Source organism: Barbus barbus, assembly GCF_936440315.1.
Source record: "Barbus barbus genome assembly, chromosome: 33".
NCBI lineage: Eukaryota > Metazoa > Chordata > Actinopteri > Cypriniformes > Cyprinidae > Barbus > Barbus barbus.
Window position 1 is genome coordinate 21,302,879 of NC_136761.1, and position 60,948 is coordinate 21,363,826.

The 60,948-nt window shown below is 39.1% G+C and overlaps 1 protein-coding gene across 2 annotated transcripts; it reads left to right on the forward strand.

The window, feature by feature from the left end:
* Nucleotides 1–29,794: 29,794 nt before the first annotated feature.
* On the forward strand, nt 29,795–59,050 carry LOC306853118 (xaa-Pro aminopeptidase 2-like). 2 transcript variants are annotated; one of them, XM_079390313.1, is made up of 22 exons: nt 29,795–29,946; nt 44,075–44,229; nt 49,792–49,859; nt 50,322–50,432; nt 50,917–50,980; nt 51,129–51,233; nt 51,433–51,519; nt 51,816–51,959; nt 52,706–52,807; nt 52,919–53,000; nt 53,080–53,281; nt 54,203–54,292; nt 54,777–54,886; nt 55,637–55,714; nt 55,835–55,906; nt 56,005–56,065; nt 56,165–56,234; nt 56,384–56,488; nt 56,925–56,984; nt 57,063–57,139; nt 57,280–57,369; nt 58,456–59,050. In XM_079390313.1, exons 4-22 carry the CDS (start codon nt 50,379–50,381, stop codon nt 58,654–58,656), a joined length of 1,854 nt encoding a protein of 617 aa, XP_079246439.1. In that variant the 5' UTR covers nt 29,795–29,946; nt 44,075–44,229; nt 49,792–49,859; nt 50,322–50,378; the 3' UTR covers nt 58,657–59,050. The 2 variants fall into 2 exon arrangements, with proteins under 2 accessions (XP_079246439.1, XP_079246438.1); XM_079390312.1 differs by lacking the exons at nt 29,795–29,946; nt 44,075–44,229 and adding an exon at nt 49,083–49,247.
* Nucleotides 59,051–60,948: the final 1,898 nt, after the last annotated feature.

Here is a 60,948-nt window from a genome sequence, read left to right on the forward strand (position 1 = left end):
TATTTGTATTATTTTATTTGGACACTGAGTTGAATTGTGCTAATCTGTACTATTGTATTTTAATAGCACAGATCAGCATTTTATTTTTTTGTTTTGTTTTATTTTTCATCTTTACATGTAAAGAGTTGCATTGTATTTAACTTTTATTTATAAAAAAATTTATTTAGTAATAGTACTTTAGTTTTTCAGTTGTTATTTTGACCTTTTCACGATCCATATGTCGATATTGATTCATATTTTATTTTATTCATAGAACAGTTCAGATCTACATATTTTTTATTTTATTTTATTGGTCTTGCACAGACAGTTCAAAGGCATGTTTCAGGAAAACTCTATGGTCCTTGTGCATAATCAATGAGCTGTCTTGTTTTTAAACAGAGATGTCTTTATACAGTCTGAGCCCACATACTCTTTGTCATAGGTTTACTCCAGAAACCTTAAAAAAACAAACTCACAACAGTTTGACTGTACAGCCAGTATCTAATCAGAGATGTGCATCTCTGGGATAGTTTCACAGGTGCCAGATAATGCGAGCGCTGATTTTGAAGTCACCCGGCTGTCTGTGTCTTAAAGGCTCTGATGAATACATCTCTGGGATCCTTTATAGCTGTGTGCTTAGTGAACTTTTGTGTGCACTGGAGAAACATGCCAACTTTTCTCATGGTTCTTTGGACTTCTAATGGTGCTGTTGTTTTTCTATATGCACTGCTTTCCAGATCCTTCCTTCCTTTAGCAGTGTTTTTTTTCCTCTCTGCTTTCTCTCCTGTCGCTGTCATGTTAAAAAAAACTGATCTAAAAGAAGAGATACGCTGTTCATCCAGATCCAGAGTTCATTTATTGTAGCAGTAAGATGAAAAGAAGTCAAAACAAATTGAGAGGTCATAGAGAACGCCATAGCAGAGCGTGTTCCCTTTTCCTCCCCGATGATATTCCACTTATCGGACTTGCAATCAGTTCACACCGTTGCACGCAGTTTAGAAACGGCCGGCTTGGTTTGAATAGATGCTGGTTGTAAGTTCTTGGAGTTAGAAAGTAGAGTGTCAGGCTGGCTGTGCATCAGAGTCTGTGGAACTGATGCAAGTTGAGAGATAAGAGTCTGCTTTCAGGAAGAGCGGTAGCGGCACACGGGCCTTAAGTGTTCCTGAACAGGACTTTGAAGTCGGACAATGCCCACTCCTCCATCATCTCTAATGATCTTCATCTTCATGAATGATCTGCAAATGACCACGCTATCCTTTCTCGAAAATTTCTCCTGTTTACAGTTTCCGCTGCCAGGCTAATCTTAGATCCCATTAATGTGCGATAACGATATTCCAGGTGTTGCACACTTCATGTTTAGTCTGGAACGTGTCCGAAAATGTGAGGTTGCAATCAGTGGACATGAAAAGCAACAACTGTTGCACAGAAATCGTGAAACGACAAAGGACAAAATGCTAAAAACGACAAAGTGCTAATTATGCAGAACAGAGTGTTATAGCACATTAAAGATTTTCGTATTCCGATCTTTTTTCTGTCCTCATTAGTGGTCTGCGTTCTTAATTTCATCATTAGCATCAGTTAAACGTCTGCCGTTCTCTCCTCTGTGTATTGCTGCGGCAGTCTGCCAGCACCAGGGACTTTTGCAGGAAAATTGCAGTCATTTTCATGAAGAGGTCATTATTTGCTCTGATGCAATCAGGCCAAGGTGAACAAAAGACAAGGAGAGGAGTCAATATAGAAACGGATGTATCAAGTGCAGTTACGGGGTCATCTGCCGTAAAAGCAGCAGCGTTTTTACCCTACATTCGCCATGGCCGCGCTGATGGATTGCTGTTTCACTCACTGCTCTCAAAAGTAATTGTCAGAAGCTCAGTCTGTTATTTTCTGGAGGTGACACACAGTTTCAGAATTGAAGGGAAGAATGTGAGGTGTGGAAATGCAGTGGATTCCCGCTTTTGGTTTTGAGTGAATAGGAAATAAGAAGCCTTCATAAAAGCTATGGTGGAGTGGCAGTGTTTTGAACCCGGTCTTTGTTTCTTATCTCTGTGAAATTCGTCTTTGATGGGCTGACACCTTCCCTGTAATGAATTCTCTTTGCTCTGTCTGTGAAGAATAACATAACAATTCACACTTCGCCGTGTAGCGTTGCCTTAGTGCGCAGAGCCGTAAATACAATTCATTTTGTGTCACGCACAAAGTCAAAAGCAATAGTTCTTGAGGTGCAGCTGCATATTGTTATCAGCTAAAATAGGCAAAAAAAAGGCCAATGACCCATACTACTTAATGACCAGCTCAGAGGCCGCCGAATCCATATCATAAATCGTTCCTGTGGGTCGTGCCTTGGTTTCCACCTGTAAGGGGGGGAGTGCAAGTTTGGGTCATTTTTCAATATGATCAGGGACTCATTAGCGGCGGTTTTGTTTTGCTCTCATAGCGATGGAGAACATATGAAATTCTTTTCCTATTGTACAGAGTTCTTATTAGCGAGGTCATTCAAGGAACCTTAAGTGGTGGTTTTTATGTGACAATGTGGAATAATTTTCATATTATCATATGCCTGGTGTCCCATTCCTGTGTTTAGCTAACATTTAACATCTCATGTGGAATTTCGAGGTTGTATTTGTGAACTTTTTGTAAGATTTAGGGACAAAGATAAAGGTTAAAATAAAAGAAGGAAAGGGGGGTTAGAAAGAAACGGTGAAAGGAACAGGATCTAGCAGTGGATGTGTTGTCCTTTGTGCGTTTGGCATGTTGGCAGCACTTGATAAATGGACTGTTCTGGAGGAATCCATTCACCCTTCACAGTCCCACTGACCCTTCTCTGTTACGTAGCAACTAGACCTTCAGTGGGGGAATCAGTATAGTCCACATAGCACAAATTTAGAGGAATATATTTAAAACACTTCTTATGTCTATTGACATGCATTTGTATGTGAATATGGGATGTTGTTTGTTTGCTATTTCCACCAAACTTTTATGTATTCTTCTTTGTCATGCTCAGGTTGCGTTCTAGCTGAATCCCAAAGATTCATCTATCTTTTTTTTAGTATTTTGACTGATACCTGTGATTTAAAGGGTGAGACTGAAATGGTTTGCTTCACATTGTGCAGATTTTTCAATTTCACACTAGTCAGCACACAATGTAAGCTGCTGACCAGCATTTCAATGTAGTACTGAGAAATCTTTCATCTGTCTCATGTGGTAATTTGGCTGCTCAGACACTTTTTCTTATCTGTTATCTGTGATTTTCTATCTTCAGTGCTTTTTCACAGCTGTTTTACCACAGACTCTCAAAGGATCTGCAGCTAAAATGAACAATTTCACGATTACACCCATTTAAAAAAAAGCATGAAATGGCTTTTCACATGCATTTCACCTTCATAATGTGATGGATTGGATTGAGATTGCAGGCATATGTACAAGTGTTTGTGCACAGTATATAGTACAGTATACAGATACATAATTGGTACATATTTGTTGTTAATATTGTAATTTATTATAATTATTGCAAATAGCCCACATTTATAGCAGAAAATAACTGATTTCAGATGTGGAGACTATGACATTTTAATAAAAGATCATAGAAGATGATGGACATTTCCTACAGCATAACATTCACTAATGAAATGTGTATAAGACAGGGATATTCATGTTGAATTTCAATTGAGAAATTCAATTTTTATGTACAGTTGACCTTTAGATTTGAATCTAGCATTGTTTAGGTCTTTCTATTTTCATGAAGTGTGGGAACCTGCATTCATAGTTTGGGTCCGAGATGCGTATTTTGTGACCCAAACTATGAATTCAGATCCCCGCACGCACGTTGCACTGTGTTTGTTAGTACTGATGTAATGGAACGCCTAAAATCCCTCAGATTAATCTCATACACATGGACACTCATTTGCAAGGGTGTGACTCAGCTAAATATCTTAACATTTCTTATATAATGTGTGTGTGAATATTTTCAGTTGGTGCTCATAGTGTTCACTAATCGCGCTGCGTCAGATTACAGACATAAGGGCCATGCCTCATTCTGCCCGAGCCAAGATGACATGTGCTTCTCTGATTCAGAATATTGCAGAAGAGGCACTCTGCCATCAGCCCACTTGATTGTAATGCACAGTTTGTCCACTCATAGCCTGCAAATGAACTTCAATGTTTGGTTCAGTCCGGATCAATCAACTTTTCCTAACTGTCCCAGTCTGCCATAGAAGGTTTGTGCACAGGGACAGAAATTTCAGTGAGGGATGTGCACTGAATGAATCATTATGTCAGTCAGTTCTGGCTGATTGATTGTGTCCTTAGGCTTTCCTGAGGTGCTATGTGCCTGGACACCAATCCTACTGACAGCCAGACCTGACCCAGAAGAGAGCGAAGCATGACATTACAGAGCACACTGTGCCCTATCCAGTACAGGACAGTGGTAAATGCTGAGTGGCTCAAAAATGGGAGCACATTCTCAACTCTGATCGTCACATTAAGAGCTGCCAAAAAGTTTGAGCCAACGGGAGGTACTAACAGCATATCATCATCTTGGCCTGGTTGTGAGTGCCAAATATGTCATGTAAAGCTTCTTAGATCTCGGCGATTAGAGAGTGGCTGAAACAGCTTTTTAATGTGGGAGGTAAAAGACACTCACAGCATAAGAGTGAAGCTGTCTATCTGAGAAATGTTGCTGTGGCGTTAGGTGCAGGAGATCTTCTCACTTCCAAAACAGCAGCTTGAGATTAATTAAAAGTACACTTTAAGTGCAAGTTGCCTAAAATCAAGCATTGAACCATGAAAACTCCATTAATATTTTTAGTAAAGTGCTGTGTACCTCTTTTCTTCCAGCATTACAATGCAAGGCCACTGGGTTTCTGAGTCTGGTGTGGAACTTGACTGGTCCTCACAAAGCCCAAACCTGAACCTCAGCTGTACACCTTAGGGATGAATAGGACCACCGACTGTGAGCCAGGCCTCATCATCCAACATTACTGGTTGGCCTCACTGATGCTCTTGGGTCTGATCCTTGAAGCCATTTACAACATCTAGTGGAAAACCTTCCCAGAAGAGTGAGAGCTATTATAGAAGCAAGGGCCCCTTGATGAGTGTTTCAGGTACCCTTCACTGGACTGTCAAAAGTTATTTTTATTCAGTACATAAGAATGTCTTGTTTGTTTTAGATGTCAAGAATGGACTTGGAAACTTTAATTTGACGTTGATTAGAGATGGCACAAATATATGAAATATTCTTACAAGAGACTTCTCCCAGTCCCACGAGTTAACAGTTGGTAAATTTAATTATTTGAGAGAGAATACACTAACTACTGCATGATGAGAAATTAAATCCATTTATCAAGCACATAATTTGCACCTCATATAGTATCCTCATATATCAGGGTAAATAAACCTGCATATAATTTCACACAGTAAATAAATTTTTATTTTAATGTGTATCTTGCTCGAGTCTGAGTCCCCTCTTAAGCATCTTATGCAGTTTTTCCCTTCTCAGAGGTTCATTTTACTTGCTGTATTTAGAAAAAGGGTGTTATATTATGTTTTATGTTTTTTCTCCATCGTGCAGATGAGCAGAGTGACAAAATATTCAAAAGAAAAGAGAATCGTCAACACCATCACAAGCAGGTTCAAGTCAAGTCACCTTTATTTATATAGCGCCTTTAACAATACAGATTGTGTCAAAGCACTTAACAGTATCAAATTGGAGGATAGAGTGTCAGTAATGTATAATAATAAGATTAAACATTCAATTTTCAGTTAAAGGCATTTCATTATTGAATTCAGAGATGTCATTGTCTTGCTCAGTTTAGTTTAAATAGTATCTGTGAATTGATGATAATCGCTAGAAATTAAGTGTCCCCAACTGAGCAAGCCAGAGGCGACAGCGGCAAGGAACCAAAACTCCCTCTGTGACAGAATGGAGAATAAAAAACCTTGGGACAAACCAGGCTCAGTCGGGGGGCCAGTTCTCCCCTGGCCAGGATATTATTGTTTATTTAATGTTTACTTATTGTTTTAATTTAAATTTTTAAATGTATTATATTTCTATTTTTGTATTGTTGCAATTTCTAACAATAATAGTATTATGTTGTTCGGTATTTTATTATATTTTTTGTTATTTGTTTTATTTTAAGTTGAGGTCTTCACTGGGGATATGTCCCCGGGGCTCATCCAGGTGTCCGGCCTCCGCCGACGATCAGGGCCACATACGTCATCTCCTGGCGCCGGTCCACCATCTGATCTGGACACGGACTGAGAAACAGAATAGAAACAGACAAATATTAGCGTAGATTCCGTTCTTCTTATGATGTAACGTGTTATGGGGAGTGTCCCGGTTCCGGTTGATCTAATTAATGCAGCCTAACAATCCTTTAACGGATTTGAATAATAGAAGTGTATTAGTGTGTTATGTGTAAGCCAGGTTAAAGAAATGTGTCTTTAATCTAGATTTAAACTGACAGAGTGTGTCTGCCTCCCGAACAGTATTGGGTAGATTGTTCCCGAGTTTGGGTGCTAAATAGGAAAAGGATCTGCCGCCCGCAGTCGATTTTGATATTCTAGGTATTATCAAATGGCCAGAGTTTTGAGAATGCAGCAGACGTGGAGGACTATAATGTGATAAGAGTTCGCTCAAGTACTGAGGAGCTAAGCCATTCAGGGCTTTATAAGTAATTAACAAGATTTTAAAATCTATACAATGTTTGATAGGGAGCCAATACAGTGTTGACAGAAGCGGGCTAATATGGTCATACTTCCTGGTTCTAGTAAAGACTCTAGCTGCTGCATTTTGGACCAACTGTAATTTGTTGATCAAGCGTGCAGAACAACCACCCAATAAAGCATTACAATAGTCTAACCTTGAGGTCATAAACGCATGAATTAGTATTTCTGCATTTGACGTTGAGAGCATAGGTCGCAATTTAGATATGTTTTTGAGATGGAAAAACGCAGTTTTACAGATCAAGTGTTAGATAGTGTTCTAGGTTATTACATGTGGGGTTTTTAGGTCTGATAATTAACACCTCTGTTTTTTCAGAATTTAGCAGTAAGTAGTTACTCATCATACAGTTTTTTATATCGACTATGCATTCCGTTGGTTTGTTTCACTGGGCCACGAAGAAATATAGAGCTGAGTATCATCAGCATAACAGTGAAAGCTAACACCATGTCTCCTGATAATATCTCCCAAGGGTAACATGTAAAGCGTGAAAAGTAACGGCCCTAGTACTGAACCTTGAGGTACTCCATACTGCACTTGTGATCGATATGATATCTCTTCATTCACTGCTACGAACTGATGCCGTTCAGATAAGTACGATTTGAACCATGCTAATGCACTTCCACTAATGCCAACCAAGTGTTCTAGTCTATTTAAAAGAATGTTGTGGTCGATAGTGTCGAACGCAGCGCTATGATCCAGTAGAACTAATAAAGAGATACAACCACGATCAGAAGATAGAAGCAGGTCATTTGTAACTCTAATGAGAGCAGTCTCAGTACTATGATACGGTATAAATCCTGACTGGAATTCCTCACAAATACTATTTTTCTCTAAGAAGGAATATAATTGTGAGGATACTACCTTTTCTAGTACCTATTGACGCTTTATTTTCCGTTAATTTAGTGACTGTATTGAATAAATACCGGGGGTTATGTTTGTTTTCTTCTAGAAGAGACGAAAAGTAATCAGATCTAGCAGTTTTCAATTATTTTCTGTAGGATAGGGTACTTTCCCGCCAGGCTATACGAAATACCTCTAGTTTTGTTTTCTTCCATCTGCGCTCCATTTTCCGGGCTGCTCTCTTTAAGGTGCGAGTGTGAGACTCATTATACCACGGAGTCGGACTGTTTTCTTTGATCTTCCTTAAGCGTAAAGGAGCAACTGTATCTAAAGTGCTAGAAAAGAGAGAGTCCATAGTTTCTGTTACATCAAGTTTTTCTGCACTGTTGGATATGCTGAGGAATTGAGATAAATCAGGAAGATTACTTACAAAGCAGTCTTTTGTGGTAGAGGTGATGGTTCTACCATACTTGTAACAAGGAGTAGAATTTACAGTTTTAGCTATATGGAGTTTACACAAGACTAGATAATGATCTGAGATATCATCGCTTTGCTGCAGAATTTCAACACCACTAACATCAATTCCATGTGACAGTATTAAATCTAGAGTATGATTTCGACAATTAGTAGGTCCGGAAATGTGTTGTCTAACCCCAATAGAGTTCAGAATGTCTATGAATGCTGATCCTAATGCATCTTTTTCATTATCGACATGGATATTAAAATCGCCAACAATTAAGACTTTATCTGCAGCCACTACTAACTCTAAAGATAGAAAATCAGCCAATTCTTTAATAAAGTCTGTTTGGTGCCCTGGTGGCCTGTATACAGTAGCCAGTACAAACATCACAGGGGATTTATCACTAACACATGTTTCTCTAGATAATGTTATACGCAGCACCATAACTTCAAACGAGTTATACTTAAAGCCTGCCCTCCGGGAAATACTGAGAATATTGCTATAAATTGTAGCAACACCTCCCCCTTTACCTTTTGGACGTGGTTCATTTTTATAGCAGTAATCTTGGGGGGTGGACTCATTTAAATTAATGTATTCATCTGGTTTTAGCCATGTTTCTGTCAAACAGAGCAAATCTAGATTATTATCATTGATCAAATCATTTACAAAAAGTGCTTTTGTAGAAAGGGACCTGATATTCAGTACGCCAAGCTTTATCAATTGTTTCTCTGTATTGTAAACATTTTTTATTTGTTGAACATCAATTAAATTGTTACTCTTAATTTGGTTTGGACGTTTTCAGTATTTTCTAGTTCGGGGAACAGACACAGTCTCTATAGTGAGATATCTGGGTGAAAGAGTCTCTATGTGCTGAGAATTAACTGATTTCTGTGACGTGAGGCGGCTAGCAGACGGTCGGTTTAGCCAGTCTGTCTGCTTCCTGACCTGGGCCCCAGTTAGTCAAGAACTCTAAGACTATGTGCCATATTTCTAGAGAGAAGAGCGGCACCACCCCAGGAGGGATGAACACCATCTCTTTTCAACATGTCAGGTCTGCACCAAAAACTCGTCCAATTGTCTATAAAGTCTATGCTATTCTGCGGGCACCACTTAGACATCCAGCTATTGAGTGACGACAGTATGCTATGAATCTCATCGCCACGGTAAGCAGGGAGAGGGCCAGAGCATATTACAGTGTCTGACATCGTACTTGCAATTTCACACACCTCTTTAACATTATTTTTAGTGCTCTTCGACTGACGAAGTTGAACATCATTAGCGCCAACCTGAATAACAATCTTACTGAATTTACGTTTAGCATTAGCCAGCACTTTTAAATTTGCCAAGATGTCAGGCGCTCTGGCTCCCGGTAAACATTGGACTATGGTGGCTGGTGTCTCTATTTTCACGTTCTGTACAATAGAATCGCCAATTACTAGAGCACTTTCATCAGGTTTCTCAGTGGGTGTCTCACTGAGTGGGGAGAACCTGTTTGATGTTCTGATCGGAACGGAAGAGCGGTGTTTTGACCCGCGACTAGGCCACCTCACAGTCACCCAGTTGCCCTGCTGCACGGGCTCAACCGGAACCGAACAATGTACAGGACTCCCTGAGCTAGTCGTATCCAAAGCAGTTATCTACAGCCCTCACATTCATACTATCCTCAACTAAAGTTTGGATGCGTGTCTCTAATTCTGAAACCTTCTCTGTCAGCCTAACTATTTCCCTGCATTTATCACATGTGAATCCCTCGTCGCCGACAGAGAGAGATAAACTATACATGTGACATGAAGTGCAAACAACAATAGCAGGGAGAAGCCATTACTCACCGTGACTGATGAATGATACCAACTTAACTTACCACTTACCACTGTTGTTTGTTAAACTCGTGAAAAACGGAGCGAGAGAGAAATGAAAGCGGAGCGAGAAAAAAGAAAACAATAATAGGCGTGAATTGAACCGCGAGTAACAAGCTAACCAGCTGAAGCGCTGCACTCTTAAAAAGCGAATGATCAAATTAGTTAGATTAGTTTCATAGATAATACCAGAAATATAGTGGGAATTAAGTTATATATTATCACTTTACACAACAGAGAGTGAAAGTAAGGTAAAGATTCAATAAAAAAAGCGGCGCTACAAACGCAAACCTCTCAGCAGCACAACAGACAGGGACAGACTGAAGCAATCGACAGCAGTTCAAATCTATTCTGTGTTGTAACACCTCTAATATATATTTTTGTCAGTGCACACAGTTTGAAAAACAACTGGATGCATTTGTAAAATTGTGTGTCAACGTAGTTTATTAAATATTTTGACAAAGTAAGATCATGATGCTTTATGATGCTCCTTTATTTGTTTCCTGTATGAAGGGAATGATGTACTGTATGTGTGGGTATGCACATACTGCAGATCAGTCGTGGCCTAATGGATAGAGCCAATTAACTTCCATTAAATGGACAAAAAGCTAAAAAAAAATTCTTCCCACAGAAGTCATACAGGGAGGGACAACATCAGGGTGATTACATGATGGCAGAGTTTTCATATTTTTGGTGAATTATCCCTTTCATTTGGATCAGCAATGATTTGTGAACCTGTGGCGGTTCTTTAAGCAATAAATATTTAGATCCCAACAAGCAGGAAAAAACCACTATATCCAGAATAGCTTTTTTGAGAGCAGTGTTCCTGAGATAGTAAATTAGATACCATATGCAAGTGCTTAGGGGTTAAATAGAAGAGAAAAATAGTGTTGGCCATCTGTGTGCTATTTAGATTGATCCCAGCAGCCATGGCTGTTTAATTCAAAAACTGTCAAGGAGTGTCATTAGGTGCGGCCATTTTCGGGCTTCAGATTTCATTAGCCACAGGAAGGCCCACATTACCCTCAGGATTAATGTCAAGCCTCCCGATCCATCTCTGGAGCTCTGGAGTGCTTAGAGGAATATCTCTGACCTTTTTGTGTAAATACACTCTGATTCATTAAAGATTATGTAGACCACGGGAAAACTCTTAAACCTTGTTGCTCTGGGAAAAGAAAATGTATTCCTGAAGCATATTTTCATTTAAAGAGGCAAAAATATCTACTTTCTTTCTAGATATTTTGAAAAATGTCAGTGAGTCCAATGTTGTTCTTCAGAATAACTTGTGATCCACAGAGGAAAGTAAGTCATCCAGGTGTAGAACGACATGAGGGTAAGTACATTTTGGGTGAACTACCCATTTAAAAAAATTCAAAACATCCTGTATAGTTTTGTTGTTCCAATCCAAAGTGTCTTTGCTGTTTTTTATATTCAAAATTGCATCATAAGCTAAAACCACAACAGCCGAGGTGATAGTGTCTCTGGCCTTCCTTCCTTTTTTCTCCTAAAGCCTCTTTCTTGCACTTATCAGGAGGAAGAAGCGAGGGGCTACGTCAAGGCCAAAGCCAACAGCGAGCATGATAACTCAGTGAGGATGAGAGGAATCATCACTTTTCCTGTTTTAATTAGTAACATCAGCTCTTAAACAGGCAATCATGTCATCTACTTCCTTCCAGGCGTTGATTATAGACTGAGGACTGCGTCACACCGACCACACGGGTAAGATATGGTGTGTTTTTAAGGCTAAATGCTGTTTTTTGTTCCCAGTTTCGAGTGAAAGATATTGCACAGAACCCAGAATATGATCAATTCAGAAGTGCAATATTCTGACAGCTGCAATGGAATACAATTTTCACACAGGCCCAATTGAGACATAATCAAGCCCTCGCTCCCTAACCCAGGCTCAACATGTTGATGTTTCTAGAAGCTTGCTGAATTACAAACCTGCTTCCACTCATGGGGTTTTGATTTTACCTGATTCAGGAGGTTGTTAAATGTGCACGATCATGGAGTGATTTATCACACGCTCACTGTGTGCCGGTCCCAGTCCCAGTATGCAGTTCCAGGTGCACCCTTGCTGCACACAAATCAGGGAATGGTCAAAACTACATGTGATTCAGAGCAGTCTGGATGTCATATAGAATATGTATCATGCTTCCATTTTAAGGTCAAGCATATTCAAGGTCTGAAAAGATCTGTTTTGCTCCACGGTAAATGTGTACATTAAGAGTACAACCAATACATACGTCCAGAATGCTTTTAAAGGGAAAAGACCTTTTGAACTGTGAATTTGCATCTTTTCTTCAGTCATTTAAAACTGAAGACTGCTTGACAGATTTCAAACAGAACAAAGGCAAAGCTGAAGAGAACTGGTGGAAAGAGCTCTACTGTATGTTGTTCTTTGGACTGAAATGTGGGTACGTATAGTGTTGTAAGAGACTTATAGTTGTGTAAGAGATCTAACATGTGTAACGTGGCACATACAGAATCGTAAAGAATTTAACTGTTCTAGTTCAGATTCTTCTTAACAATTCCTGTTCATAATACATAGAGGCTTGCTTCTGATTACAAAAGTTAAAGGTAATCTTTCCCAATAAATACTATACTTTTAAAAAAAGTTTAGAATCCAGTCATGCCTGTATCCTACAAAAAGCATGCAATCTTCATGCAATCTGATCATATCACAAGCTTAATAATAATTATCCACCTTCTCTCAATTCAAACACTGACTTGCATTACTCGGCGTGAAGTTATGTGAGCATCTCTGCACTTGAATGAATTACCCTCATGCTCCATGAATCCTGTGTATTGGTGATATCAGTTTGTCATAGGTCATGCTTCCTGATGCTATTTTGAGAAGCTGTCAACAAGTGTTGTTCTACATCCTGTGGTGGAAAAAGTCTGATGATGACTATAGTTAACGCTGAGCAGCTTATTGAGTTTCCCCCAGGAAACCTCCCCCGTGAATCACTAAAAGCGGTGCTGTAAGCAGTCACTGTGGAGACTTCAATTACTGCCATGTCCCAGTTGGCTGATTTCTAACTGTGGCCAGCAAATTAGAAAAAGGAGGAGGGAGGCAGAGAGAGAGAAAGTAAGAAAAACTGAAAATTCATTTGAAAAAGGATGGTTTGAATTTTGGACAGGACCCTACAGGGGACAAGTTTCTGGTTCGAAGTGGAGAGGCAACCTTTGCTCATACTGTATGTTGGCTACAGGCCAGCCGTCTGCACCATAGGATTCACTTCATAATCCTGTGTATGACTGATTTATGGCTCACATTATCGACTGTTGACTAAACGTCCCCAACTGAGTCTTTCTTCTATGTAAAGACAGGTCTGTGAAAACACAGACAAAAACGTCCTACATATTTTCTAATTTAGGGCAGCGCACTTCATCTTCAGTGTAATTGTGTGGTTTAGATGATTAGGGGAGAGTTCATTGTGGCAGTAGGTTATTAGTCCTTCACAGTAACACTGTACAAGCAGCAGTCTACCCTGACAGGCTTGTTTGTAGCATTATAGACATGTAGAAAATGATAAATGTGTTAACTTAAATAAGCAAAAGTTGTTTCCATTTTGTGGTTCCCATGTTCCTATCTAGAACATGACCATGACAGCTCAAAGCATTTTGTTATGGTGATCCTTTAACATTTTAACATGCAATTCAAAAGTCTAAGATTTTTTGTTGTTGTTGTTGACAAAGTTTTAATATTTCTTTAAATTGATATAATATTTCAAAATATTACATTTTACTGTATTTTTAATCAAATAAATCCAACAGGACCTCTACAAAGGTTTGAATTTTAGTGTATGCATGTTTCTTTACATTATTTTTCTTTTTTCTTCCACGGAAGAAAGTAAGTCATCTGGAATAACATGGGGGTTAGTAAATGATGACAAAATTTTCATTTTTAGGTGAATTGTTTCTTTAAGAACGCTGATGCTGTGTGAGGGACAGCTGTTAGAGTCATCACTATTTACTTGCAAGATGGCGTGCAAGGGTTTTGGCTTTTATTAGCTTAAAGTAAAGCCTAAAGCGTATACCTGCACTCCAAATCAATTATTTTTCCATAATCTGGTTAAATTAGTGTAACTGATGGTATGTCTTTTAAATATGTTCAATATGCCCTGTAATTCACTTTTCATGTAGGCATTTATGGCTGAATAGTTTGAAAATACCACTTATTTTAATGAAATCTCAACTAAAACAGCACACGTAGCTATTTATAGTGAACGTTTCATAGTTTGTGCTGCTTAGGATATAGTCTGCAAAATTTTCAACACCTCCACAGATTTCAATTGTCCCCTGTAGCCATGCTGAGACATGAGAGCACTATTAACCTTCTGTAGGCCAGAAAATGTGCTTTTTCAGTGTCTTCTTGCACTACAATGATTTGTTTTTAGTGCACTTTTCACTGTATTACAGACAGTGGCAGGTTCTGTGAACCCACAGCACTCCTCTGTCTGGATTGGAGGATTTTGGGTAAGCTGATGTAGTGTCTAGGTATGTTAGTTTAGTGATGGCCAGCAGTTACTTACCTGCACTAAAATGTGAGATTTTTCCAACAAAAGGTAATCAGGATTTTCACCTTCTTCAAAGCACTCGTCAATCTGACCCTAACGATTGGCCCGGTGCAACCGTACATCTGGTGCAGATGTAACAGACTCTCTCTCTCTCTCGCAGGATCAGGAGAGCTGGATGTCTGCCAAGCAGTGAGTGTGCTTCCAGGTGTCTGTGGCCAGCAGAGAGAGTAAACACACACAGGTACTAGAACTTGAGCCAAAAGCCATCAGCACCCCAACTGCAAGAGGCCAGGCCTCAGTGATGTGGGTGATCACTTCAAACAGAATCTAAAGAACGTGTAAAACACATGGCATTCAATCACAGGCGTTTGTGACCAGGTGCAGAGAGGTGTGCAGTATTACAGCCCAGTGCCAAAACGCTGATTAAACCTATGGAACGTGTCAAAGATCACAAGCATAATGTATAAGACAGATTCGAAAATCAAAGTCAACCGAGGTCAAGCTCATGTCACCTTTGAAATGTTTTTCCTTATTGAGTCACATTGCCATGCGGTGAGGTATTTCTTTTATGTCACTCAGGTATAGAACAGTGCAATATATAATGCAATTAAATATGTCATGTTATGTAGAAATGTCAACTTGTTATTGCTTAAAATAGGTCAGCTGTTGGACATTAACATTTACATATTCATTCTCATGAGCATATGCTTTTATCCAGAATGACTTCTGTTATCCAAAGTGACAGTTATACAACACAATGTAAATAAATTATACATTTTATATAGGCTGTTTGACAGTAATTTTAAATAAGTTATTTGATATATATATATATATATGTGTGTGTGTGTGTGTGTGTGTGTATACACTGCCCTCCAAAAGTTTGGAAACTTTTGCCCTAGAAAATTGGAGTTTTGGACAATATTGGCATGAATCCTTTTTAATTAGTGATAATTTTGCACTGATAAGGGACAACCCAAACTACTAAAACATATTTTATTACATAAACAGTTTATACATAGAAAAAAACTTAAATTTTCGATTCATCAAAATATCCACCATTAGCAGCTATTACAGCTCTGCATAATCTGGGCATCCGAGCTGTCAGTTTATTCAAACATTGACTTTGAATTGGCAATCAATTGTTGAAGCTACAGTATTAAGGTGTGCTGACCCAAAAATATTTTAAAAACCTGGGCCAAGTTTAAACCAGTAACCAGGCATCACAGCTGGCAAAGGTGCATGTCTGACTTTGACATGTATATATTGCCATGATTATGTTTTATTGCTGCTCTTCAATGATAATGTCAAGTTACTTTAATGTATTTGCACCAAAAAATGATAAGGATTTATGCTGATATCATCCAAAACCACACTTTGCCAGGGCAGGGGTGTTTCCAAACTTTTGGAGGGCAGTGTATATATATAATATCTGACAGTTACACAACTTAAATTTGTCAATTTACTTAGATTTGAATTTGAAAGAATTTGACATTTGAAAGAATGTATGCATGTGGTCATTAGTACTGTATGTATGTAGTATATAAATTCAAATTAAACAAACTATATATAAAAATCAATCAAACTATATATGTGACCCTGGACCACAAAAGTCATAAGTCACATGGGTATATTTGTAGCAATAGCCAACAATACACTGTATGGGTAAAAAATGATTGATTTTTCTTTTATGGCAAAAATCATCAGGATATTAAGTAAAGATCATGTTCCATGAAGATATTTGGTAAATTTCCTGCTGTAAATATATCAAAACTTTTGATTAGTAAAATGCTTAGCTAAGAACATTATTTGGACAACTTTAAAGATGATTTTCTCAATATTTTGAGGTGTATAAAATTATAAATAATTTATATCCTAAAATTATTTATATATATATATTGAATTTAGTTTATCCCAGAATATACACACGATTATTACAACATTCCTTTTTTTATTCAATTTAAAAATAAAAGTTTAAAGAGTTTTTTTCCCACTCAACAAAAAATGGTACTATATAAGTTATGTTTTCTTTGCTTCATGTAATTCTTTTTTTTGACCTTCATCTTTTCTTCCTTCTTCCTTTATGACAAAACAGCCTGAAGATATGTGAGATTTTGTCCTTTTACCCTGGCAGACATCACAGAGGAGACAGATGTGATGGCTGTTTCAGAAGATCAAGAGACTGAGAAGCCCAAAACGCTGCTCCACAAGCTCCAAAGCTCAACGGGGAGCTCCTCATATGTCTACATGAAAAACCAAGGTTGGCTGGTGAGTGCTGGTCTTTGTGATTCAGTCTGTTAGATTCTGAGATGCCCCATGCCTGCAAAAGATCAAATCGTTTCCTCCCAACCCGATTAGACATGGTAGCAGGGGGTATGAAACACACTCACAAGCTTATATTAAAATGCCTTCATCTCTCTCTGATGAGCCACTTTGAACGGAATAACACTGACTTTTAAATGAATAACCAGTGTTGAAGAATCTCAGAAGAACCAATCAAGAATTTAATGGAAGATTTGCTTCCTTTTAGGAATATAAATATATGTGTATGCTATTTTGGTACATTTCTTGTAGGCTGAACTTGATGCAGTGGATCTCAGATGTTGTGTGATGATCATTGTGTAGGTTTGAGAGAGGATTTCATGCTTAAATCTGTTTGAGTATGTGCCCCATTTAATCTGACTGAGCAGGGCAAATGGAGTTCGTCTAAAGACATCCTGACCATTGATCCCTCTTACATGACTAATTGCCTAAATCTGATTGGTGTGAACATGTTGTGTGCCATTCATCTGAAACGCCCTCATCCTGGCTTGAAAGGTGAGGTCTGGTTCAACATTCATTCACATAACGCATTTTGTGTCGATAACCAGATACAAACCAAAGCTTTGGTGAAACATCACAGCATATGTTGGGTAATGAGGCTCAGCTGTCCCGTCAGTTTCTCTGACATAACCCTCTTAATCTCATGATGGCTCTGAGGATAATGGGGGTATTTCACTGGAGATACAGGCAGACAGATAGCGAGCACTGTCGCAGGCTAGCACTAGCCAGCAAAGTTAGTGCTCGGGGCGGGTACCTCCGCATTTGCCTGCCATCTGTCGCGCAGGCAGACGTCCAGCAGTATGACAGTGCGCCCACCTGGGAAGGTAGTTGTGTGCACCATCTCTGTATGTCTGTGGATACTCGCCACTGCCCCCTAGTTAGACCTTAATTCATTTAGATGAGGGTTATCCAAATCAACATATTTTCATATTTGATGCGTTCACAAAGTCAAGTCAGTTATTTATATAGCACTTTATACAATACAGATCCTTTCAAAGCATCTCCACAGTAAAAAACAGGAAAATAACTGTTAATAGTGCTAAAATTCATCAGTGTTAAAATTCATTCATCAGTTATGAAACAAATTCAGTTTCAGCTGAAAAGCAGCTCTACAGGAGGCAAGTTTAGTGTTAATTAGGTTCAGTTCAATAAAAATGTTGCAAAGTACACAATCCATAAAAAGATGTACAGAGCGCAACAAAATTCAAGAGAAACATGTTTAAGATAAGTGTTTTTAGCTTGACACCACCTTAAAAGAATAGTTCACTCACAAAATTACAGTTTGCTGAAAATGTACTCACCCTCAGGACATTCAAGATATAGATGAGTTTGCTTTTTCATCAGAAGAGATGTGGTGAAAATGACAGCACAACTGTAGTCGAAAAGCTGCAGGTTTGTAATAAAATGTGTTTGCTTAAAGCTACAATACTCCTCAATCCATAATGTTGCTTTCTCCAGTGAAAAAGTTGTTTCATCTGAATCAGGAGAGAAATATGCACAGATTGAGCACTGTTTACAGTGTTTACAGTGCTCAATCAAAGATTTGGATTTGTGGGTTTTCATGTGAGAGGACAAAAGGAAATTGACTTTCTGACTGGAGGAAGTATGGATTATGAGCTTGTATTTTTGGCCAGAAGCGAAGCTTTAAAGTTAAAACACCTTAATAACGGGCAGCTCAAATTTCTGCAAATCTGTTCCAATGAAGAAACAAACTCATATACATCTTAGATGGCCTGAGGGTGAATACATTTTCAGCAAATTTTCATTTTTGGGTGAACTATTTCTTTAATATGTGCTAGACACTGGAAAAAATAGCACAAGCTGTCTGCATGTGTGCATGGAGCAACATTTACCAAATACCTTTTATTTTCCTTTACTGCTCAAAAGCACAAAAAACAGACTTGAGAATAATGACGACATGGCTCACAGCTGGCAGTCTGACAGTAATTGTTTTGAAATTCAGTGTTGGAAGTGGTAAATTTGTTTCACAAATTCTGCTTTAAAGGTAGTAGAAGTGTTGCTGTAAAAGGGATGAGAACTTTTCGAGAACCTCTCAGAGAGGGTGTACTCTGCTGACAGCTACACTGCTAATAGCACAGCATGCTAAAATCGGAGACACTGTCTCTGAGGCCCGTTCCCACAAAAATGACTGGTAGGTTCTCTCATCCATAAGCAAACAGTGTTTTAGATTAATTTAGTGAAGATTTTGGAAACCCTTCTAAGGTGAAGACTTTTCTGTTATGCATGTGGATTGGTGAAACAGAGATTTTGGAAAAGAAACACAATTTTTGACAGTAGATGTTAGCCATGTTATAAAAGTTAGCCATGCATAGGAATTCGACATCAAATGGTGGAATGCTGGGTTGTTTTGTTGTGGCTAACTTTGGTCGTGGCTTAATTTTGATGATGTGTTTTTGGTTTTATTGTGTTTGACATTAAAAAAAAAGAAACTGGCCATGATATTCTTCTTTGGTTTTTGATGTAAAAGCTTTGCAGAAAAATATCACAGACACCTGGCCTCCCATTGTTATGTGAACATTTTTGCGTTGTCATATGGACCATAAATATGGATATGTCCAAATCATACCCTATAAAGTGCATACACAGGATCATTTACTTTCTCAAAACATCCTCATTTATGTTCCACATACGTCATACAGGTTTTGACATGAGGTTGAGTAAATGATAAGTTTTTTTTGTTGTTTTTTCTGCATGAAGTATTATGGTTTTTAAAAAAAAATCTAAAAAAATATAGCATGAAGATTTAACCATTTGTAGATCTCTTGTTATAAAATGTAGTCATTGAAATATATTGAAGTTGTGTGGTGGGAAAATTTTTTACTATCTAGTTGAATTTCATGTCTGCTGTTAATTTCCTGTCATCTCCCTGCTTTTCTCTCTGTTGATAGGACATAGGTTTGTTTAGCTATGCAGTCCTCTGCTGCTGTCAGTTGCACAGCAGTGTATATGATATTAGCACATACCTCCTGAACATCAGAAGAATATTATGAGAGTCAGTGGAGTCCCTTAACACAGCTTTAATATAAACTCACCAAAGTTCCTCTTGGTTCTGTCACCTCGTGGGGCATCATAAATCACTTTGTCAGGCATGGGGTCGTTAGCCTCAGGTCTCCCCTCAGCCGCCATCACTTTGTTGTTTTCTTCCAGGAGGTTGCTAGTGTGTTCCTGAAAGTGTGACATGTTCCCTACAGATGATGTTGCGTGGGAAGCTGACTCAGGGCTTGGGCACAAAGCGCGCTGTCAAAAACCCTCCATGCACTGGATGGTAATGTCTGAGCATGTGTTAGCGCATTAGATCTGCTTTACAGGTTTAGATGCAGTATGTATACATTATAGAATTGATTTTCGGATGAACCACATTTCAAAGGAGGCGTTTTAAATGTGTCATGCAAAACATGACACATTCTGTTTGTTTTACTGCGGTGGTTTAGTTTACATTACTTTTCTGGCTAAACAAGGGTGTAACTGTGAGCTTGCATAACTGGGATTGCTCTGAAGTCAACATCGCTCTGTTGTGCCATCTCTGGGGACGGGTTCTTTGATTTGGATCAGGTGCCTCTTGGCCAGAGCTGTATTGCAATGGATTCTGAATTGGGCTGTAAATTGATTTAAAAAGTTTCATTGAATTAATTGCATGCCAGATAATTTAAATGAATAATGTCTTTTTGTTTTCAGTGTCTTGTGACAACAGTACCATATTTAAAATGCTATGCTAAAAGTAGTTCAGATTTTAAAAACCCACCTTGAGACCCTGCTAAAATTTCTCCATTAATATACGGTTGATGGGCCATGGTTAATTGATAGTTAACAAATTATTAAAAAAGAAAGTTTTAATAAATCATTTTAATTGCATTTTTTAACGATATTAAAAACTTAAACAATTAATTTAGTCAATAGGCTGTAGGGATGATTAATAATAAATAAAAAATAAATTGAAATATTATTATTTATTGATTGTGTTACCAGTGGCATTTTTATTATCATTAAGATACTACTATAGTATTTATTAATATTTGTAATGTTTTTATTTTGATATTTTCAGTTTTCATTACATTTATATTTTTTAAATATATTTTTAAAAACATTTTTGTATGGTTGTTTATTTTTGTTTTTTAAAATGTTTCTATAGTTTTTATGAATTTTATATCAGTTTTAGTTTTTGTACTTGTAGTGCATCAAGTTAACTAAACTAAATAAAATTGAGAAATGTTGCTTTGGCAAATAGCTGAAGTTTTATTTTTTATTTTATTTCAGTTAACATTTAGTAAACAAAATGATTTTATTGGTTTTAGTTTTAGTTAACTAAACCCTGTGTGTTACATTTTTATAATATTATAAATCATTATTATTTTGTGGTAATATTTTTTAAAGGGCACATGATTTATTGATAATAATTAAATTGTTTTTAACAAAATGGTAAATATTAGAATTTAATTATAAATATTTTTTTAGTACCTTAAGGAGGCATGACTGGTTGATTTTTTTTTTGGTTAATATTTATTCATGCTAATTTGTAACTTGACAATCCTACTTTTCGAAGTTATTTATATACCTTTTAGAAAATTTCTTTGTCTCAGTCTGACCTAGAGCCAGACTTTTTTGGGTGATGAGTAAATGCAGCTGGTCTCAAGTCTGGGGCTCCTGGATCATTTTCTCTATATGCATTTTTTCAGCCAGTTGGTGTTGATTGACAGGCAAACTTTCTGCCCCTTTTCAGTCAGGGTTCAATGCGGATGTCTGGTTAATGAGGTTGACTTCAAGGATTATAATCAGAGGGGGGATATTACTGACCATATGTGTCAGCACAGATGAGCGAACCTCCCAGGCTCGTGGTGTCAAAAGGATATTTTTTGCTTCCTCGCAGTTCTTATTTACCATAGAGCCATACAGATCCATGTCACTACTCCCCAGGGTTGACTTTAACAGCCTAACGTCTATGACAGATAAATTATGCTAAACAGATTATTCGTGTTTGCAAGACCTTAGAGGCACAGCATGACCCTTGTGAAGAACCGGATCATCATATCTTGGCTTTCAGCATCCATGGCAAGGCCAGAAAATGTATAATAATAGGTTCATAAAGGGTTTAACTCAACTAACTCATATCTCCACTGGGATGATTAAAGGAATAATTTACTCAAAAATTAAAATTCTGCCTTATGTCATCTTTAACCCATGTAACTTTAAAATAATTTTTGGGTGAACCGTTCCTTTAAATGGCCATTCTTTTTCTCTGATTGTTTTTGTCTTTGGGTATGCTCACCTATTCTTCATCGAACAAAACATTTGATGAGAAAACCAGAGAGAAAGAAGAGAGATGGAGCAAAAACAGAAAAATAAAAAAGCGCCCTCGGAAGCGCACTGTGACATATGGAAGCTATCACAAGGCTATGCTCCCATCTGTGTCCACAGCCCCGGCTCGCTGGCACCCAAAAGCCACTGCGCAGGATGGGAGTAATCCATGGGATTGTGATGGGACTCCAAATTCCCTGGGGACAGAGATTTGACCAGGAAGAGAGGAAGAAGTAGATGGATTATAATGGTGCAGGGTGAAGTGCAGATGTTCAGTGCTATTTACAGAAAACAGGTGCTCAGACATTGAGAAAGGTTTAGCAAGGTCACCAATTCTTGCTTTTTGTCAGTCATGAATATTCTTCCTATGATGTTAATGCCAAGTGCTGTGTTTGGAAATGATGCAACACAAACACAAAATTGGCACTATGAGAGTATGTTGGGATTGAATTGACTGTCCGTCCCAAAAAAGTCAACCAAAAAGCAAATGCAAGATAACAAACCGCAAACGTTTTGGTCACAACATGACCCTATTGAGTACCTAGTAAAGTAAAGTTATATTTATTATCTCGCTTTTGCATTTTGGTTGTCTTTTTACATTTTCATGCTGCTATTTTGGCAGACTTTCACCTATTTGGATTATCGTGGTTTATTGACCTAGATTTTTTGGACTTTTTCTGGCACAGCGAGTTGATTTCTTCAGCTTGTACTGAAAAAATTCCAATATTAATTGGTCTTAAATTTCAGCCCTCCTGTGCGAGTGAATGATCCTAAATGCATTAATTAAAACTATACACATAAGACCAGAATGCATGTAATTCAAGATTCCCATGACTAAAACTACACCAGGAACCTTCATTCCTGCAGGTTTAATCATAGTCTGACATTGCATTTCACCTCACTGACGTATTTTGTTCTTTTGTTGTTAACAAATTAAAAATTACTAATGTTACAGAGAACTTCCTGTTTAACGCTATAGAAGTTTGTGCGCTGTGTTGCTAAATGTTTTTGAAGGCAGTGGTTACGTGTTTGGGTTACGTGTGGTTTTGCTCTACTTGTCTGGTGCTCTGTGAGTCATTGGGATGTCGAGTGCCCCCCTGTCTCAACCTCTTTTCCTGCCCTGTTACTCACCGGACCACTTCAAGTTTTCTTGGAGTGAAAAATTTATTGCGGGTTGGTAAATTTTTTATGGCTCCATTTCAGTGGACCTTTGATGGCGTGCTGCGTTCTGTATCAATCCGGCAGCGACCGGCCCTTAACGTTCTCACAAGCAGTCCCGCGAGGCCGTCTGACGCACACGCACACCTCCTGAAAAAGTTACACAGAGCGAGCGCTGTCCTGTCTGATAAATCCCTGTGGACCAGACCTCCATGATTTACTGCATGTCAGGAATTGGGCTTCGTTGGAACCAATGACCCTACCAGACAAGTGAAGTTTGTCATATTAAAAACACACTACATGCTACAAATGATCAGTAAAAGCGGATTTGTACTGTATTATAATTCCATCTCAATGTTCATCTCAGTTTTGGACACCCATTGAGAGCTAGGAAATTACAAGATCAAACTTGCTAGTTCTGCTCTCAGGCTGTGTACAAAACTTTTGGAAGACCTCCTGTCTGAACCTTTTCACTCTTACTCACGACAGCAAAACATCTGTCTGGTATGTTGGGGAGACCAGCGATGGCTGTAACACTTTCCTTGACATGAATATCTCTAGATTTCTCTCAAACTTTAATGTAATTTTCCCACATTTGTCTGTTAAAAATTGTCCAAAAGTTATTTGGGAATCTGTAACTTATACCTAAACTGTGTCAATTAGTGTCAAGTACAAACACTGCTGTTATTATAACCTACACTATTAGTAAACATGGACATGCATTAATTTTGCTAAATAAATAACCTTTTTCAAAATATTTTAATATCAATAATCATTAGTCCTTTCCTAAACTCCTTCCCATTTCATTTCAAGAATTCAAAAATGTGACATTAAGGAAAGCTTTTATTCTAAAAGAGCAAACAAGTAAATTATTGAACAAATGCATAAAAATGAATAAATTCACTTTTGGGTTATAGTTTGATTTGAGTTTAAGTTAATGAATGTTAAAGGACCAAAACATAATAATAAGAAGAAAATAAAATAATAATAATAGAAAGTTTGCAAGTGCCTGTTGGTGTTTTTTTTATAAAATTAAACAAGAAACTGCTGATTCAGTTGATCAGTTTTATTGTTTTGTTGTTTTTGTTTCCTTTAACATTCATTAACCCAAACACAAATTAACACAAATCAAATTATAACCCAAAGGTGACTTTATACAGAGAGATTTACAACATTAAGATGATGGTGGTCATGCAGACTGTTTTTCAAAAAATTATATAAAAAAATTATATTTCAAATAAGTACTGTTATTTTGAACTTGATTCATCAAAGAATGCTAAGGGGGGAAAGTATCACAGTTTCCACAAAAATAATAAGCAACACAACTATTTTCAACATTGATAGTAATAAAATGTTTCTTGATCATCAAATCAACATAATAGAATGATTTCTGAAGAATCATGTGACACTGAAGTAGTGATGCTGAAAAATCAGCTTTGCCATCACAGGAATAAATGATATATTTTTAATATATAAAAATATAAATAAATAAAATCTCTAAATGTAAAAGATATTACATACATGTATACATATATATATATATATATATATATATATATATATATATATATATATATATATATATATATATATATATATATATATATATATATAATATTTTTTACATTTTAAAATTGTTGTTTTTTTTATATAAAAAGCCTCATTGACACCAACATTTTCATCCCTGTACCTAATTTCTAAGTAATTAAACTGACTGAACCTATCTTTGAGCACTACAATTCACCCCATGTCTTGTACCTCTGTCGGTTTCTGTGCGCGTCCGTGTGTGTGTGTATGTGTGACCTCAGCTCATAGACCTCCCCTAAGGCTACACTGCTTGGGCCCCCTGTGTTAACACCTCTCAGTGCTGGACACACCTGTCATTGATTAGCGTGAGTGTGTAACCAATCCGGTATGCCTTCCCTCATAAAACAATACATCCAATTTCAGCTTTGCTACAAGATAACCCAATGTATACAGTTATTTTAAACATAAGTACCACCATACCAGCTTGTAGCTTTTGTCCCTGAAGTCACAGAAATTGTGTTGGCTGTAATGCAGTTTTCGTGTGTGTGAGTGCATGTGTATGTGCTTATAGAGGCCCCACTAATGTGGCTCATATAACATGCAGAACGATAATGGTAAACCTTCATTTCCACAAACCATATTTGTTGTTGCAGCTTTTTTTTTTTATTTTGTGATCCCATCCCTCAACTATGGTGCATGTGAAACAAAGAACAGCTGCTCCTCGTTGCACCGTGCTTTGAATGTATGCACCATTCATCGGCCCGCAAAGTAGATCCCCAGGACAAAACCTCAGGAAGACGCCAGTCCCACAGGAACCGGGCTGACCAACGCCATCAGTACTTGACGAGCTTGTCAGCCGCATGCAGCAGGCCAGCTTCTTTTCTTATCATCAGGAAGTTGTCAGGTGGGAGATATTTCTGTTTGTTTGTTTTGCAAATGTATTTGTTTCTGCTAATGCAAACAATTAGGTGACATCCTATGACAGAACGAGCACAAGTCCGGCTGCAGCTGGACATGCTGCGTAGAGCTCTACAGTAATAGACTCATCCATCAACACAGTCTGCTGAAACACTGTGACAGCATGGCCGAAGCTGAGGTGTCCGTGCTCAAGGTTGACATTTTGGACGCAAACAGGAAGCAGAGATGCTTCAAAACATCAATAGACCATTTTTTTCCATAGCATGATGGTATCTAAGCAGCAGAAACACAAATATGGCTAATTAATCTCTTGGGACATGGATTATTTTGAGGAAAAAAACCTATACATTTTAACATTATTTTAAAAATGTATATATTATTATTTTTTTAAATCTAGCTAAAATGTTTGAATACAATATTTTATTCATTATATGTAAAATATATAATAATCTAATGTTCAAAAATTTGGGATCAGTAAACCTTTTTAATGTATTTGAAAGTCTCTTATGCTCACCAAGACTGTGTTAATTTGATGAAAAATACTGTAAGTATTTGAAATATCATTGCTATTTAAAATAAATGTTTTCTGTTTAAATGTACTTTAAAATGCTATTAGTTCCTGTGATGACAAAGTTAAATTTTCAGCAGCCATTAATCCAGGCTTCAGTGACACATGATCCTTCAGATATCATACTAATGTACTGGTTTGGTACTTAAGAAACATTTATTATTTTATTACTTTTTCATGATTCTTTAATTAATAGAAAGTTTTAAAAACAGCATTAAAATCTTTAATAATTTAACTCTGAGATTATATTATAGTATATATAGTATATATACTATATATTATTAGTATATAGTATATATATATATATAGTAATTTAAAATATTTTTGAAGCCGATTATAAATTATTTAGGCATTACATTTAGTTGGTAGATATGATGTTTGAATCCATTTCTCACTGTCTAATATGTGAAATGCAGTATTTATGGCATATCAGCATAAATCTATATATTTTTTTGTTTTTAGAGCAGTTAAGGAACTAATTTCTCTGTACTGGATTACAATGTATCAAACTCTAAAAGTTCAGTTCCTCTTGGACTGTGAAATGTTTGCTGCCCACTATAGTGTTTGTTATTGTTAATCAGCACCTTGTAGTCTGAAGTCCGATATTCAAACCATGCTGTTTTTCTGGAGTTTACTCTGTCTACCAGCAATTCTCTTTCAGACTCCTGGCCAAAAACACATAGGTGCTCCATTAATAACTATTTTTTTGGTTACCAGTAGAAAGAGCGGTGAACATGTGGTGTTTACGTCTTGTGGCGTAAAGCTTTAATTTGAATGAGCTTGTTGTTTCCAACTCAGAATCAACCTATTTAATACATTTACTGAAATATGCTGTAAATCTGAATCAGCTTTTCTGCTGTCATCACAGCCATTTATGCATGCTGTGGGCTTATTTGTTTGGCCCAGTATCATATGCCTTCTGAGAAAGCATTCATGTGGAGAAAGAACCAATTATGTGTAATTTCTGCTTTTAAGCCCATCTCCCATAATCACCATGGTGATATTTTAAATGTGATTAAACACACAGGAGTACTTCCATGTGCATAAATGTTCCTTCATCTTCACAGAACTGGAACAGCCAGATTAGCTATTTTATATATATTTATATACAAAGACAGCTGGACAGAGCACAACAGAATAGAACAGAAGCACGAGTCTTGAAATATATTTTCCAACTACTTTTATCTTGACACACAGTCTAAAAAATGCAGCGCTCATGGCGTGAGATGCTGTAAAACAAAGACATCCATCTAGATGAGCTTTTTAAATAATTAAATAAAATATTAAATTCTAATATAAAAAAATATATAGACTGTATATGTGTAAATCAAGCCTAATATATTCTTTCTATCCTCCATTGTTCTTTTCTCTTTTTTCAGTCTGCTTCTCAAGGACACCACCATAAGAGCCCTCTTAGACTAATACAGTTATCTGTTTATCTCAAGCAGATGAAAAACTTCCCCTGAATGACAATATACACAATATCTTGGCAGGATCCAGCACAGAGGACGCTATCTTTAAAATCACAGGCATGTAAGTATGCATCCTCCTGAATTCCAGTCCCTTTGTTTTCAGATGTAAGGGAAGAGCAGTAATGGGTCTTCTGTTGACTTTACATCCTTGGAAAGTCCGCCTGGGCTGCACACCTGCTGTCCATCCAGACCTGTGGAATCTCTGCATGGATAGGGAGGATACAAGATCTGGAAAGTATGCAGGCAGCCGAAGACCCTTAAGGCAACACTGTTTGCGTCGAGGAAATGGCCAGGAATGTCAGCGCAACCATTCCTTCCATATCCTCCATTGCGGCCAAGAATTTCTGTATTGTTTGAATGACCATGCCGTTAATCATCAATATAAACACCTGTATACTTAATATAATTCACCGGGCCTTTTGTTGAGGGTTTTTCCCTTGTTTTGACGGGACACTCAAAGCGGGAGATCACGAGGTCGTCTCTCCATGATAACCAGAGTGTTATACTCATGGGTGGTTTTGGTTTATGTATTAATTCATTGCGGTCAGCTGACAGTGTGCTGTGAAGGTAGTGTCACCGGGTGCACTGGCAGCTTGACAAGTGCCCCATCTGACAGAGGCCAGACTGAATGTCCTTGACAGAAGCATAGCGCTGCCAGGAGTGCTTCAGTGGCACCAGAATGCATAATTGGTGACAAAGAGGACACTTGACAGAAGTCCTGGGCTGGAGAGAGAAAAGCACACTGCAGCCTTCACTAACTCAAAGATGCCTCAGCTCATGGTTGATTGAGACTCAGTTCTTGGTTTGTTGGTTCAAAATACAGTTTAATGGCTGTCAGCTATATGCCATTCATGTGGAACCTCCTTAAAAGATTTGTTCACTCAAAAAATCCAGAAAAGTATGCCGTTAATCATTGATTAACCCTCCTCTTTAGTGAACTGTTGCAACATTGTTTACAAATTGTATGAAGCATTGTTATGATGCTTTACTCTGTCCTTTTTTAGAGCTTGAAAGCTTCTTGGACTCTTGGAAGTTTTAAGATGACGTTATGACAGAATTTTACATTTTTGGGTGAACTGTTTCTTTAAACAACACTTCATCCAAATATATTATCAAGAGTTTAAAATTGATCATATACAGTATAATATAATTGATAGTATATTATCAATACTAGACCAAAATGTTTCTCACAGTCTTGGAAAAACCAACACTCATGGCAATCTGTAAGTTTTTTTCTTTTTTTTTTGATATTGCAAATTATTGCCAAGTTGTTAGCTGTTAGTTGTTAGAGTTCATATAACCTCACTTTTATACTTTTGTACGAACTGCTTATACACCATTGAGGTTTATGTTTAGGAATGGACCTTAATGCTTTGTTTTTTTATATATATTAAAAATTGTGTTTTCATACAAATCAGACCATACTAATACAAAATTCCTAAAATAGTTGCATTTTTTATTAGATGAGGTGAAAAAATTAATGCTTGAAGTTAGTTTTGTACACAAAAATACATTGTTGCTCACTTTTTTTTTTTTTTTTTTTTTTTACAAAACTAATTGCACTAATTATTTGAATTATTTTTGTTTTATTAATTTTGAAACTGGATAGTAAAGGAATAGCAACCGACAAGTGGCCAGCATACATGGTAACTCTTTTAATACAGATTAAAAGGATCCCAGATGGGATCGCTGCATATTTCTCATACTTCCATTTGTGTTACTTAATATATTTGAATGAGAAAGTGCAGCCAAACTTTAGTCTGGTAGAGTAGACTGTTACAAAATTGTTCTCGCATATTTTTCTCTTTCTTGTCACATATTCTTTTTCTTCCTTTCTTCTTGTGAATCATTCTGTTCAGGCTAGAGTGTTTTATAAACTGTTACTGCGCTTTTATGTTTCAAGAGCAGAAGAACATATTTTTCTTCTCATGAATTCCTGTGTTAACATTCGGTGCTTTATTAAGCTCTTTTTCTCTGTTCATTTATGTTTTGAATCTGATGTGATTATGAGAAAGAGGCTGAAGGCAGCTCTCATGAGAAAGAGATGAAACATGGATCAATTCGGTGACTGTTCCAAACTCATCTTTTTGATGAAGAGCTCCATTATGCTTTATAAGTCCAGCTGCAGGATTTACATGTCATAAACACAGCGGAGTCATTGCAGTTAGCCTCAGTGCAAAGATGCAAGCTGCTGAAGAACTATTGGATTGAGCCTAAAGTATGCTCATTCTGAAGACTCGTGACTGTCCGTGACGTATGATCTTTGTAAACCAATGATGTCAGTGTGTCAGGGTAAGTTAATGAACATTTTTGCTAAACTAAGCAGTAGATATTTATACCTTGAAGCTTTTGCCAATAGATCAAGGGGAACTTTTGGGGTCATTTTCCCTCATTTGTTTTGTTTCAGGGTTTATCTCTGTTATTAGGAAGCTGGGAAGCACTCACAAGAATGGTTGATTTGAACTAAAACTGGTTTATTTTTTAGCTACTAGACTTGTGATAATTTTGATTACTTGCTATTTAATTGTGTTGTGCTTTTGATAATCTGTGCATATGAAGGGCTGTGTCCAGATACCCGGTTTTGCTTCTTTTCACTTAATTTTTGATGCTATTATTCTGTACCTTAACTGTGGTGCATAGTCATTACAGACTCATAATGTTTTGAGTTTGTCACGCTCTAGTGAAATTCAGATTTAAAGGTCTGAGCAAATGTATTGACTGATGGTTGTGTTTTGTCAGTGTGTGTTCAGAACAGAAGCAGAGGCCTGTGTTTGTTTGAGTGCAGGTCAATGTTCCCATGGAGCGCACATCCTCTCTTCATCCCTTGCTTTAGTCACGGTCACTGAGGTGACGTGCATTTTGTCTTTGCCATGCAGCTGAAGGTTATGGTGATTTGCAAATGAAATTGGACTGTGTTTAAATAGTAGTGATATAAATAGCACTTTCATTTTCAAACCATCATGCTTGACCCACCCCCCAATGGTATTGAATATTGACTATAATATATAGGCCTACATAATGATCTGAAAAAGCTTTAAAGGGTTTGAGCTGAATGTTAGTTTGGTTGTGTTGCTCATTGGGCTTTTTCACACAGACCTGGCAACCCTGTTATGTGTGCAGGCCACAGGAGGAGGTGCTGAAAGGTTAGATGTACAATCAGGAAATTCTCTGTGATGGCCTCAGCTCCCTCAGTGGGTGTCTGTATTCCCATGGCACAGCTTTCCTTTTCCTCCTTCGCTCACATGGCACCCAACAATACAGAAACCCCCATAACTTAAGAAAACTCTGTTTTGTTTGGCTTTGCTTTTCTGTTGTTTTGTTAGTCTTTGAAAGACTTCAGGTTGAGATCATGAATCAACTAGCTGAAAGAGAAGGTCAGGCATCAGAGGGACGCTTATGTTGACCGGTCATCTGCTTTGACCATTTTTCTTATGACTTATGGAGAACTGCTCCCTTCTGAGTAACCACAAGTCTCTCAGGATGATAGAACAGGTTAGAACGTACCTCAACCTCATGCAGACTTATAAACACATTTGTTCTGATTTAAACATAATGTGATGGACGCAGCATGAGAATTTGGGAGCTGAAGGGCTTCAATCAACTTTAATCAGTGCATTTCAGCCTCTCCAAGAAACACAGTTGGAGCAATGCAGCATTCTCACCACGGCCCATTTGCACTGCAGTTTACTTAAACCTAGCAAGTTCTGAGGAGCCCTCAAGGCCACAAAACCTGAAAGTAAACACGCCGCACACGGAATGTGTTTACCAATCTGCCAATGACCTTTTCCTATGTGCTTCAAATGTGTTTTTGAGGATTTTCATCTGAAATCAACATCGCCTATGTGCATTTGCGTATCAGATTGTTGAATTAAAGGCTAGAGGAAGGGAGTGCACCTTTAATGTCTTTAAATGTTAAATGAGCAAGTGAAAACTGATAGGTGAAATGTACGAGTGCCAGGAATATAATGGCCTAAAAATAGAGTTTGTCACCAGATGAGTGGAGAGAAAGTGTTAGAGAGGTCAGAACTAGCAGTCTGGCCGTGTGTTTGAAGTGTGTGTGTGTGTGTGTGTGTGTGTGTGTGTGTGTGTGTGTGTGTGTGTGTGTGTGTGTGTGCGTGCGAGCGGCTGTGTTTCCTTTCTCTGCGGGTCAACAGGGATGCACACTCAGGCTTTGACAGGATGTGTCAGGCTCATCCTTCTGCCTTCGTGTCCATCTATCGGTTGAATTCTCTCACTTTTGTCTGTCTGTTTGTCTCTTACTTTCATTTGCTCTTTCCCAGTGGAGAGAAAAATCAATGTGTCCCTGTCTGTCAGTATGATATTGCCTCGCAGGCCTCAATTTTCCAACAAAATGAGTGCAGTGGATGTGTTTTGATATTGATGTACCACCCCATATAAAAGCTGCAACACAATTTCTCTTGTGAAAAAAATAAATAAGATATTTGCTTCAGGAGATGGATCACAAATCACTTAAATTAAAAACAAGGACTTTTTAGGATAAGACCAAAAGTTTTTGTACAAAGATTGTACAAAATACATATAAACTTTTGATAAACTTTAATATTAAAGGTTAAATCTAATTTGTAATTAATACACTAATGTAAAATGTATTAGTATACACTACGGTTTGAAAGTTTGGGTTTGGCTTCAAAAATTTTTCAAGGAAATAATTAGTTTTATTCATTAAGGAGGCATTAAATTGATGAAAAGTGACCTAAAGACTTCTGTTTTAAAATAACTGCTGTTCTTTTCAACAGAACCGTTTTCAACATTGATAATAATAAATATTAAATCATGATATGTTGGCACCGATGTAGGATTGTGACACACTGAAGACTGGAGTAATGTCTGCTGAAAATTCAGATTTGCCATCACAGGAATAAATTAAATTGTAATTGTATATTTAAATAGGAAACACATATTTTTATTTTGTAATAATAATCAATTGTTAACATTGAGTAACATTACCAAAGAATATTAAATTCTATAAAAGTATGAATGTTCTTACTTGTTGCATGTTCATGTTAGCTATTGCATTAACATGAACCTTATTGTAAAGTGTTTTTTAAATATTTCATAATAACCCTCAGAGCTTATTAAACCAGAAATATTTCTGCCTTTTCAAAACAGTATTATCCAGATAATGAATTCAGAAGAAATGCGTATAACTAAATGTCTCAATAATGCAATGTTGTGAAACTTTAATGAGTATTTTACATCTGGTATTATAAAGTTCACACACACACACACACTCAAAATAATAATCAGCCAGTCTCACGGTCACATCTTGACTGGCCATCCTGGGATCTTGTTCCCCTATTATGTCCAGTCTGTGGCCCGCTGGGACGGCCTCAAAAGTCCCCCAATGGAATTTAGAGGGGGAAAAAATCACTTTGTCTTTTAGCAGTGGTCTTTTTTCTGCATGTGCTGTTTGTTAGTAGAAGTCTCAGGCCATTATTCACAAAGCTTACAAAGGTCGGGTTAGGCTGCAAGCAAATCCCTCTTCAAGCTAATTATTGCTCTGAATACGTGGATCAGACTCTGTGCCAGGTTCAATACAGACTATTGACTGGAATTATTTCTATAAGACACATATTTCACTGTGAAAACTACTTCACATGGTGTCTCAATAAAACCCAGTTAATTGTGAATCAAAGGGACACCTTTATCTTATTGTTAGTCATGCTAACATGCTTAGTCCCTTGGATATGCAATCTCTTATCCAAGATTAGGCTTTAGGAAAAGGAGGATTTTAAAAATATCCACCCTTAATCAATCTGTAGGGTCCATTTGGCCAGCTGAGAACCTCCATACCGTCCAGACGTGTTTTTGTGTGTGTGTTTAAGCTGTTGGTATGATTAGGGTTACCATGAAGCATTGCAGAATTCCCCAGCTGAGAGTACAGCAACATCCTCTGTGATTCAACTGGAAAATGTCCAATGGCAAATTAAGAGGCAATTAATTACAGTATAATTTAACAAACAGAGAAGCAAACATACACAAATGAGCCAAGAGACAGGGTGCCAGAGAGAGGGGAAGCTTGAGCCGGCTGATAGGAAGCGAGGACAGTAGTGGCTGTCCCTGAAACCAGCATGCAATCCTGACCTCCCTTCCTCCCTGTATTTTCCTGTTTACCTACCTGCTTGTTCGCTTGTTTGGATGTTTTCCTTCAGTCCCCCAAGTCGATATCTTCCTGTAGCGCACGGGCGCTCACCTGACTTAATCGCTCCAGTCTGGCTGCCGGACGTCATTAAAAGGCTCAGAATATCGACTCCGGGAAGTCTGATGGAGTCTGGTGTGCAGTGCATTGTTTGGAAAATGCCTCGGATTTTGCCTTTGTCAGATTTTAGACTCGCATCTTGCCCCATTCATCCCATCTTCCCTTCATTTTGACTTTGTGCAAGAGGCTGTGATTTTCCACCAGTGCTGTGCTGAGGAATTAATGCCAAGTAATTAATTAATTTATTTTTGCACCTGACCTGAACCTTAAAATACAATGCCTTCGAATGAATGTTTAATTTACCTGTCACACTTAAGTGTGAAATAGCAGTGGAAAAGCATGAAGAATGAATGTGGAGCATTGAACAGTTTCGTTGCCAAAATTACTGTTGTTGTACCTTTTGAAGTGATGGCATGTCCGTTCTTTGTCTGCTGCGTACAGTCTGAGTATCATTTAGATTAGTTTTTCCTCCCGTCTTATCACCGGTGACCTTCTGACCCTCATGTCTGGAGGAGATTTAAGATGCAGTGAGGTTTGAACAAGGTCACACAGGTCTCTGGCCAGTAATGGCATCTGTTAGATGTGATGAGCGCATTCATATCAGCCCAGTCTTTTTGGTTGTGGAGACTGTGAGATTTCTTATCTTACAGTCAGAGATGTGGTTTAGCCCACTACCTCACTGATTCTCAAACTCTTCAGGTCAAATGCCACTTTTGATCCAGTCGACCAAACATTTCCAAGGTTCCTCAAACGACCTCTTTAAATGAAGTGACTGTCTCCCACAGAGATATTTACTCATTTTAGCTAATTAAGTGGGGAAAGAATACAATGATATGTGCGTTACTTGTTTAATTGGATTCTCTTAGAGGACTTTAAGATGAAGATCTGATCATAATGTAGGTCAAATTTATGCAGAAATAAAGAAAATTAAGGGTTTTGTCATTTGCCCCCATGGTTAGAAAACATTTAGCAGAGTTTAAACATAAATTGTATTCTTCTTTGCCAAAGTAGAATGTGAATTATGCTTTAAAGTCTAAACTTCAGACATTAGACTTAATAAAATAAATAAACATTAATAAAATAAATCTTAAAATGTAACCATAAAATATAAGAGATGATGGATGGATAGATGGATAGATGGATAGATACAAATACACCACACACATATTATAGTATTTATTAATATTTTGAATTGCCTATTTTTACTTTTCATTTTAATTTTAGTTTAAGTTTTGGTCATTTTAGCACTAATTTGTTACAGTTATCAGGGCAAAGTTTCTTTTGTACCTAATACATTTATTTCAGTTTTATTTTAATTACTGAAAATAATTAGCAATAGTTGTAGCTTTAGTTAACAGTAATAACACTGATGTACTGTATATGTATATAAGTATAAGTTTAACTATATATATAACACTAGGGAAAACTCCATGTGAAGCACTGTCCTGGCTTAATGCACAGCAGGTTCCAGCCATTAACAGTCTTGTAAATATAGCTTCTGCTTGACCTTGTTACTCTTGTGGTTAAAGGGCTTAATAAATGTTCTTGAATGTGTTTATCTGTGCATGTCTTAAAAGTTTCATTTAGCCTCGGTGTAGGTTAATATTCAGTGATGCACCTCATGTCCAGCTAACCACACAGACCACATTCACAAACATAATGAGCGCCGTTTCCTCCTCCTGGTAAACACTCAAACCCTGTGACAGGTCACCGCCTACTCTTCTCTCAGAGCATCGGAATGTGTCACTCTGGGTGCCGGAGACATAAAGAGACTCGCTTTTCATGTGGCCCAAGCGTCCACTGCAGGGCAAAACAGGGGAGAGATGGGCTACATTCAGATAGTCTAGGTAGTTCACTAGATTTTGAAACACAGCCATTCAGATGCACATTTGTTGATTTGAACTATGCCCATTTAGGACTGTGGGAAAGAGACATTGGTTGACTCTCATACCAGACTGAATATATGACTGTAATAAAGAGAGCAGAATTTTCTCATTCTGTGGTCAACCAGCAATTTCTGTTCATCAATGGACAGACGAGTGTCTGCTTTTTTCGAATAACACACTGTAATGACATGATTGTCCAGCTGCTTCTCATTCTCTTTATATATCATGAGGGCCTTCTGAGGGAAGAGTTTCGGCATAACAAAGGTTGTTTGGTTCTTTGTGTTCTTGACACACTTGTTTTAGACTGTGTGTGTGTGAGAGAGAGTGGAACAGAGGGCTTGTGGGGTTGTTATGCGAGTCTGGAAGGTTATTCTTTGTCATTGTGCTTTCTGGTATCACCAAAAGCAACTCTTGACCCATAAATATTTAACAGAGCAGACTTTAATAGAAACTTCACTTTCACCTCTTCCTCTGCAAAAGACCCTCGGCTGGACTTTGTTTTCAGCACCCCTCACTCTCTCTCTCTCATAAATATTTATAAGGGAGTGAAGGGAGAGAGGTTTTATTAGGGCATTTGTGATTTAATGTGATGGATGTGATGGACCAATCATGGGAAGAAAATAAATTGCACTTCCACTACAAAGTATATAAAAATACCCAGCAAACCTAAAATCATCAAAGACAGTTGGCACATTCCACAAATACTGTGGTGTCCTGATATTTTGGAAAATTATTATAGGCAAAAATTCTGCTTTTTTTGGGGGGGGGGGACTATTAGATATGTTTGGTAAGCATAAAATTTACCTAGCATGAAAGGTAGATGTCCGTTTCCAACTTTGAAATGAGGATTTTGGCCTGTCTCACCGCAGAGGATTTGTTTTTCTTTATTCAACAAATAAAGTCATACTGTCAGTCCTCTGTCGTGTGTGTGTCATGTGTTCCTGCCTCTTGTGTCCATATTTGGTTTGTTTCCTGTCCTTGTTAAATGTAATCATTAGTTTATTCTTGTCCAGCCGTGTTCGTCTCATTATCCCTTGTATATTAGTCCTGTCTGATCTACTTACTCCCCGGTGTTCCTGTCTGTGTCAGCCTTGCCTTGTCTTGATGTGTTCAGTAAAGACTATTATTTGAGTTACATCCTCGTCTGCGTGTTCCTGTGTCCTCCCTCGTGTGTGCACCGTGACACATACAATGAGAGAATTTTGACATTGATCTATTACGTTTATTTTTGTAAACAGGGTTTTAATTTTTTACTGATTATAATGACCAACAACAAACTATGAAAAAATCGACAAAAAATTACTATGAAAATCGACTAAAGCATGATTTTCCCCCTAGTGCAAAAACTCGTAACATTGTTTTAACATTTACACCTATTAGAAATAACATTATTTGCTTTAAATATTTCTTTCTCATTGTGTATATATTAGGGATGTAACGATTCACTCAACTCATGATTCGATTCGATTCACGATTTTGATTGCACGATTCGACCATTGGCAACCACTGCATTTTAATCATGATCCAAACAAAGATGCTGCATACATGCAACATGAGCAGTTTTTAATCTAAATTAGATTGTATAGTTTTGAAATTTGAAGCAAAAACAGAATGTTCTGACTTTTTGTGAAAGTATACATAAAAATATCTGCATGAAACAGAAACAGCAGACGAGCTGAATGAGTGGCAGATTCACTCTCTGCCAGCAGGTGTTGGCGCTTAAAGCATTTCCTTGGTTTCTGCTGTAATCAAAGCAGCGCTGCACTTATGAACTTTAATATGCATAATACAGAGGCAAGACAAAAAGAAAAAAATACCATCTCAACTTTTCTAAAGACAATAATTCCCCTCCGAATAAGTTCCCCTGTTACGAGTTTTTTGTAACAAAAGCAGGCACTGTCTGCGAATAGGGTAAAACATAGGGCCTAAAACAAGGAAAACAAAAATAAAAACAGTGAAAGGATGTACAAATATGTCAATCTTGGCAGCAAGTCAAGTAAAAGTAAAATTATATATTTTGTGTGTGTGTGTGTGTATATATATATATATAGTGTGAGGAGTGTCCCGAGCACCTATCAGCGTCGCCCTGGAAACGGAGGAGGAACACCTGCCTACAATCATCATGGGCTGATCGGTCACAGCTGACACTCATTAACAGAGGGCTACAAAAGCCTCTCTGAAACACAGGCTTGTGAGTATCGTCTCCCAACGAATGGTGTCTAACGCTTGTGTCCTTCTTGTGCCCAACCAGACAGCAGCTAGTGACCGATCCGCCCGCCACCTGGAGCACCACGTCACCCCACAACCAGCACTGACGGACCACGACACGGAACACTCTGCACGGCTTGAGAGCACCGGACCCGTTAGCACCCACACTCCTTCACCTTTGTACAATAAACACACCCTCCGGGCATTTATTGCACTCTTACCTGTCGTGTGATTCTTCAGCCCGCTACACTGGTGGAGAATGCGGGCAGATTGCTGAAGAATCACCGACTGTCACGACATCCCCAACTAAATTTTTTCTCTTTTCCTTGTGTTTCACCCAGTCACTCACAGGCGGCAGCTACTCCCCAGCCATGGAAGAGTTGTTAAAACACCTCACTGAAGTGAGTATACGTCAACAGCAGATCGTTGAACACATGGCCGCTCGACAGGGAGAGGCGGAGCGTGAGATTGCCGCTCTGCGCGTTTCTGCTGCCCAGCGGGTTCCGCTGCCCGACCCCCGAGTTCAAGCCACCCAGCTCCTGCCGAAAATGACGGCCCACCATGATGTTGAGCATTACCTCCAGATGTTTGAGGCCATCGCGACGCGGGAGGACTGGCCGCGAGAGGAGTGGGCGCGGGTCCTGGCGCCGCTATTGACCGGCGAATCGCAGCAGGCTTACTTCTCCCTGCCAACCAACGCAATGGAGTCATATGACGAGCTGCGTAAAGAGATCCTGGCCCGTGTGGGACTGTCCCCCATTGCAGCAGCCCAACTGTTCCACGCCTGGGAATATAACAGCCGGTTGCCAGCCCGCGCCCAGGCGGCTGAACTATCTCGCCTCTCCCAACACTGGTTGTTGTCTGGAGATCCTAGCGCCGCTCAAGTGGCCGAGCGGGTGGTGGTGGACCGTTTTCTCCGGGCCCTTCCCCGCTCTCTTCGGCAGGCGGCCGGCATGCGGAACCCGCAAACCACCGGGGACCTAGTGGAGGCGATTGAGCTGGCAGAAGCAACGCAGCGACGGGAGGCTGGGGAGCGAACGCCGCCTTTTCCCCGGAGGGTGTTCCAGGAGCGACGCGCGCCGGAGGGCACCCAACGCTCAGTCAGCAGGCCCGCGGTTCCCGGCATTCAGGATGAACCAATGCCCACCGATCCTCCTCGTTCGGTTGATCATACCTGGCTGGCAGGTTGCGTAGTTCACCAGGAGCTGCCGCCGGGAGCCCCGCAGGCGAGGGTAAAGATCAACGGGCGAACATACCAGGCCTTGCTGGACTCCGGGAGTGCCGTGAGTTTAGTCCAGCCAACAGTGGTCCCACCGAGGACAGGCACCAAGGCCCGGATTCCCATCACCTGCGTACACGGAGATACCCGCCATGTTCCAGCTCGACAAGTCTCCATCACGGCTAGCCCAGGCACTTGGCCCATAGAGGTGGGGGTTATTAAGGATCTGGCCGTGCCCGTCCTCCTCGGCCGTGACTTTCCGGGGTTCGACCAACTGCTCACCACCGTTACGCAGCCTGCCAGCCCAGCCGGGAACCGCCGACGAGGGAAGCCAAGCCGACGTCCCCGACGACAGCAGCCTGCCCTGATGACGACCGATAGCGCCAGAGACGGTGAGTCCCCCTCCCAGTCCGCTAACCTCTTCTATGATGTGTTTCAACAGGCCAGGGGAGGGGGAACGTTCGCAAAGGAGCAACTCGGGGATGATCGGCTAAAACACTGCTGGGCCCAAGTGAGAGTGGTTGAAGGGAAGGAAACTCAGCCACCACCGCACCCGACCCCTCACTTTGTGGTCCAGAATGGCCTGCTGTACTGCGTTGCCCAGCGAAGGGGGGAGGAAGTACGACTCTTGGTGGTGCCACGTTCTAAAACAGAGACCATAATGGAGCTGGCCCACGCCCATCCGATGGCTGGTCACCTGGGGGCGCAGAACACCATCCAAAGGATAAGGGACCGTTTCCACTGGCCCGGGCTGGATACGGAGGTGAAACGGTTCTGCCAGGCGTGCCCGGTGTGTCAGCGGATGGCACCACGGACCCCTCCCCCCTCGCCGTTGATTCCGCTGCCCATAATCGAGGTGCCCTTCGAGCGAATAGGGATGGATCTGGTGGGACCGCTGCCTAAGTCTGCCCGGGGCCACGAACACATCCTCGTCATCGTGGATTACGCGACCCGCTACCCTGAAGCCATCCCCCTTCGAAAAGCCACCTCGAAAGCGATTGCTCAGGAACTCTTCCTACTTTGTAGCCGGGTCGGCATCCCCAAGGAGATCCTGACCGACCAGGGCACCCCCTTCATGTCCCGGTTGATGGCCGACCTTTGCCGCCTCCTCAAAGTGAAACATCTGCACACAACAGTGTACCATCCGCAGACCGATGGGCTGGTCGAAAGATTCAACCAGACGTTGAAGCAGATGCTCCGTCGCGCGGCTGCTGATGATCGCCGAGATTGGGACCGGATGCTTCCGTATGTCCTTTTCGGCATACGGGAGGTTCCCCAGGCCTCCACCGGTTTCACTCCCTTTGAGCTCCTGTTCGGCCGTCAACCCCGGGGGCTTCTCGACGTTGCCAAGGAGGCCTGGGAGCAGCAGCCCGCAGCCCATCGGTCCACCATTGAGCACGTCCGGGACATGAGGGAGAAGATCGACCGAGTGATGCCCCTCGTCAAAGAGCACCTCGCCAAGGCCCAAGAAGCTCAAAAACGTCGCTACGATCGGGCGGCCCAACCACGGGAGTTCCAGCCGGGAGACCACGTGCTTGTTCTAGTCCCGACCGCCGCCTGCAAATTCCTCGCCCAGTGGCAGGGTCCGTATACGGTAACAGAGAAAGTGGGGCTGGTTACCTACCGCGTGCGCCAACCAGGAAGGAGGAAAGAAGACCAACTGTATCACATCAATCTCCTGAAACGTTGGGTCGGGACTAGGACCCAGCTCTCAGCGTTGGTGGCCACAAATCCCGTGGTTGTGGATATCAGCTCCCACCTCTCGGCCGCCCAGAAGACGGAGCTTCAACATCTGGTCGGTCAGTTCTCGGATGTGTTCTCCCCACTCCCCGGGCGGACTAACGTCCTCGAGCACGACGTGCGCACACCACCTGGGACCGTCGTCAGGCAGCGTCCCTACCGGATTCCTGAGGCTCGGCGACACGCCATCGAGGAGGAGGTACAGGAGATGTTGAGGTTAGGAGTAATCGAGCCATCCCGCAGCCCTTGGTCCAGCCCCATCGTAATGGTTCCGAAACCAGATGGCACCCTCCGTTTTTGTAACGGCTTCCGCCGGCTCAACGAGGTCTCCGAGTTTGATGGCTACCCCATGCCACGAGTCGACGAGCTCCTGGATCGTCTGGGGAGAGCCCGGTTTATCTCCACTCTGGACCTCACAAAGGGATATTGGCAGGTCCCACTGACGCAGCAAGCCAAGCCAAAGACAGCCTTTTCCACTCCATCTGGGCACTGGCAGTACCGGGTTCTCCCCTTCGGGCTTCACGGGGCACCCGCGACGTTCCAGAGGATGATGGATATCCTGCTGAGGCCCCACCAGGAATATGCGGCTGCCTACCTGGATGACGTCGTGGTTCACTCGGAGACCTGGGAAGACCATCTGGAGCGGCTACGGAGGGTGCTTTTAGAGCTGCGTCGGGCTGGACTTACCGCCAACCCAAAAAAATGTCACCTGGCTCTCTCTGAAGCCAAATACCTCGGCTTCCAGGTGGGCCGTGGACTGATTAGACCTCAGGAGAAGAAAGTGGCAGCGATTCTCTCGGCCCCACGGCCCACCTCAAAAACAAAGGTACGAGCTTTTTTGGGTTTGGCGGGCTACTACCGCTGCTTTATTCCTAACTTCTCCTCCTTAGCAGCTCCCCTGACAGACCTAACCAAGAAGGGGCGGCCGGAGAAGGTTTCCTGGGGTCCCACGGAGGAAGAAGCTTTCCATCGGCTGAAGGCAGCGCTCACTTCGGAGCCAGTGTTGCGCGCACCGGACTTTAACCGCCCCTTCTTGCTACAGACGGACGCCTCCAACACCGGGTTGGGAGCGGTCCTTTCCCAGGTTGCGGACGGTGAGGAACACCCGGTGTTGTACATCAGCCGAAAGCTGTCCCCGACCGAACAACGCTATGCCACGGTGGAGAAAGAAGCGTTGGCCGTCAAGTGGGCAGTCCTGGAGCTAAGGTATTACCTCCTCGGCAGAAAATTCACTCTTTTTACTGACCATGCCCCTTTACAGTGGATGGCCCGGGCCAAGGAGACCAACGCCCGAGTGACTCGCTGGTTCCTGGCGCTCCAGGACTTCCACTTTGACGTGCGTCATCGGGCTGGGACCGCCAATGCCAACGCTGATGGACTCTCGCGGCTGTGGACAGCTTTCGTAGGTCTGTCAAGGGTAACCCCTCCCTCGTTCCCCGTCTCTCCCCCTTCTCGCAGGACCAGGACGTCGCTTAGGGGGGGGGAGTGTGAGGAGTGTCCCGAGCACCTATCAGCGTCGCCCTGGAAACGGAGGAGGAACACCTGCCTACAATCATCATGGGCTGATCGGTCACAGCTGACACTCATTAACAGAGGGCTACAAAAGCCTCTCTGAAACACAGGCTTGTGAGTATCGTCTCCCAACGAATGGTGTCTAACGCTTGTGTCCTTCTTGTGCCCAACCAGACAGCAGCTAGTGACCGATCCGCCCGCCACCTGGAGCACCACGTCACCCCACAACCAGCACTGACGGACCACGACACGGAACACTCTGCACGGCTTGAGAGCACCGGACCCGTTAGCACCCACACTCCTTCACCTTTGTACAATAAACACACCCTCCGGGCATTTATTGCACTCTTACCTGTCGTGTGATTCTTCAGCCCGCTACAATATATATATATATATATGAAGAGTTCATTTGCAAAAACAGATAACTCTGTTTTTTAACATGTTCAAAAAACATGCTTTTTATCATGTTTTTATTGTGTATTATTGTTTTAGTTAGCTGTATTTTTTAGTTATTTTTTAACCTAATCAAAATAACCCAACTGCAGTTTGATTGAGATTAATTGGATTGCATTTCCAGCGATATCGTCGACCTGATTGCAATTTCTTTCTTTTTTCTTTTTTCATTTTACACTATTGACACACTATTTCCTTTTTTTTTTTTTTTTTTTTTTTTTTTTTGGATATTGTGCAGTTGCTTTGACACAATTTACATTGTTAAAAGCGCTATATAAATAAAGGTGACTTGACTTGAGAAAACATGATTTTTGAAAATTTTTAAAAACGGAGTTATCTGTTTTTGCAAATGAACTCTTCATATATATATATATATATATATACACTGTATATATAAATTGTAGTTGTGACTTCATTCACTGAGCTCAATCTTCAACCCCGTTACCTAAATTATTTATAATAAGAAAAAATGTCAAATAAAAATTTTCCTTTAATTTTGGGTGTAAATTTGTATATTTAATCTCAAACTAGTTGGCCAATACTGAGTGACAGCTTCATTTGGTCTGTTTTGGCAACCCTGTTACCCATTCCTGCATACTATATTGCTTTTAAAATTATGTTTATTTGGTGTTTTTGTTTGGTAATAGGGTTGTGAAAATTGCAAACCTAGAAAATTAAGAGCAACAATATTAAATTTTACTTTATTTAATTTGACTTGCTGCCAAGATTGACATTTTTGTACCTCCTTTCACTGTTTTTTTATTTTTGTTTTCCTTATTTTAGGCCCTACTTTTTACCCTATTCGCAGACAGTGCCTGAATTTGTTTAAACAGAATTCAGGCGCCATATTCTCTTTCTTTTGAGGAGCACTGAGCTCAGCGCTCTCTGTTATTCAAAACTAGAGCACTTCCACATACCTTCATTAATTCTGAGGAGTAGACGCACAGTGGGGTCTCTTCCTCTGGTGCGAGCAGCATGGGGTGCGTTTGAGTGTGGAGTGTGAGACTCTGTGTGTGTGTGTGTGTGTGTGTGTTAGTACAGCTCTAGTCCTGCACCCCGGAGACCACCCGCTGATTATGTAAAACTCCTCTGCCTTTGAGTGTCTTAAACACAGCCGAGAGGGAAGTTCAACATCCATCTCTCCTGACCCTGTCTGACCCGTCTAATCCTGTCGTTTCTCAGGTTCTGATTACACAGATCAGGGACCAGCATCGGGATCGAACACCAACCCCAATCATCAGTCACTCCGACTGGCATCTGACAGCTCCCATGGCCTGCTGGAACCTTCACACCCGCCCCACTTCGCATCCACTTCAAAGTCCCACGGTCTATCTGAGGTTATCTCATTTTTTCGACCGATGGAGTCCCAGGAATATCAGTTAGATTAATGGGCAGATCTAATGACAGAATAAATGTATGATTCGCTTAATTAGATTCTAAGATGTCAGTAAGCATAGCGTATGTAATTTGCTTGACGTGTCAGTGAGATCACTCCGATGACATGCGTCCAGTTTCGTGATCCGTTCCATGTGTTGTCTTTACGTTCCTGTCTCTTTTCAGCAGAATCTGGTGTATTGCAGCCCATGATGATTTCTTTTTTTACTTCCCTTTGCAGCTCTGAAAAACTGCATGCTGTGTGATACATTGATATTGCAAAAACATTCAGAGAGCGTTTCGGTCACAGTGACGAAATATTTCCTCGCAATGTTTGGCGTTGGATGTTAAAAGCTAACTTTCTGCAAACTTTACAGAACTTCCACCTGTTTTTAATCTGGCATACTTAGCGAAGTTTGCAGCAATTACCATTTAGAAAGAGAAATTTCTGCTTGTCCATGCCAAAAACACAGTAATCAATCTAATCTAAAGGGAAATCGTTGTGTTCACAGTCTGTAACTTTGGGACCTAAAATTTCAGTGTTGACAGAAGGGGCTCTGTAGTGCAATGGGTTCTGTTTCCTCTGCTCAGAGACTGTGGACTGAAGTTGAGGTACAGACTTTTACGTGACCCAGCTCACAACTTTCAGAGGCTTCAAATTGTATGTGTTACTCCTGAAGGATTTCCTCTGTGCACTTAACATTTTTTCTGTAGGCACGCTCTTTTCCTCTATCTCTCTTTCTCTGCTTTTCATTTGACACTGCATAACATATTTCAAGGGGAAAACATGCTGTGTGTCCTTGGTCTCTACTAGAGTTGATATCTATGATTTATCTACCAGCACCTCTAGGCATTTGACAGTAACTACTGTAGTCACATCATAGATAATGATTGACTGCGTTAGTCTTAGAGTGAGCAGGTGAGGGACACAGTCAGCATCATGGGAAACAATGTGAAGAGCAAAACAGTAAACAGTACTGAGATACTGTATTTACACTTTCTAAAGGAAATATGGTGGTTACTATAATAATGGTTGCTAGGGCTTACTGATCCAAGTCAAAATATCTCACCCTTAAGTAGCTACCCTGCATTTAAAAATGTATTTTTAAAGTTTACTGGTTTTGACTGATTTGATTTGACTGATTGACTTTAGTTGGTTTATCTTTGTTGCCAAAAATAACCCATTCCAACCAAAAAGTGTCCAAAACCAGACAACTAAAAGCCTCTGTGTTCTGTCTTGCTTTGTTTTGTTGCTTTGCTTTGTTGTTTTTTGTTTTGTTTTGTTTTTCTTTGCTTTGTTGGTTTTGTTTTTTGTTTATTGCTTTGCTTTGTTGTTTTTTGTTTGGTGTTTTGTTGCTTTGCTTTGTTGTGTTTTGGTTTGTTTTTTGTTGCTTTGCTTTCCTTTACTTTGTTGTTTTGTTGCTTTGTTTTGCTTTTTTCTTTGCTTTGTTGTTGTTGTTTTTTTTGCTTTGCTTTGTTGTTTTGTTGCTTTGCAAAAATCCACTATATATAACAGCATAGATCTTTTGGTATGGATGGATTCACATGTTGGTACCTGACACAATATCATATGACTGTGCTGCATTACCTGAGTCACAGATTACAGTGCGTACAGTTGGAAATGATCTGAGATCAGTGATCTATGGATGTGAGAGTGAGGCCGTCTGGGCTCTGCTGCTCTATGTCAGTGGAGGTATTGCTTGTGGCTCCCTGTGCTGCTCCACATTACCAGGGAACGGTTGCCAGGGCTACCATTTATTAATATCTATCTATAACTTTGAGCACTGTGCTCATTTGAGCAAATAATGAAGACAGCCACTGGTTTCAGGGGAGAGTTCGCTGGCATGTGAGCACGCAAATCTACATACTTAATGTGCTCAGGACATAATTGAGTCTGTCTGTGTGTTTACAAGCTTGTAAATAAGGGTGCAATTGAATAAAATATTGCATAAAGTATGTGCAATCGCATATGTTTGTGTTTATGTAAATAAGCAACAGGAAATTGTCAGCTAGGCAAATTAAATCTGGTTGGCAAAAAAGTACTGAGGCATGTTACATATGTGAATGTATAATTTATTTGACTCTGGCTTCTTATTGATTTTATATATTTCCTGTCTTTAATTGCTTATATTAATTGAATCAGTGATGTATTCATATCACTGTAATTCATTTATTCCAAGTTGCATTACAACTTAAAATGTTTTTAAGAGATTTTGAATATTCATGTTTCTGCTCTGATTCAGCTATGTTTAAGGGTTCAACATAATTGTAAATAATATAATCAGTGGCAATTATGCTGTATAATATTTCCCTCTATATCAAGTTAGGACCACTACAGCCAGAAAAAAACCAATGGAGCAACCCTGCCCCCTGCTGGTTGATTAGTAACACTTACAAGGAGAAGGATTTCACTTTGGATATACATTGTGTAAAAAACAGTGTCAGTCTTTAATGTTATGTAAATTTACTCAGAAGATGTCCCTAATGATGGATCTCTGAAATGTTGGGCCTGTGGTTTTATCTTATCGCCATTGATTGTGGGTTCTTCTGTTATTTAGTAACGGCCTTTTGCTGGGTTTTATGGTTTGTTAAAGTATTTTTATGTTGTTATTGATGTGTGATGTCACTGAAAGAGGAAATGATTCCCCTATTTCAGGGGAAGAGTTTTTATCTTTTGATAAAAGATTATGAAATCCAACAGTTGATTTAAAATGCAAAGATGAATTATTCAAAATAAGACCAGCAATGTTTACTAAGTAAATAACTCCTATTTTGATTTCATGTTGGCATTGTTTTCATATGGAGAAACTCTCTGAACACTTGAATGTAGAGATTTTGCATTAATAATCTGCTCTTACGAATACAACATCTCAGCGAGGAGGTAAATCTCCTCCTAGTCTGCAAATGACACTGTTGCTATGCAGTAATGTGTCTGGTGGCAGAGGAACGGCCAGACGTGCATCTCAGCTGTTCACTGGGATCTGACTGTGGCACAGTAATTATCTCTGTCTAGACAATTGTCTTCATATAAAAATCAAGTGACATGCAGTATTATTTAATTTATCTCAGTTTCTTATTGTTTATTAGAGATGAACTCAAAAGTTCTTTTCTGTTGGATTGTTTGAAATCAAAGTGATGATTTTGGTCAAAATGGGCTAAAAAGTACACAGTAAACTCAGGGATGTCCTTTAAAGTGAAGTCAAAATTCTAATTATGTCTTTACTTAGTCACAATCATGTTATTCTAAACCTGTAGAACAATTATTCTGAGGTAAAACACAACTGAGAATGCTCAAGTAAACGAGGGATGGATTTTATCCAAGTCTGAAGCCCTATGATGCCTTAGTGTGATCAACAGACCAAAATATTAATTATTTGGAGAAAGTCATCCCTTCCACTGCAGCTCTTGTGTGTATTTAAATATGACATGTCAAGACATGTTGGACCTTGTTGACCCTAACCTTATTGGTTCTCAGAAAACTTTTTTTACTTCCAGTGTGTTTAAAGTGAGCACATGAAAGTCCAACTTAAATATGTACATACATTTCAGGGTGTGGTGCATCCTTGGGATAATTACTTTAGATATAAAATAAACTGCTTTCAAAATATGACTTTCCATAAAAAATTGGTCTTTTGGCTCAACTTGCCCCCAGTGTGGGGTAAATTAAGCCAAGGGAGAGGGTAAGTTGAGCCACATAAAAGTAAACCGTGACATTGATTATGCTGTAGTAAAATCAAATATCTTCACCTCAAACTGTATCAAATGAACAGAATTTGATACAGTTTTTAAAAATGATTCTTAAAATCTATGTGTGAGCCTTGTGATGGACTGGCCACTCATCTAGGGGTTTTCTCCACCTGTGGCTCAAGATACTGGGTTACGATCCAATGTTTGGTCTAAATATAATGAAATATAGAATTACAGTAAAATAATACATTAGCATAAGGAGGGGTGAGCCATTGGCTCAACTTACCCCAGGACATTTGGCTCAAACTACCCCCCCCCCCCACCATTTTAACAAATTTTTATCATCCAGCAGTTTAGAGCTAACATAATGCTAACAGTATAGCCTCATATTATAACTTCCTAAAGCACAAACACTCAAGTGATATTATAGATTTGTCTATAATTGTTAAAACACAAGAAGCATGGGGTTTTTTTTTTGGGGGGGGGGGGGGGGGGGGGGGGGGGTATAGACATGTAGCTACCAGTTATTCCATGGGCCTCTCTCCATCACATGAGTAAAATACATAACTCTTCACATATTTATGGTCATATCACCATTTGTGTTTAAGGTTGCCTAAAAACAAGGGGTGGCTCAACTTACTTGCGAGCTTAAGGTTTTAGGTCATTTCGGAGGTTGAAATCATCCACTTTCAGTTTTAGAGAAGAACATTCAGCCAAATCTCTTTTTATGTTCCAGTGAAGAGAGAAATATATATATAACTGCATGAGGATGAGTAATTGATGAAGAGTTTTCATTTAATTTCTGTTTAAGTGTTTGCACAATAAAACCTTTCTTGCGAAACTTCCTGACATTGAAAGGCAGAGTGATGTTATTTGTTAGAGGAGGGCATTGAAGTAGAGTTCAGGAACGTACTAGCCTACAGTACATATGTAACAGGAGACATAATTTACTATGTGACCAGCAATTTGTTCGCTATGCCTGGGTAAATGCACTGCGCATTAAAGAAGGGCATAGGGAGAGAGACACTGTGCTTTTATTACAATAGTAAAGATTAGAGTCACAGCCAAAGTTCCTCCCCCTCAGCTAGTGCACATGAATCTGGTTAGGACGCCTCTGGTAATGCATGTAGTTTCAGATAGGACATACACACCCTTGTACACACACACACAGACTCACAAGACAGAAACACTCGTGCCCTGCTGTCACACTCTCTGTGTGGACTTGCTTGGAGCAGATGGTCTAAAATGAGCTCCTCAGGCTGGATACTGGCTGTGTGTCTTGTGGTTCTTGAAGGTAACAAAAATAAATTGTGTATGTGATGGCGATTTAGTCTTGATGGAGTGGTGTGACTATGCGACAATCATGCACTGTATAAGTAAAGCTTTCATTAAGGCAACATTTCTGGTCACCATCTGTTTTTGTGTCATGAGTGTTTGGTTTATGTGTGAATTATATTTGCATGTCATTAGCCTAAAAATGAATTCTGCCTTAAAATATAATTTGTTTGCTCACTCTAACCATAAAAAGAATCTGTTTACATGTGATTATGTAAGAGAGTGTGTGATAAATGTTTTTTGTATTCATAAAATGATATGTATGGTTTGTTTACTATATTTGGCTTGTTCACATTGTGGGTTTTGAGATTTTATGCATGTTTTTGAGTTGTAGTGTTGCTTTTACTGTTTCAGTTATATTGTAATGAGAAAACATTGTCATCTAGAATTATAAAGGCATAAATTTAACTACAATTGCTGACCTTTGTTCACCACGTGCTGACAGTGAGTTTAAAATGTTACTCTGTTGTGCTGCACGTATCTCTTTTCGTGTGTCATCACAGGAGGCAGATATGCTGTGTGGGCCGAAGAAGGGTCAGGCAGTGAGAGGAACTGTTCGGCAATTCCTCCGGTACTCTATTCTTCTATCCATACTCTGTCCATGTTTTCCTGTGTATATCCACACAATTGGTTCAGCCCTCTGCTGGGACTCATCTTTAGCTCAGAGAGCAGTGGAAAGAGAAAATAATAACCCTATCTCCAGCATACAGGCCTAATCTGGCCTCTCAGTGAGGAGATCTTCTCTTCTGATAAGAACACAGTTTTTAGGTCACGCACACCCTAAATCTGATCTCAGTGAGGTGTGTGTTATCTGTGAACTTTCTCTGTCTTGTCCTGCTGCTCACACAGTTTTTCTTGCCTTATCAGTTAAACTCAATGTTTTTGTATGGGTTGAGTTTTGAATTATGGGTTGAAAAGATTGAGTAAATTCATTGAATTTGTGATATTTAACATTTGTGGATTGTGGATAACTTAATGAATTCAGAATCATTTTGATGCAATATATTTCAATGATTAATTCTTGTTGCTGCAGTATTTGCCGCCAACAGCTGTAAACACGACTCTGAGGCTTCGTGATCTGAGAGCATCCATGATCCCCTTGAACATCTCAGCCTACATCATCCCAGCCACAGATGCTCATCTGGTAACTTTTAAAGGCTGTTAGAAATGAACTTTTATATTTAGAGGCAAAACTGGTCCCCTGGAATTTATATTTCTTTTCTTTTTTTTTTCCCCTAACCATATAAAATCACAAACCATGCCATACACTCATGTCAAATAAATCTAAATAAATTATAATATTTTAACAGTTATAATTTCTATAAAATCAACAAAAATACAAAAGAGGCTGTAAATAATAATATTTGCATTGTTGTTATTTTTAGACAAAAACTTTGATTTGATTTAAATGCACATTCTCTCTTATGTCTGCAGAATCCAAAACTAGTTGGCCTAGAATTAATAATAATATGAATTATTCATTATTCATCCCCAAATTTTAAATAGATGTTGTGTTTTTGTCAGTTTTGTAGCCATTTAATTTCTGAGCCCCTAAACCTCCTCTTTCAATCTTCTATATTCTCAGACATTACCATTGTGACAGTAACTGACTGTGGTTTTTTTGGCAGAGTGAGTACATCGCCCCCAGAGATGCGAGGTTGGCCTGGATGTCTGGCTTCACTGGCTCTGCAGGTGTGTTTCACAGCCAACTGATCATAATATTGCTGTATCACCATGCATCATTCTCAGTCGCATTATGTTTGTCACTTTTTTGGTCCCTGACAAACGGCCCACTCCTGTCTTTTGTTGTAACTAACGAGAGTCTGTTTCTAATATCTAGGAACAGCAGTAATTACTCAAAACAAGGCTGTTTTGTGGACCGATAGCCGCTACTGGATTCAGGCAGAGAGACAAATGGACTGTAACTGGGAGCTACAGCGAGATGGTGAGGAGCAAATTATGAGAGTAAAATTAATATTTTAAACTTGTCTAAATGAAGTCTTAAAACACATATTTAAAGGATATTGAAAGATGTTATTCTGTTGATTGCTGTGTAGAATTCTATTATTTTACCTCTACTTTGTCTGTTGTTAATTCGATCTGATTCGTTAACACTTTTCTGGTCTAACTCTACTGGATCACAGGCTCCATTCGCAGCATTACCAATTGGCTGATCCTAGAGATCCCTGAGGGAGATCAGGTGGGCTTTGACCCATTCCTCTTCTCTGTAGGTAAGCAAACAGAGCTAATAAAATACTTTCTTGTGTAAAATAAGTTAAAGTGTGTATTGTTTTCTGTTAATTTTTTTATTCTAAATGCTGTTGTTTTGAACTTTCTATTCATCAAAATCAAAAAAAATGTGAAAAAAATACTGTTTCCACAAAAATATTAAGCAGCAAAACTGTTTTCAACATTGATGTTAGTCACTTAGAGACTTCTTTCAAAAACATTAAGAAAATCTTTATTATCAAAAAAGATTATCAAAATCAGTTGTGAATAATTTGGTCATTATTCTTTGCTGCTTTAGACATATTTGATGTCTACAACACCAACCTGGCTCCAGCGGGCCGGATCCTGAAGTCTTTTCCTGATAACCTGGTGGATAAAATATGGACAAATCGACCTCCTCTGCCTCCTGACAACCCCACGCGCTTACCTGACAGTGTCATCGGTGTGTGCATGTCTTATCAGCATCACTTGACTGATAAGTACCAAGCGAATATGGCAGAGGACCATAAGATCATGACAAACAGAGCAATAAAGCTCTGATTTAATCTTTAATGACTAGTGATATAACCTACAGTAATGACAGCTGATAGAGGGGATATTCTAGTTCATTCTGGTGCCAAGATAAAGTCAATGAGGCATGAATAAAGGCATAGCCAGCCTAAAAATAACTTCATGTTGGTCTAAAACTACAGTATATTGCTTTTTTCTTTGGGACATAAAAGGAGAAATTCTGTGCTTGTTGCTCTTTTCAAGCTTCAAATAAGATCTTAAAATGAGTTGTGCATTTTATTACAAGGCTTCTGAATTCATATTATAGCTTTGTGTGAGAAGCAGATGAAAATTTTCAGTGCTGATTACAAATAATCTTCCTGCCGAGACTAAAGTGTTGAGTCAGTGTGGTGAACTTGAGAATCAAATCAGTCTGATTCATAAATAAATCATTTTAAACCAAAACAAAATTAAATCATTTTGAAGTGAAAAAGCTGATTCGCTGAACAGATTTAATTCAAAATAGTGAATCTTTAACAAATCAGTCTTCTCTACATCTGCATTCCCTTTTATTGTAATTGCATATAAAAAGCAACAACTTATTTTAAGGGTTAGTAAATGGTCACAGAATCCTCTTTTTTGAAGGTTTTGTTGTAATTAAAATTGACACTGTACCTATGTGTTTGTTTGGATGTTCAGAAAGGACCTGGCCAATGAAAGTAGATCAGATACGAGCCCAAATAAGTGACAATCCATACAAGCCCACCGCTGTGCTGCTTTCAGCTCTGGACGAGACTGCATGTAAGCACAAAACAGCACAACACAAAGCCATCTCATGCAGGAGAGTTTCTCTGAATTGTTCTGTAAAACTCTTGTCGGGCCAAACATTTCAGCTTGCATCTCTATTTTCAGGGCTGTTTAATCTACGAGGCAACGACATCCCTTTTAATCCATTCTTCTATTCTTACACTCTGCTGTCAATGGATGAGATATGGCAAGTTCCTCTGTTTCATATTAATAGCACTACGCTTAGTTGGGGTGCTGTACAGTTTCTAACTAACCTCCTTCACCAGGCTCTTTGTGCACACTGAACGAATAACAGAAGAGCTGAAGGTGTACCTGAACTCTTCATGCTACCATACCTATTGTGTGCAGCTGCTTGAGTACAGCTCTGTGCGCTCGTACCTACGGTCCTATCTACAGAGACCCAACGTGAGGGTGTGGGTGGGTACAGAGTACACCAATCAAGCCCTGTATGAGCTCATCACTCTTGAGGTAAGGCCTGGATCCAAAATATAGGCTACTAGTATGTGTATGATAGCTTGGATGCACAAATAAGGAGTCTCAAACTATCATTGGGCTAAATATGGCTGAGATTGTTTCAGTCAAGCCCCTCAAGTGTTGCATTTGGCCTTTAATGTTATCCCGTGCTTCTGTTCAAGAAGTCTTAAATAGTAGCCTAATTTATTTTTTACCATATGGAATTTACCATTTTAAAGGCTGAAACATGAATGTAAATATGTAACTCTAATCTAGGAAAGAGCAAACAATCCTGTGTGCTTGCATCTGTCAAAAAGGTTTAGTTACGCACATCTACATCAGCCACGTGTCACTGTGTGACAAAATTAGATTGCTATATTAATCAGTAGAGCCATTTCTATTTTTGACACACTGCACAGCTATTTTAGCCACTTTATTTTGCCCTTCCCAGTCTGTCTGAAATGAAATTATTTTATTGACAGATATGTAAATAAATATATGGTGAACATTAAATTAGAGCCAATTTATGTTTTACTTAATGTGACTTGATGTGCTGTGATGTGCAAAACAAATTTGAATAATTGGATGGATGGATGGATGGATGGATGGATGGGTAGGTGGATGGATAAGTAGATTGGTGGATGCTACTGTAGATAGCTAGACGGATAGGTAGATAGATGGATAAATTACGTGAATGGATGGATTGGTAGATAGGTGGATGGATGGATGGATGGATGGTAGATAGCTAGATGAATGGATGGATAGATGGATGATTGATGGATGGATGGATAAGTAAATAGGTGGATAGATGGATGGATGGTAGATAGCTAGATGGATGGATGGATCCTGACTGAAATTATAATTTCATAAGGCTGCTTGGGTTCCACAGTACAGGTGAAGATTTTACTGCTGATGAACATATCTTATGTCTTTAAGGACAAACTTCTGACCAGCACCTACTCTCCAGTACTGACCACAAAAGCAGTGAAAGATGCGACTGAGCAGCGTATTCTCAAAGAGGCTCATGTAAGAGAACACACACACACACAGTCTTCTCCCCAAATGACTTTTGTAAAGCAGTGATAACCCTGATGGACACTGTTGACTGATACCTGTGTTGTATTATCGTAATTTCTAGATTGAAGGGCACTTTATCTCATCATAAAACCACATTTGGAGGCCAGACAGACTCCATTCATTGCAGCTCAATGTAGCTGAATCAATGTCTTATCGCTCCTTATCGCGCAACCTCCATCAAACATATTGGGACCTTTAGTACTCATGGTGTTTGCATGTATTCAGTGTTTTGTTGACATATTTTGCAGAATGAGCTTTTTGAAAACAACTGCATTTGATAACATGCATGGACAAACATCTTGGTTCTGGTGTTTTATGGCCTAAAGCCAGACCTCTGTTGACTGCTTCAATTAATCCCCTCCGTCTGGCATCCGTCTAGTCTCAAGCGGGTGATTTTGTTCTCATGAGTGAACATCCATCCTCTTTCCCGCAGGTTAGGGACGCAGTCGCAGTCATGCAGCTTCTGATGTGGCTTGAGAAGAAAGTTCCAGAAGGCACAGAGAACGAACTTACAGCAGCACATTTTGTTGATCAGTGTCGCAGGTACAGAACAGTGGAGCTAAACCCTCATCACCGATATCACTCACATACAGTAAAACAGATGGTTTTACCTGTATTGTTCATTTTCCAAGACTGTCGGTTCCAAGAGTATATGTACCATTCATTTATTTAAATTGTGCATTGCTTATTTTAATTGTACATTTATTTATTTATTTATTTTATAACATATACACATTAGTAGTTTAATTATTTACAGTGAATATGTAATTAAATGCTATTTCTAATTTTATTTAGTGTTTTCTTTTCAAAATATGCCATAAAATGCTATCAGAACTTATGGTAGGTTTGCTTTGGAAGACAATCATGGCAGAATTTTAGTATGAAAATGAATGGAATATTGTCTTACAGAAACAAGACAAGACTTAAGCTAGTCCCAGACTAAAATGCATGTTTGAGCTGTCTCAACTGAAAATATCTTACTCTAACATGTCTTAAAATATGTCAGTGTCATTGTTCTGTGTCAGGATGCACACCTTAATGTTTTCTTCTAAGGCATTTTTGTAAAAGTTGCTTAAATACCTTAATTTAACTAAGGCCTAGTCCTGTTTTAGGCTAAGCCCCGTTTGTGAAACCGGGCCTATATTGGCCATTTTTCTAAGCTTGCATTATAGGAATGACATTATTTGAACAAGTAGAGCTTGTTCCTACATCAAGGATGTTCATTTAGAATGTTTTACATATGTAAACTTCCTTTTTCTTGAGAATCACAAACCCTTCAATGTGTTTTGCCAGCAAACAGAAGAACAGCAGAGGGCCCAGTTTTGAGACCATTTCTGCAAGTGGACCTAATGCTGCTCTTGCTCACTACAGGTACTGTTCCTCTTCCCGCCCAATTATAATGTTTAGCTTTTCAGTCATTTTTCTTTGTTCACTCTTGAATTATATTCATTATGTTTACTATAACTACCTGCATCGTTCTTATTTTTACAGTCCATCTAATGAAACTGCAAGGAAGCTGTCAGTGGATGAGATGTATCTTGTTGACTCTGGAGGACAGTACCTGTGAGTTTCATAGTACTACTACAGTAGTGCATAGTTATGTAGTTAACACAATACATAGCCAAACTCATGCATGCATTCTGTCTGATTTATGTTAACAGTGACGGTACTACTGATATAACGCGTACTGTGCACTGGGGTAAACCCACTGACTTTCAAAAGGTACTGAATGGCAGGCATGGGGAGTTAATAATGATGCTAAGCATAATAGGCTGCTTATACTGAAAAGAAAACTGTTTTCTCCATGTCTTACTCCGATAGGAGGCCTACACAAGAGTGCTCATGGGAAATATTGAGATTTCAAGAACCATCTTTCCTGCTGGAACAAGAGGTGAGGATCTCCTCATCACAGTCTCCCTTCAAGCGACCATGCCATGATGCTTCCACAAGAGGACGCCGTATCCACAGCAGACTTCTCACAGTGACCATTTCAAAACCTATCAAGTGCTAACCCTTAATGTGTTTTTATTCCCACCATAGGCATTAACATGGAGATGCTGGGACGAAGAGCATTGTGGGAAGTTGGTTTAAATTATGGTCATGGCACAGGTCATGGTGTGGGGAACTACTTTGGAGTCCATGAATGTAAGTCTGACCCTGTAACGTGTTTATATATTTATTTCAGTAATATTGTCATTTAAATGCATTTGTCTGGATAACAATCATTTACAATTAAAATACACTAATATTTAAAAGTGTAGGGTCAGTAGGGATGCATTATATTAATTAAAAGTGACAGTAAAGGCTTTTATAATGTTACAAAAGAATTCCATTTTATAAATCTTGTTCTTTTGAGTTTCCTATTCAAAGAATCCTGAGGGGGGGCATTGACAATAATAAGAAATTTATGATGAAATTAATTTAAAACATTGTATTGCTATTTCACAATATTACAAATAAATGCAGCCTTGGTGATAAAAGCTTTCCAAAACTTTCAAAATCACACACATATACAGGTATATGTATATATAGAACATATGCTGTATCTCTTCATCTAAGGTCTTTGTTTCGTCTTTGATAGGGCCTGTGGGTTTTCAGTCCAATAATATTCCATTTCAAGAGGGGATGTTCACATCAATTGGTGAGGAATCATTAAGCAGCTCATTACGATTGTCTTAGTTTGATAATTATGGTTATAAACTGACAAACTGTCCTCCAGAACCTGGTTATTACAAGGAGAATGACTTTGGTATAAGGATAGAGGACATTGCTGTCACTGTTCCAGCTACTACAAAGGTACATCCAACTCACTGAGGGTCCAGAACTCTGTAAATCCACTGCAGTTAGCCAAGGGCAGTGCCTGAAGAAATATTAATAATATGTGCAGTTTTGTCTTGCTTAAAATAAAATTCCTCTTTTCCTCTTTTACTTTCAAGTATGGCAACAATTACTTGACATTTGAAACGGTCTCACTGGTGCCTTATGACAGAAAACTGATAAACACGTCTCTTCTAAGTCCTGAGCAGGTATTGTAATAGTGCCATAAAGTATTTATACATTTTTTTTGGTTTGTTTGTTTCTTTGTAAAGCACTTTGCCAGAATTATTGGCAAATTATATATGTGTGTGTGTGTGTGTGAGTGTGAGTGTGAGTGTGAGTGTGAGTGTGAGTGTGAGTGTGAGTGTGTCTGTGTCTGTGTCTGTGTCTGTGTCTGTGTCTGTGTCTGTGTCTGTGTCTGTGTCTGTGTCTGTGTCTGTGTCTGTGTCTGTGTCTGTGTCTGTGTGTGTGTGTGTGTGTGTGTGCGAGAGAGAGAGAGACACCCTGGACCACAAAACCAGTCATAAAGGTAAATTTTTTAAAACTGAGATTTATACATCATCTGAAAGCTGAATAAATGAGCTTTCCACAATATTTGGACAATATTTGGCCGAGATACAACTATTTGAAAATCTGGAATCTGAGGGTGCAAAAAATCTAAATATTGAGAAAATCGCCTTTAAAGTTTATAAATTAAGTTCTTAACAATGCATATTACTAATAAAAAATTAAGTTTTAATATATTTGCGGTAGGAAATTTACTAAATATCTTCATGGAACATGATCTTTACTTAATACCCTAATGATTTTTGGCATAAAAGAAAAATCTATAATTTTGACCCATACAGTGTATTTTTGGCTATTGCTACAAATATACCCAGGCTACTTAAGACTGGTTTTGTGCCTGTATCTATATCTATATATGTATTATTATTATTAATATAAATACATTCATGTTACTTTAATGTGTTTACTTTCATATCATGTTGTGTGATATATATAATATAAATGCATCTATGTTTACTTTCATATCATAAATAATTTTGGTACTGCTAGAATGTTGTGTATACCATTTGGTGTTCAGTGTAAAAATTTGGGTTAAGAACCACAGCTTGGTGTGTTTAAATATAAGCTATTTCCTATTGTTGGTGTCCTTTTGCTGGTACCCACAACGCCCTTCACTGGAAATGCGTCTTGGGAGGGGGGTTGTGGGTTAGCTGAGAATAGCCTTATTTTCATTTATGACAAAACAGAAATCATTTACTGACAGCATTTTATTTGTTGTTGTCTTGTAGCTGCACTGGCTGAACAAATACTATGAGACTATCCGGAGCGTGGTGGGTCACGAGCTGGAGAGGCAGGGGCTGAAGGAGGAGTATGACTGGATGATGAAGCATACGGCACCCTTCCTTAAAGCTGGAGCTTCAGCTGTCATCTCCTCAGTCACACTGCTAGTAACAGTCCTGCCCTCTGTTTTACTGCATAATATGCTGTAAAACAAGCACTGAACCACTTCACAGCGTTCAGAACTGCCTCTGCTCCTATTGTGGGCTGGGGTGACAAACTCACTTTCAGGCACAAACAGAAAAGCTCCAATGTTGAGTACTTAAATTAAGTTGTCTTTTATACAGTTTCTCTTAATTCTTTTCTTTTATCTGTTTTTTTTTAAGCCATTTTGAGTGGATTTACTGCCTCATTAGGATGTCCTGTGTTTGAACTGTTAGTATTTTATAATGTATTTTATGACAAAAGTTCTTGTAGGTTTAATTAAGAAAGACAATATTAAGATTTTAAAATGATGCATTGCATGTGTATGTATGAATATATTATTTTAAGACAATGATTGTTAATTTATAGTTTATTAAAGTAAGATTACTACAGTATCTCCACTACTTTTGGTTTATCTATGACTGCGTCCGAAAGCTTAGGCAGGCAATGACTTGCAGGCAGCGTTTTCATGTAAAGTTACCTCACAAAACTGAATTCTAAGGCAGAATGAGCTACATGAAAATACAAAGAACTTGGGTAATAATATTTAATTACAACAATACTAATTTCTCGCTAGAACTCACACCAAAAGTGGAAAAAGTTGGTCAAAGTTGTTTATCTACATAAACTGACCACTAACCACAGCTTTTATTTTATTTAGATTTTTTTCGCTTAACTGTCACAGAATGGAAAGCACAGGATTGTAGGTATCATAGGCAGCGAAGGATACATACTGATTTCAAAAATCGCTCATATGAAAGTATCTCGGTAAACAGGATGTTACACGATCATTGGATTCAGACATGCCTTGATGTCCTCGTACCTTCTTATGCTGCCTGTGTAGGCAGCAGGCAAATTTCAGCTTTCGGATGCAGCCTATGTGTTCTGTTTTCTGAGATTTCATACTTAACAGTCATAATTACAAATGTCAAACACTATATAGTGCACTGAGTGAAAATATTATTCAGACACTATCAACGCCTACTCAACATAACACTTTTTGACACTGCAACACGAAAAAAAGCATATATCTTAAAGTGCCCCAATTATGGGTTATGAAAGGTTCATATTTTGGTTTTGGGAGTCTCCAACAACAGGTTGACATTCATGCAAGATCAAAAAACACTTTCATTTTCTTGTAATATGCATTTATTTTACCCCATTTGCTCAATGACTCCCAAACCATTCGCTCAACGATTAATTTTTCCAAACCCCTCCTTTCTGCAGTGATTGGTCCATTTGTTGAATTCATTTCCATTTCACCATGCCTGTAATGCCTGATAAAGCAGCATTTGTGAGTGCAGTACTGCTTTGTGTACAGCCGTGTTTTTAGCATCATTTTTACCATTTGTTACACACTGCATGAAAGGTCATTTTCAAAAATCCATAATAGGGGCACTTTAAATGGATTTGCATGTTTCAAAAGGTTTCAGTTAATTTAGTAAAGAGTTCAACACTAAGATTTAACTGCTGCCCAGTTGTTCAACCTTCATCAGTGCAAAACGCAAGGCATAGAACTAAGCGGCTGCTTAGGGCCCCCGTGGCCACCAGAAGGCCCCCAACAGTATCCTACACTTTATTTTAATTCTTGATATATTATGTCGATGGACAGTGGTAATTATACGAAAGCGCAATATTAAATTATCTATACATATAATTTTATTATTTCCATAGCGACGTGTCATGCAGGCACAATAATGATGACCATGTTGATAATATGCGCTAGATGCTGCTGTGTGGATCTGTTGGATTAACATCAAGTAAATTCAGCTATTTCTCCCGAAATTCATGAAAGTAAGTCCCAGTTAGCTGGTAGAAAAACAGAGTAAACTTTATAGTAACCTACACAATGTGTATATTTGATAGGAATAAAACACGTCCATTAATTGAAAGGATTATTGTCGATTTCCATAGAAATCAGTGTGTAGTCTTACTAGCCTATTTAACAAACTAAATGGCTTTTTTACTTAACTGAAGTGTATTTAAATGTCTGAAACCTAAAATAAACTTTATTCGGTTGAAAACATTGAACAGTCATGAAATATGAATTCTGAGCTCGTATTTCTATTCAGCGCCAGCCAAAGTGTGGTGCATCAAAGAGTTAAAATCACACCCCTGATCAGATCAGATGAATGTTTTTAATGAATATTAATGAATGTTAAAGTGCAAATTAACACCTGACCACACTTGTAAGTTTGCAACTGTTACAATTAAAAATCACAGAAGGGTAAAACCATGACAGGCAGACAATGGTGTGTATGATGTAAGCAACACAGCTACAAAAAAACTAAACTGATAAT

What these genes read in the sequence shown, in the direction of transcription:
- LOC306853118 (XM_079390312.1), top strand. Translation starts at nt 49,199, where the DNA reads ATGAGCTCCTCAGGCTGGATACTGGCTGTGTGTCTTGTGGTTCTTGAA. An exon ending in CTGGGAGCTACAGCGAGATG is followed by an intron (nt 51,234 to 51,432) that starts GTGAGGAGCAAA and finishes ACTGGATCACAG; the next exon opens with GCTCCATTCGCAGCATTACC. An exon ending in GGGGATGTTCACATCAATTG is followed by an intron (nt 56,985 to 57,062) that starts GTGAGGAATCAT and finishes ACTGTCCTCCAG; the next exon opens with AACCTGGTTATTACAAGGAG.